The 72,089-nt window shown below is 32.7% G+C and overlaps 4 protein-coding genes, 2 long non-coding RNA genes and 1 pseudogene across 15 annotated transcripts in view; 4 read left to right on the top strand and 3 right to left on the bottom strand.

Moving 5' to 3' along the window:
- Positions 1 to 126, top strand: part of LOC146949368 (kunitz type trypsin inhibitor 106 pseudogene) — a 1,030-nt pseudogene extending 904 nt beyond the window's left edge. Inside the window, exon 1 of the transcript XR_015027234.1 lies at positions 1 to 126. This exon is cut by the window's left edge and continues 904 nt beyond it. The product of XR_015027234.1 is annotated as a kunitz type trypsin inhibitor 106 pseudogene (transcript).
- A 489-nt stretch (positions 127 to 615) lies between these two features.
- Positions 616 to 1,053, bottom strand: LOC146949367 (uncharacterized). Its single transcript, XR_015027235.1, has 2 exons — positions 916 to 1,053; positions 616 to 813 (listed from the first exon to the last, which is right to left on the bottom strand). It is a non-coding gene; the product is annotated as an uncharacterized LOC146949367 (long non-coding RNA).
- A 14,037-nt stretch (positions 1,054 to 15,090) lies between these two features.
- Positions 15,091 to 22,806, top strand: LOC146949366 (protein NEOXANTHIN-DEFICIENT 1). 4 transcript variants are annotated; one of them, XM_085745413.1, is made up of 11 exons: positions 15,091 to 15,227; positions 15,454 to 15,521; positions 15,609 to 15,692; positions 15,813 to 15,876; positions 16,109 to 16,155; positions 18,268 to 18,322; positions 18,522 to 18,560; positions 21,161 to 21,326; positions 21,663 to 21,726; positions 21,819 to 21,875; positions 22,422 to 22,806. In XM_085745413.1, exons 2-11 carry the CDS (start codon positions 15,457 to 15,459, stop codon positions 22,687 to 22,689), a joined length of 909 nt encoding a protein of 302 aa, XP_085601539.1. In that variant the 5' UTR covers positions 15,091 to 15,227; positions 15,454 to 15,456; the 3' UTR covers positions 22,690 to 22,806. The 4 variants fall into 4 exon arrangements, with proteins under 4 accessions (XP_085601539.1, XP_085601538.1, XP_085601537.1 ...); XM_085745412.1 differs by having other exon boundaries at positions 21,660 to 21,726; XM_085745411.1 differs by having other exon boundaries at positions 21,131 to 21,326.
- A 1,510-nt stretch (positions 22,807 to 24,316) lies between these two features.
- On the top strand, positions 24,317 to 26,564 carry LOC146949365 (protein SRG1-like). The gene is made up of 4 exons (XM_085745409.1): positions 24,317 to 24,618; positions 24,729 to 24,976; positions 25,572 to 25,896; positions 26,182 to 26,564. The coding sequence occupies exons 1-4, from the start codon at positions 24,370 to 24,372 to the stop codon at positions 26,422 to 26,424; spliced, it is 1,065 nt and encodes a 354-aa protein (XP_085601535.1). The 5' UTR covers positions 24,317 to 24,369; the 3' UTR covers positions 26,425 to 26,564.
- A 475-nt stretch (positions 26,565 to 27,039) lies between these two features.
- On the bottom strand, positions 27,040 to 29,711 carry LOC146949364 (uncharacterized). 6 transcript variants are annotated; one of them, XM_085745406.1, is made up of 7 exons: positions 29,490 to 29,710; positions 29,131 to 29,192; positions 28,667 to 28,931; positions 28,489 to 28,585; positions 28,262 to 28,389; positions 28,058 to 28,136; positions 27,040 to 27,424 (listed from the first exon to the last, which is right to left on the bottom strand). In XM_085745406.1, exons 3-7 carry the CDS (start codon positions 28,836 to 28,838, stop codon positions 27,403 to 27,405), a joined length of 498 nt encoding a protein of 165 aa, XP_085601532.1. In that variant the 5' UTR covers positions 28,839 to 28,931; positions 29,131 to 29,192; positions 29,490 to 29,710; the 3' UTR covers positions 27,040 to 27,402. The 6 variants fall into 6 exon arrangements, with proteins under 6 accessions (XP_085601532.1, XP_085601531.1, XP_085601530.1 ...); XM_085745405.1 differs by lacking the exon at positions 27,040 to 27,424 and having other exon boundaries at positions 27,700 to 28,136; positions 28,667 to 28,923; positions 29,490 to 29,711; XM_085745404.1 differs by lacking the exon at positions 27,040 to 27,424 and having other exon boundaries at positions 27,700 to 28,136; positions 29,363 to 29,710.
- Positions 29,712 to 42,671: 12,960 nt separating this feature from the next.
- Positions 42,672 to 46,786, top strand: LOC146949363 (protein SRG1-like). Its single transcript, XM_085745402.1, has 4 exons — positions 42,672 to 42,938; positions 43,415 to 43,662; positions 44,751 to 45,075; positions 46,262 to 46,786. The coding sequence occupies exons 1-4, from the start codon at positions 42,690 to 42,692 to the stop codon at positions 46,514 to 46,516; spliced, it is 1,077 nt and encodes a 358-aa protein (XP_085601528.1). The 5' UTR covers positions 42,672 to 42,689; the 3' UTR covers positions 46,517 to 46,786.
- A 7,906-nt stretch (positions 46,787 to 54,692) lies between these two features.
- Positions 54,693 to 57,853, bottom strand: LOC146949362 (uncharacterized). The gene is made up of 2 exons (XR_015027233.1): positions 55,941 to 57,853; positions 54,693 to 54,973 (listed from the first exon to the last, which is right to left on the bottom strand). It is a non-coding gene; the product is annotated as an uncharacterized LOC146949362 (long non-coding RNA).
- Between the last annotated feature and the right edge of the window lie 14,236 nt (positions 57,854 to 72,089).

Here is a 72,089-nt window from a genome sequence, read left to right as displayed (position 1 = left end):
TTAGTTGGAGGATAGAAAGATGCATGCGTCTTTTCTTTCTCTTATACTATAAACTATAGCTCCAAAATGTTATGAATAAATAAATTAATAATACTATTTCATAAGCAAAAGTATTCTTACGCACAATGTGTTTACATGTCTAAATCATTTGAATAAGTTGTTATATTTATTGTAATACATATACTAGTATTTTTTTACTTTTTATTGGTCTATTTTTTCATTTATTCTATATATCTCTGATTAATATAAGTGCAAAATAATTGATGAAATAATAGTATATATAATTAACATATAAAATGAATAGAGGAGTACATTTTAAATATCTTTGAGAGTGAAGTTTTTTTGGAATAACATTTGTAGTGAAATTTTTATAGCAGGGGAGCTTACCATTCTATGTGCCTCGTGGTTTAATAATTTCTATTTATTTATTTTTTTGGTTTTTCAATTAAAAATATATTCAAATATTTAAATTACCACTCGATGTGTCCCTTGATTGTAACTAAGACGGTTTTTTTTTTTTTATTGAAGAGGGTGTTATTGGTAGCATGAGATTTACTTGAAGAAGGTGTGTTGCATAAATTCAAAGCCCGTGTTTGAATCAACAAGAACAAAGAGTGAAGCAAAATATCAAAGATTAAGTTTTACAAAATTAATAAATATTGACTATTAATTTAAAAAAAAAAAAAAAACTTAACTACTATACAGGTAATATAGAATTAATGCATTCACAAGAATGAAGATAACACCACAAACGTTTAGGAAGTTCACACATATCTTCCGGGCAATCATCGCGGTCTACGCATGGAATATAACCTGGATAGTTTAATAAAAATAAAAGAAGTTATATTAAAATGTGATGCAATACTTTGTATAAGATAAATTAGATATTTAAAAATAGCATGGAAAATGACTTACCACTTTCGGTTGGAACAAAAATTACATAAAGAAAGATGATGAATGCATAAAACAAATATGAAATTTGATCCATGTTTTTTCTCCTTTGCATGTATTAAGTAGAAAATTGTTTGATCACTTTATAAGAAAAGTTTTCACCTGGTCAACTTCAGCTAAATAGTTGTTAGCATTTAGAAATTGCAAAAAACCATTCATAAAAATGGATTTATTATTGAATGCCTCTAAGGTACATCAATGTGTTGTGATTGTCTCTTTCCCTCACTATGTTCATCATTCTAATATATATATATATATATATATATATATATATATATATATATATATATATATATATATATATATATGGGAGCTGTTAACTTACACCCACCTAAAAACACTAAGGTGCAAATCAGCAAGCTACACCCACCTAAAATTATTAAGGTGTAAGTTAGCAACCTACAGCCACTTGATTATTTACACTCATTTTTATAAGTATTATTAAGGTGCAAGTTTGCAACCTTCAATAATTTACACCCACTTTCATCATTTCAAATATTGTTTCCTTAAAAGTTCGTCTCATGTGAAGGAAAAAAAATACAATACTTTGTCAAAAAGAAGAAGTAAATTGTCAAAAAAAAAAAAAATACAATACTGCAAAAAAAAATTACTCTGACGTAAAGAAAAATACACAAATATTAGTTGTCTCTTTTTTTATATGTTATTAATTGCCTCTATGAATTATTATTATTATTATTATTATTATTATTATTATTATTATTATTATTATTATTATTATATTTATATATATATATATATATATATATAATGAAACATGTTTATTATCTTGAACAAATATCCAGGAGTAACAAAAAAAAAAAAAAAAGAACAAATGTTCAGGTTGTCTACTTATATATATAAGAAAGGAAATGTCCGTTGAAATTACCAATTTGCCCCTATGAGGGGCATTTTGGTAATTCAATTATTGGAAGTGGTTTTTTTTTTAAGGTTTGGCCTATGAATTTCCATTTTTGCCCCTAACCAATTTTTTAAATTATTTTCTTATTTTTATATTTTTAATAAAATTTAATTATTTTCCAATTTTTATATTTTTAACTATTTTTCAATTTTTCCTCCCAAATTCAATTGTTTCTACATTGCTGTTGTGGGAGATTAAGGTATCGTTTGACTCGACTTTTTTTCAAACTTCTCTACATTTTGAAGGAGAAGTTAGGCCGAATACAATATCAATTAAGTACTTACTAAAAAAAGTACTTTTTTTGAACGCATAAAATTGAATGGAATGAGCTTTGACCAGAAGCTGTTGAATGTTACTTTAAAAAACTACTTCTTGACAATTTATTTCACAAGCACCTCTTTTCAACTCACTCCGGGAACTTTTTCTTTATTTTTTAATATTATATTTCAATATGTTTTATTCTTCCATTTAACTTTATTTTTTTTAACCGTTCCATTAATTTTTTAAGGAGATTCCATTTAATTTTATTACCTTTTTTCAAAGGAATTTTATTATCTTTTTATCACTTATATATTTAATTTCAATATCGTTTAATCATCACAATCTCACAAATATTTTTATTCACGCTGTCATTTAATGATCCCAAATATTTTTATCTCCTTTCTTCAACCTCGCGAATATATACACACATTAACGTTTAGAGTAATATTTTATGTCCGTCTGTCTGTTTTTTTGTTACGCTAATGCATATAATTTTTTTAGTGTTGCTTGGTTGAGTGCTACCTCACCAATTTTTTTAACTATTTTCCAATTTTTATATTTTTAAGAACTTTTAACTATTTTACAATTTTTTATTTTTAACTATTTAAAACTAAGTTGATGGTTCATGGTTTTTAAGGTTTATATTTTGACATATTACAATGATTCACAATTATCCGTCATTTTACCATCTATCATTTCAATGTAATCTTCCAGACTGAATATTACTAAGCATATGTGAAGAGACTGAATATTGCTCAGTTGATATTACTTTTTTGACGTCAAAGAGATTTTTTATTTTTTAACGGTCAAAATATTAATAACCAAGTTCCTACACAAGACGCTAAAGAGTTTAATGTGTTTCTTTCGTTCATTTTGTGTCATGTAAATATTGGTGTTAATCCCTTTTTGGTAACTCTATGACAGTAGCGCTCACTTTTATAATTTTAACTATTATGTAATTTATGATGTTTTCCTGCTCTTGATAAAGCTTTCATAAATATTTTGATAAAGTTTTTTAATTTTTGTGCAATATTCATTAATTTGTTCATTTTTCCTTCGGAACAATTTTTTTACAAAATACGTTACTGAACCCCATGCCTTAAACCATGCATCACAAATTTTTGGATTATGCGAACTTCATTCTCAAATTTACTAAGAATGGTAATATTCCGTAATTTGAACATCTCTCCTTTAAAACAAGTTTTTAAAAGTGCGTATAATTCACATGAAAGGACTCGATACTAAATTGCAGTTAATATCTGTCTTTGCTGTAGATCATGTGAAATGATTTATATACATTGAAACTGAAAGGCAAAATGATATAAATCAAGTAGAGAGACATTCAACTATCTGTCTGATTCAGAAGTTTGTTCACCTGAAAGGAATGGATACTAAATTGCAGTTACTATCTACCTTTGTTGTAGATCATGTGAAAGGATTTATATACGTGGTACTAAATTGCAGTTAATATCTGCCTTTGCTAGGGGTGGCAAAAATACCCATGCCCACGGGTACCCGTGGGTAAAATCCGTCACGGGTATGGAGCGGGTAGCTAAACTGGTATCCACGGGTATAATAAACGGGTATTTGACTACCCATTATTATATGGACACAGACACGGATTGGATTGTATCCATACCTACGGGTACCCATACCCGATAATAAATTAAGTAAATTACTAATATATCTTTATATATCATATCTTATTACTTAAAGTTAGTACCTTATTGAAGAAAATTTTACCCCCCACCTAAAAATCCTCAATAATAACCTATTTTTATTTTAAATTTTTTAATTCATCTTATTAAGTTCACCGTTTCCACTTCATTCACATCATAAAACATATAGATTATATAAGAATCATGAATTTTCTATGAATTATGTATGATTTATGAAATTTTGAGTGGATTACGTATGGATGTTTAAAAGTTGAAGTTTTTTGGTAATTAAAAAAAGTTATTATTTGTACCAAAAAATAAATAAATTCAAAACTCCATGGGTACCCATGGATACCTCAATACCCACGGGTACCCGTATAGTGAGTACCCACGAGGATACGGGGCGGGCACGGGTATCATACTTATCCAACGGGGCGGGGACGGGTATCATATTATCCGTACCCATGGGTATCCATTGACATCCCTAGCCTTTGCTGTAGATAATGTGAAAAGATTTATATACGTTGAAGCTAAAACACAAAATGATATAAATTAGGTAGAGAGGCTTTCAGCTATCTATCTGATGCAGAAGTTTGTTCGCCTGAAAGAACTGGATACTAAATTGCAGTTAATATCTGTCTTTGCTGTAGATCATGTGAAATGATTTATATATGTTGAAGCTGAAAGTCAAAATGATATAAATCAGGCAGCTTTGGTAATAGGGTTTTCATTGGTTTATAGATAGATATCAATTATTACTGGAAAAGTGTTTCTACCACTGACAAAATATGTTTTCATTTGTTACTTGTGATCAAACCATTTTAAAGATTTAATTTTGTAATCCGTAATGCAAGAGCACTTTAAATATTGTATTATGCTTTATAATTATCTGTCATTTCACAATCTATCCTTCCAATATAATAGCACTTTAAATATTGTATTATGCTTTATAATTATCTGTCATTTCACAATCTATCCTTCCAATATAATATTTTGTCAAATACGTTACTGAACCCCCGTGCGAAGCACGGGTTTGTAACTAGTTGAAAAAGAAAACACGAGATGAACATCACCGAGAGGAAGCACAGAAGACATATAAATTATAAGACTAACAATTTATTAAATTACAAAATCATCCTTTAATTTCAAATGACTTTAAAGAGTGGAGATTGGTTTTTTGGTAAAAAAAACAAGTAGGTGTAGCTTGCTAACTTGCACCTTAGTGTTTTCAGGTGGGTGTAAGTTAGCAGCCCCCATATATATATATATATATATATATATATATATATATATATATGGTTTGCTAGGATACACCCACTAGTTTTTATTAAGGTGTGTTTTAGCAAATATATAACTAAAAAGTTGTTAAATACACCTTAAGGTGAATGTTGCTAAAACACACTTTCTTAAAAAATAAGTGGGTGTACGTTAGCAACTCATATAGGCATTTGCTAGAATACACCCACTTATTTGTTGCTAAAACACACCTTCTTAAAAAATAAGTGGGTGTACGTTAGCAACTCATATAGGCATTTGCTAGAATACACCCACTTATTTTTTAGAAGGTGTGTTTTAGCAAGCTATAACTAAAAAGTAGTTAAATGCACCTTAAGGTGTAGCTTGCTAAAACACTCCCACATAAAAACTAGTGGGTGTGTTCTAGCAAATCCCTATATATATATATATATATATATATATATATATATATATATATATATATATATATAATTTTAACATTTAATGATAGACAAAGAAAATATCGTAAAAGAAAAATAATATAGACGAATGGTAAAAAAAAACTATTTTCAGAAATAATGCAACGATGAGGTGATCGATAACTCATTTACATAAAAATTTAAATTACCGTATGATAATTTTTTTTATTGACAAAATTATTGCTAACACTATTATTCAAAATTGAAACTTTATGATTAATTTTTGTACATAGAAGAATTCAACTTGTATAAAATACTTGAAGTTAAATTAGAGATTTACATCAAATTATTAAAAGTTGAAAAGTTTTAAGAGAAAGAAGCCTATTAAGAAAACTAGAAGAAACGTAGGCAACAAAGGAAGTGACAGGGTGTGAGATATGAAAGTTGAGGAAGATACACCACATCTCTTAGAAGAAGGCAAGACATTAGGTGGGGAGATAGGAATAGATGAGCATCCAGAAAATGGAAAATTTTCTGGATCTCATTAAAGCTCTACAAAAGTTTAAAGTTAATATGCCCATAAAAGAAATGGTCGAAAAAAAACCCTCTTGTATGAAATTCTTGCAAGAGATCCTGAAGCAGGAGAAGGAACCTTCTAAGGATGGATTTATTTCTCTAACAAAAACTTGTTGTGTGGTTCAAGATTTTCAGGTACCAAAAGAAGAAGGAGATCCTTGATGCTTTATAGGAAATGTTGTTGTCGGAGAAACTTTATGTGATTTGGGGGTAAATGGCAATCTAATGCCGCTATCCACTTTTAACCGGATCGGGGGTCTAACATTACATCCTTGTTTTATGAATGTCGGACTTGCAGATGGCAGGAAAACATAACCTATTGGCATGGTCAGAAAAATGATGATTAACATTGATGGATTTCAATTTGAAATCAATGTTATTGTTGCACGGGATAAAGGAAAGCAAGACTGCCCATTGATTCTAGGAAGGTCATTCTTGGCAACTGTTAAAGCTTTGATTGACTTGGAACATAAGGAGGTGTTCATAAGGTCCAACGAGTACTATTTATGCGACAAGGTGACTCCACCATCAAATGCTTACAATGAGGCCATGAAGGTTGTTGACAATTGGGAGAAATCAAAGCTATAATAGAACATTTCAATGAATCAAAACTTGAAGAACAAGGGGAAGATGACTCATGGTCTGAAGAAGCTTATGATTGGTCAGATCCTGAAGAAGACTATGAATGGTCAGACTATGAGGAAGCGCCAACAGAAGACTTGGAACCTGGAGGTTTGGGGTTCCCGTGCTCAACTTAGACACATGTGTCAAGCTCAAGACGCTAAACAAGCGTTGAATGGGAGACAACTCATCTTTTTATTTTTCAGTAATTTAAATTTCAGTCATTTATTATACATAGCTACGTAATCTCATAATTTATTGCTTTTATTGTTGCTAATTCGCGACTAAGCGCGTTGTTTTTACATGAATTGCATAACTTTTCCTTTGAAAAATCAAAAAAATTTGTTTTAGTCTTGGAGTATTATTCCAAACATTGTCAGATGAGGGCTAGCTTACTTCATAAGTTCAAGAGCACGGTAACTTTTGGAGCTTGTTGCGAAAGATATTCAGAAAAAGTCACCAATACAATTATGTATAGCATAACCAGTGAGATTTTTAGCCTAGTATATATCCAATTTGTTTCTACTTTTTTATTTGATTATGAGTGTTCCATGTTGGATTTCTATTTTTGCTTGAAATTTTGGTCGTTCTCTACGAACTATCGATTGTATTGTCATGCACACGAGACATTTGTTTTTGATAACTAGAGCCTTTTTCAAGCCACACTGAATTATCAATATATATCTTTTATGAAACCCTTTTGAGCCTCCATGCATTAATTTTTTCTTGGTTTCTTTAGTGTGACTTTGAATCATGTTACAAGCTATGAACCCTAGTGATTATATCGTTTTGATTTCCTTTTTGGAGTTAGATAGGTTAGTGAAATACTTGTCATGGTTTGAAATTAAGTTTGGGGTTGCTCTTTGGAATTAGCAACATCATGTAAATCGACAAATCAAGAAATCACGTGAAGGATAAAGGATAGGAAGATTGAATTCAATGGTTCTTATAAGCTTTTTGAAGACAATACAAAGTGAAGAAAATTCATTTCAAGTTCCTAGGAGTTTCTAGACAGAAGAACGATCGAAAACGGGATGAAAACGCAAGATTTCGCACATCAGGGGCTGCCTCATGTAACACCCTAATTCCCACATTTTATTTTTGTAATAAAAATGCATTCAAAATAAAGAAGCGCGCAAGGGTGTCACACATCTTCTAAAAATTCAAACAATTTAATTTTTAACTTCAAAAAAATGTTGCAGCGGAATAATTCTCAAAAACATTAATTAAATACCACATCATTAAATCGTCAACAATATCCTTAAAAAAAAATCTTCAACAATATTGAATTTCAATTAAATTTCAAACAAAGCAAAATAAAGAAAATAACAAGATGTCCCGACCCTAGTGTTACTAATCAGAGGCATCGACTCGATAAAGACTTCAAAAGAAAAATGTAAAAGACGAGTAGGCTCCAAAGTGATCATCGGAAAACTCACAGCAACTAAGCGTCATGTCATCAACTTGTAAGTCTACCATCAACAGGCGTAGGTGGCAACCACAATTAAGAGGGTGAGAAATATTCAAAATAAGAATTGCATAATCATAATGAATAGAAACAAGGCATAAAACACATAAGCATCATCAATCATATATTCACAAATAATTTATTCACATTGTTAGATAATTATATTTTTACATCGTTAGATAATCACCTTCGCATTATTAGATAATCATCATTGATATCATTTAATAAATAACAATGGACAAGTATCACTTAAACAAGGTCAATCATCAATAAAGAAATTAGCAACTTCTCAACGGAGCGCAATAATGTATGCAATGCTCCTAGACTCGACCTATATATATGCATGTGGTACCAAACATATCACCCTCGTCAAATATTTTGAGCATCACAAGTATGTTACTGATTTATATCCGACCATCGTCAAATTCTACATCTTTAAATATATTACATCTCCAAAATGCTCGACAATGAATGCATGAACACCAAGTAATGACTTAACAAATGTACATCTTTAAACAACTCGACAAATGCACATATTAAAATAGCATCATCGTCAAATACAACATCGTCAAATCAATGTCATCACATCGTCAACTATGTCATCATTTACACATCATCAATAATCAAATAGCACAAGGGAAAACCATCATTAAATATATGAACCCCAAAAGTGAATTAATTAATACCTTGATAATAAATAGAAGAATCATGTACATATATAATAATAATTATAAAAGAGAACAAGATAAGATAGTGTGAGAAGAAGTGAATAAGCCGTGCAGCATTAGCAGAGTAGTGTATATACATTATAGGGGAAATTAGTCACTTTAGTCCCTGAATAGGAAAGGAATAGTTACTTTAGTCCCTGAATGCAAAGAAATTGCAAAACAGTCCCTGAATGTAGACTCTGTTGGTCAATTTCAGGGACTAAAGTGACTAACGGAGTCTACATTCAGGGACTAAATTGACTAACGGAGTCTGCATTCAGGGACTAAATTTACTAACAGAGTCTACATTCAGGGACTATTTTGCAATTTATCTGCATTCAGGGACTAAAGTGACGACTTCTTTCCTATTCAGGGACTAAAGTGACTAATTCCTCTACATTATAATTATATTCTAGGCTACTAGGTTAGTGATATAAGGATGTACGCGTTCTTAAGTCCCAAAGAGAAACTAGCAAAACAAATTTAAGGTAACGCATACACAGAATATAAAACTAAAGCAAATTCAAAGTATAAAATTGAGACAAGTTCTAAGTTTTTGATAAAATTATCATTTAATCTAATAAATACAAATAGACATGAAAATATATTTATCAATCAATAAAAATGTACAAATCTTAACGACCAATATTTTATGTGATTCAATCAAAATATCTCCAGAATCGATTAACTTCTCAAAAATTGATTCACTTCTCAAATATTCTGGCATAAAGCATACTACTAATACACTTTTAATACTTAGGTAACACGAGGGGCAACCTTGTTTTATCCAAGACTGAATAACATAGCCATATATTAACAGCGAATTCAACATGACAATATCACAATGAAGAATTAAAATCAAACATATAATTACAACAACATACGAGGATATGAATTTAACATGAAATCATCACAATTCATAGACTACAAACTAAACATATATTATAGCAACATTAGAGAACACAAATTTAACAAAGATTTATCAAAGGAATAAGAAAACAACAAATATTAACTACTCTTCACTACCCACATGAATATACAAGCCTTTTGATGAATAAAACTCCCCTCGTACCTCTAGTTAACATAATTGATAAATTACTACCGTTGAATCTCTCCTAAGCTCTTTTCTCTTTGCCTCTTTTCTTCACAACACTAGTTTTTCTTTGATCTCTGATATTTTTTTTTTTGTAATCCTAATTCATTCTCTGATGTTCTTCTCTGTTTAGGTTTTAGTTGTTATGAAACTTTATCCCTTATCTTTTAACAAATTTCAGATCTTATTTATTTTTATTCTCTCACATAAACTTTTAGACAAATTTACTATCTGCACCCCACTTCCCTATTCTCACCAAAAAGCTTTTTTCTTCTTAAAAATTATTTTCTCCCATTCTCTTTTTAATTAAATGCTTAATTACAGTTTTGGCCCCCTAAATATAAGAAAGTTGCGATTTTGGCCCCCTAACAAACACAATAACAACTGAGCCCCCTATGTTAAGACCCTTTTGCAGTTTTGGTCCCCCAGACCAATTTTGACTCATTCAACGCACACGTGGATGCCACGTATATAATTTTTAATTTAAAAATAAATAAATAAAAATATTTATTTTTATTTATTTTAAATTAAAAAACTAAAAATAATTAAAAGATAAAAATAAAATAATTAAAAAAATTATTAAAAAACAAAAAATTATTAAATTTTTTTAATTACAACATTACACGTGGCATTTTTAATTATTTTTAATTTAAAAATTACACATGTGGCATCCACGTGTGCATTAAATGGGTCAAAATTGGTCTGGGGGCCAAAACTGCAAAGGTGACTTAACATAGGGGGCTCAGTTGTTATTGTTTTTGTTAGGAGGCCAAAATCCCAACTTTATGATACTTAAGGGTCCAAAACTTTAATTAAGTCTTAATTAAACTACTACAATTAATTAAAGCTCTACATTATCCATACTTCCCTTATTAATCTAATGTCTCTAACACAATTAACTAAATAACCCCACCCAAACATGCTAAAATCTGATTTAATTCAAATAAAAATAAAAATAAAATATTACCAAAAAAAATATAATAATAAAATAATCTCAAACAATCAATACTAATAATAATAATAATAATAAAAATAATATTATCTAATAATATTTATAAATTAATATAAAAAATCGGAGTGTTACACCTCACTTGCCATGTGCGTCTGGCCAAGCGCCATTTACGCATGAGGAAGTGTTTCCACTGCCTCAAGCGCCATTTGTGCCTCTCTAGGCGACATCTGCGCACGGTTGCAGGTAGAAATTGCCTGCAGCTTGTTTTCCAAGCTGGATCGGTGCAAAAAGTCAGGTTTTCTTCTCTTAAATCCGAAGTAATCATTTGCTATAAATAGAGACCTTTGCACTCATTATTATTCGTTCATAACTCTGACGGTTTAAGGAAAGGGTCAAGGATCAGAGCTTCAAGGCAGGATTTCTTCCTTATCCTGTTCTCTCTAGGGTATGTTTTTCTTTTATTTTGTTATGATGTCTATTGCCATGAGCAACTAAACCTCTTGATTAGGGTTCCAATATGAACCCCTCCTTATTTGTTGGATTCTATTAATAAAGTTTTCATTCAGTTTATGCTTTTATTGTGCTCAATTTAATTTAGTTCATGCCTGTTCATTGATGTTTTTTCAAATAATGAAAATTTTGAAGATTGATCCGTAGATTAAAAGTAGAACAGACAACCTGAAATTATATCAGTTCATTGGTTGTTCTAATTACTTGTTCCTTGAATTGGTTAATGAAATTCAAGTTTGAAACCTAATTGTTACTACTCTCTTCTTTGGACAACGTCGTACGTAACCTAGGTTAGTCTAACATATAGTTGTTGTGAGAAGCTTTGTATGAGTTTTATCCGTTGATTTTAGTAAATCATAAATAGGCAGCACATAGTTGCTTGTTTCTTAAGTTAATTCCAACAAAGACGAAGGGGGGATTCAAAGATTCTCTAATCACCGTTAATAATCTGAATCACAAACCTAATCTTACATTGGGCAGGGTAATTCAACTCCGCAACTCTATTCAATTTTATTTTACTTTCATCCTTTGAAATAAGTTTTACTAATTGGTAAGTTGAACGAAAATACCTGTTCAGAATGATAAACTTACTACTTTATTACTTGTAACGATTTGGTGCACTTGTCAATTTCGTCACTCAAGCTTCAAAGTAGAGGATGTCCATCCTCATATTCTTCTCTCTATGGTATGTTTTTATATTGTTTTGTAATGATGTATGTTGTCACGTGCTACTAAATCTCTTTTATTAGGGTTTCCACGATGAACCCCTTCTTATTTGTTGGATTCTATTAACAAAGTTTTTTTTCTTCAGTTTATAATCTAAAGTCTGATTTTATTCGTATATGCCAGTTTTATATTGTATCTTAGGTCGAGCCAGTATGATTGACAACCTGATTTCCATTAGAGCAAACAATAGCGAATTGCATATTTTCTAAATCAATTGAATCTAAGTATGAATTTAGGGCTATAAATCATCCTAAAGGAACCCCACAATTGTAAATTATTGAAATGCAGGGATATTAAAATAAACTTCCACTGATTCATCACGGGGTTATGTTCTACTTTTTAAAATCCAAACATAAGGCAAGTTATAAACTAATAATTACTCGATTTAATTTCAAACTTAGACGTAGGGGGGATTCAAGGATTCCCTAATCATTGTTACACTTATGAATCACGAAAACTTAATCTCACATTGAGCTAGACAATTAAAACCCTGCAAACCACTATCAACCTTCTCTTTTATTTGCTTTTCTAATAAATTCCGCTAATTACTGAGTTGAACGAAAATCCCTGTGGAGACGATAACTTACTACTTTATTACTTAAGTACGATTGGGTGCACTTGCCTACTCATACACCATAACTTTGCATTGCCTTGCACTAAAAAATATTCACCCTTAAACTCCTTATAAGAGGTCCAAAATAAAGAAAAACACCCACGTTTGAGAATAACACTAATAGAAACCATATACCTTTTCCCAACCCCAAGTATTATAGAAGGAAAAGAAAACTATGAGGGTGGGAGTGACATATATCCCTTTGGAAAGGATGTCAAACGACTTCACAAAGGTCCATCTAGTTGGATGAAGTTGAGAAGGCGCGACATTAACGACCTTGAGAAACTCACACTCAAAACATGTAATTGGAACCTTCACCCTCGATATCTTCCCGTCACACACAAACATATAGAAAACCTTATCAGTCACACAACAAGGATGACTCAAGAAGACGGGCTTGCACTTCCTCACTACCTCCACAATATCCCCATTTTTTCAAGTATTGGAGACGTCCAACTTACAATGAAATAATTTGATGGCTTTATCATTAACAAAACAAGATGAACATTTGTGAACCTCTGGATGCACCCAAACTAAACCTATGCTTTATGAAGCCATCACTAGATTGATCTTTCTTTCGTTAGACCCTAGTAAAGGCAAAGGGAGACAACATCTATCATCTTCATGTCTACAATCATTGCTACTCGAAGAGTTGATGGAATCGAGTGAAAAACTAAAAAATAATTTCCCATAAACCCTCAAATTAACATTCCCATGGCATATCTTCTCGTGTGGCACAACACACTTTTTGATAAGCGACATCATAATGAAGAGATTTCAAAACCCCCTTTTATCAACGTTTAACTCACGAATTACAACCATCCCAAACGACTAAATAAACAAAAGGAAAAGATAATGGACAAAGAATAGGTTACCTCCAACAAGTATTGGAATCCAAGGACAAACTAACATGATGCCGCTTTGAGAAAACCATAAACTTGTAGAGAAATGGACATAACAAATTAACAGTAAAACCAAAGGACTCAGATTATTAGGATTAAGAAGGATCTAGACAAGAGGTTATTGCTCATCCCACAGTTGTCACCATATTGTGAACATGTGTAAGAAATCGAAGGGTTTGATGAGACTTGACGCGGGGGGGGGGGGGGGGGGGGGGGGGGGGGGCGAGAGAGAGAGAGACTCAAAACACACCATCTCACTTATAGGGGTACCAAACAATTTCAGGCACACCTCTTTCATTTGAAATTACACGGTTTTCTCCTTCGCTCGCCACAAAATAGGGAAGCCATTCCTGAAATACTTCAGCCTAACTTACAGTTCTCATGCTTAGGGGCTGGTGTTCAACCCACATCCGAAGCTATGGACCATCATTGTCAAATATTTCCTACTTACCACCCTCGTGCTTAGGGGATTTGTGTACTTTTATTATTTTAGGGTTAATACTCTGCATGGGTCGAAATGAGATCGTTAGATCCAAACCCAAACACCAAGACCTATGAAGCCCAGATACTCCAAAACAGAGATGTACCCGTATCGGATACCGATACTCCACGGATACTCGCGGATACGTACCCACGAAGTATCAGAATTAATTATTTTAATTTAAAAAAAATATATATTTTCTGATACTTATTGGATACTCCATAGATACACAAGAATACTTATAAGATACTTCACATATACGTATTCTAGAAAAGATGAAGGGGAAACAAGGGAGACAATGTTGTAGAAATTTAATAGAGATGTATAGGATTCAATTTTAGATATGCATCAGTAGAATTGTTTCTCTATAAACACTTAAAATTATACTTCTAATGGATGAATGTAAGAAGAGAGATGTGATTCAATTAATCAACATTGTATAAAATTTATGTTGAATGTCTATCTCGATATCCCAACAAATGAAAATATAGTATGGTTTATAAAAAAACTTTACATACATATAATAACGAAGGGTAATCAAAGCTTATTTTCTTCAAGTATTTTACATATATATAAGTTTTAGTATAAAATATTTATTAACGTATCTTAACCGTATCGTATCCTAAATTTAAAAAAAGATCGCATATCCGAGTACCTATATCGTATCGTACCCGTACCCGTACTCGTATCCGCGCTTCATAGACCAAGACCCACTCTGCGAGCCCCATATATCACCACCGGAGCTGAACTGCATGCCGTCCTCCAATGTAAACGCCGATCAGTAAATAACCGCCAAGACACATGTTCAACTCTTTCCAAAACTTCGATTATAGATAGATGAGAGTTTTGGTTTATCCATTCATTTCCAAAAACAGTATATATTGCCGCGCGCCAAACGTCGTTATATATATGGTTTATTTATTTATGTCCACACAAAACGACACAGTGGATGAAAACGTTTGCTTTATCCATTCATTTCCACATATTCCACTACTTTACTTCTTATGCTACTTTCTTCATTCCTTCTCATTCTTTCAACAAAGGTGTCTTCTTCTCTTTTCCTAAAAAGAAAAGAAATCCCATTTTTCACATCAATTTCATTCTTATTCACCATGCTTTCAACAATTTCATAAGGTAAAGTTGTAAACCATTACTCTAACTTCCCATTTTGCTTATTTCATAAACATTTAAATAACACTGCAAAACAGAACCATATTATTTATATAACATTTGATTCCATAAAATGGTACTAGTTTATCATCCTTATAATAATATACACTAATTTTTCACCAGTAACAGTAAGTTAGTAACACTGCTAATATGTTACTAACAAGTGACAAATTTTGGATTTTTTTTGTAGTTCATGGAAAGTGTAGAACCAAAATCTTCATCTGGGTATGGTAAACCTCCATGGATATTTAGAGGAAGGTAAGTGTAAACTTTATACTTCATATTATGTTATGTAATTCAAGTTGATATTTTACTAACTAGTTTTGTTTATGTGTTTATAATTAGTGCCTTGTATCAACTCCATCTTGTGAAAGCAGAGAAAGCAAGAGCATGTATTCCAAAAGAATTCAAATTGGTTGAAGCTTTTGGGTATGTACTTTTACTCATTGAAGTTGCTTCAAAATTCAAAATTCTTATATCAATTTCTTATTGTTTTCTCAAGGTTTGATTTTCAAACCTTGAAATGATGAATGCACTAATTATTTACAGATACACTCTTGGTGGATTCTTTCTAGCTAGTTATGAGGACAGTCCAGTCGGTGCCTTTGATGAGGTTCTGTTTTTACATTTTTGTTCTCAATATTTTTATATAGTTCAACAAAAATATAAGAAAAAAAGTCAAACAAAACTTATATATATCTTTAATTTTTAATGAAATACATTATTAATTTTATTTAATTTGAGATGGAAGTAGTTATTGAAAATTTGCTGGTAGTATATTTGGTTAATTTAATTAATTTATTTATTTTATGTATGCTGACATTAGAATTTTTTGTCGGTAGCAGCTTGTTGTGATTGCAGGACTTGTTTGGAACCGTCCAACATCATGCGCGTATGTTCTACCTTTTCATTTCTATTTTTGCATTATTACATTTTTTATTTTATTTCATCATTTAATTTAATGATTAAAAAAGATGGAGAAGAATGGACTAAATAGGATTGTGATGCAAGATGGTACCAGTTCCCATGTCATTGAAAAAATGCATTTCAAAACTCAAAAGATCTTGGTACTTGAATTAATTATAAGCTAAGAACTTAGTGCTTGAATTGATTACAAGCTGATGTACCTAATTTTTATATTGGCTAATGTTAACATGTGCCCCAAGGGCGCATATTAAGGAATTTAAATAGAAATAATGGTCTTAAAAGTTGTGCATTCAACCTTAGTCAATTTTTTAAAGTCAAAATTTTAATGTTTTCTATGAAAAACTTCTAATTTTGGATTCCTTAACTTGTGCCCTAAGGGCACAAGATAACAAGACCCTTTTATATTTGATCTCATAGAGAATAAGTGTATATATCAAAAACGTCATAAGAATTTCTACTATGAAAATAAAAGTGTCTTTAAAAAATAAATTTTATATTAATTGAAAGATATTTTACAAATAATATTATTAAATAAAATTTCATACAAAAATATTTTTTAGTGGAGAATTCCATAAAAAATTATTATCAAACAGAATAAAGTAATTTTTTTTTAACTTACAAATGTTAGTTATTAGTATTAGATTAGTTTTTTCTCCTTTGCATAGGTTTGACCAACACTTCTAATTTCTTATGTCTTAGTTCAAACGGTTGAGCTACCCAACCCAATGGATTGTAAGACCATTGAAAGATAGAACTATCTAGTTTTCCACACTAGCTGATGTTAATGTTATTGCCTATTATTTTTTATTTTTTTTTTTGTTCAAAAAATCTTGTGACTAAAATTAATTATTTAAAATAAATATGTAGGGGTGTCTGAGGTTCGAACCTCGACCTCCTGCATATAATAATATATTATCCCTCCCAACCTCGCAAGATGGGGTTATACACATTGGGACGATGTTGTTGCCTATTAGTTTTCCAATCAAAATTGATTTGGATTGATCAATTGGATAAGTTCTACCAAGTCTACATAGTGCATAACAAATCTTATCCCATTCAAGTTCCAATGTTTCACTAGTGCTGCAACTTTATATTCAAGTGGCACACAGGGTATCCAATCAATTTTTTGCATTGTTGATGGGCGAAACAGATTCATGCATCCTCTTTTTTTATTTGAGGGGGAAAGATTCATGCATGCCTTGAGTAGGAGTATATTTCTGGAATATTATCAAAGCATAATCTTTAAATTCAAATTTATATAAAGTTTTTTATGTTTTTGTGATTAATTGTTTAAATCAGATAATGATATATAGATATAGTTTTTCAAAGTTCAGCAAAGTATTGATAATTAAGGCTATAACATTTTTATAAAATACATAGCCAGAGACACCATATTTGACATAAGAATTTATAATAGTAAGGATATAAAACATTTGATAATTTTTGTCTTATTTTATAATATAAATTCTAGATCCCTAATTATTTTTTTAGGTAAAATTTAGAGTATAACCTATGATGATAGAAACGCCATCTATGTTGACACTTGATCCACGATTAATCTATCTATTATATATACAAAGGAAAAATACAAAAGATGGGGCTACACCTTACATATATCCATAATGAGTACATCAATTTTTATCGTATTTTGTCGTATATAATTTTGTCCACGGGAAAAAAAAATAATCCAACTTTTAATACAATATTGTCAAATTCAGATACATTGATTCTACTTGGCCATTGCGCCTGGTTTAATTTCGTAGATTTAAGCACTTTTCTAAAGAGTTGTTGTAACATTGTAAAATCATAGTGGCCATAAACTTTTTTAGCTAAAGGAATAATCTATTTTGTCTTCTTCTCTTTTTCTTTCCACCATATAACTTTTTTGTGAATTATATATTTATTACTTTCAATCCAAATCATTGCATTAGATGAAGCACTTCAATCAGTGAAGATTTATTTTTATTTATCATATTTCCAGTGGCAGCTACAATTTGAAATTTTGTGTAATTTTTTTCCCCTTGCTATATAAATATTTATTTTAGTGACTTATATCTATTTATTTTTTTGTGAAAAGATGGGCAACAAAGGTGTACGTGAACAACAATGAGGCTTGCTCTCACGGAAGAAAGGTGGGAGAAAAATAATTTATGGATGCATCCAAACAAACATTATAAATTTTCAATTTTTTTTTTTTTTTTGAATTCTACATTAAACATGTAACTGGCATATTTGAAATTACAAGTGAATGTCTCTTCGTTATAGACCAATCACCATATTTGAAACCAAATATTTGTGCTGGGTTTTGTAACTAGCATTTTTTTTCTACAGGATGTGGGGCTTCCCAGTCAAGTAGCTAGATTTTCCAAGGTATTTATTTATTTTTTAACAAGGGCATCATTGCATTTAATCTTTGAGGTTGATAAATTTTCCCTAAGACTTTGTTTGCGAGTATAGAGAAGAAGAGCGGAGATGGTTTTGGAAAAAAGGGAGGAGCACGTGGAAGATATAGAGGATTTTGAGAGGGGAGGGTTTTAGGGGGTTCATTTTTCTTCATAAAACAAAATACCCTTTATTTAGGAGATCTCAAAAATTAAATTGTAGAAGGTGTTGAATGGTTTATATGAATTCTTCAAATTCAATCCATGTTTTTATTACAATTCTTAAAATTAAAATATATTAATGGTAAGAATTAATTTATCATGCTCTAAAAGAATATCTTTTCAAACAATGTAAAAGAGTTCTCCATTTTCCTTTATATTTCCAGCCCTTTAAAGCCCTCTCCTCCAAGGTAGTGAGAGTCGAGATCTTAGGCAAGATTAGGGAGGGATCGGTAGATTATAATACGGATCGTAAGATCCTACCAAATTTAAAAATATTATGATTCTACCAAACATATGCATATGAATCAACATAATTTACTAGAAAAAAAAAACTTCAAATAGCATTTAAATTACTTGACAAAAACTGAAATTTAGAATTATAATATTCATAAAACATCTTAAAACAACTCTAACAATCAAAACCGTTGCATATCACACCTAAAAATTCCTTAAACCCCAAAACCATAGCAAATGACACTTACAAACATTGAAAAACTCCCAATGCAGCCACCAGACTAGAACTGGAAAACAAACAAGCTTCAAAACATGATAACTTAATCATAATTCTCTCAATTCCCAAACAATTCATGTTGGAGAAGGTCATAATCACTTAAGTGGTCATTATTTCCTCCATTATATCCATCTTCATTTTCATCTTCCAATTCATCTTCGCCTAAATATTCCTCATCCTCATCAATTTAATGTTGATTCACTTATACGAAGTCTCCATCCAAAATTTCAGTGCCACCATCTTCTGCACTTTCATTCATAAGACCATAACCCAATCATCATCAGAACCAAGGCCATCAAACTTCATTTCAGGTGTTCTTCTCCCTTTCTTTTTCTTGGCCAATCTTGAATTAGCCATAACAAATACAACGTCATTCATCGTTTTTTGCTTCAAACTGTTCCTTTATGTATGAACATTGAACAATAAATTTATAGAAATTAAGGCAAGCAAGATGAAAACATTTTACTTTGATAATTTAATTATAAGTTTTCGAAGATTTACTATCTCGAATGCGCTCCAGTTTTGTTCACACCCTAAGGAACTGCAAGTCAAGCTTAGTATGCGAATGGAAAACCTTTGGAGCTCTGGATACTCAAACCCAACGGAATCCCACCAATCTGCCGGTGTAGATTTTCAAGTGTTAGATTTTGGCACAAGATTGGCCAATCTAACACTTGAAAATATACACCGGCAGATTGATGGGATTCCGTTGGGTTTGAGTATCCAGAGCTCCAAATGTTTTGCATCTGCATACTAAGTTTGACTTGTAGTTCCTCATGGTGTGAATGAAACTGGAGTGCATTTGAGATGATAAGACTTAAAAAACTTATAATTAAATTGTGAAAGTAAAATGTTTTCATCTTGTTTGCCTTAATTTCTTTTCATTTATTGTTCCTGGTTCATACAAAAAGAAGGAACCGTTTGAAGCAAAAAACCATGAATGACGTTATATTTTTGATGGCTAATTCATGATTGGCTAAGAAAAAGAAAAGAAGAAGAACACCTGATATGGAGTTTGATGATCCTTGGTTTTGATGATGATTGGGTTATGGGTGAAAATGTATAAGACGGCGACACTGAAATTTTGGATGAGGACTTTGCTGAAGTGAATCAATATCAAATTGAAGAGGATGAGGATGCCATTCTTGTTCATAATTGAGAAGATGAACATTATGGAGGCAGAGATAAATGTGTAGGCAGAGATGAATTGGAAGATGAAGAAGATAATAAAATGGAGGAAACGATGGTCCTTGAGTGATTATGACTTACTCCAACATGAAGGGTTTGGGAATCGAGAGAATTATAATTAAGTTTTCATGTTTTGTTATGGAGTTGTTTCAGTTCTGTTTTGAAGTTTTTTAAGTGTTTTATTTTCTTTCTGTTATAGGAGTTATGTGCTACTGCTTTGCATCTCTTAAGATGTTTTTAGGTGTAATATGTTACTATTTTGAGTGTTAGAGTTGTTTTATGAATATTATGATCCTAAATTTCAGTTTTTGTTAAGTAATTTAACTGTTATTTGGAATTATGGTTCTAGTAAATTATGTTGATTCATTTGGTAGGATCTTACAATCCGTGTTACGATCCCCCGATTCACAATCTAGTGACCCCTCCCCGATCTTGCCTAGGATCTCGACTCTGACTATCTTGGTTTATACCATCTAATTAAAAATGAAAACAAACATGGCATGAGTTATATATAAACCATTTTTGTAAGGTCTTCTAAAAAATTGATTATGTCATAAGATAAACTCCATTTAACTATTCCAAACACCTTATAAGACAAGAAAATGTCCAAACTCTCTTAAGTCTACACTATACACTAGGCATTCATATTATTCAAAATGTTCGAGCAGACTATTTCAGCAGTCTCAAAACAATCACAAGGCAGGAGTGGATTTTCAAATATGATTCAAATTGGTTCCGAGTTCCGCAATCCCAATGATCATCTAAATGTTCAAGTAACCGAAATCAAATCTCTCGATGCAGCAGATCCTTGTAATATAAGTCTCACAAGTGCTGGTGAGTGAAATTTGATTTGGATGATACATCATACATCTTTGGTTATAATTCTTATGTCATTGTCTCTTTTGGTTTAGTTACTTTCAGAATCACTTATTTCATACCTTCGTTTCGGTTTTCACACTAAAATAGTTATGCTTCATAAGATGCTTTAGCCCCTTTGCAGAATTAAAAAGCGCCTTGTTATTGTAAGTTGCGAAGATTAACAAATTGATAAAAATGTTATAGGAACTAAAAACAAACTAAAATAGTTTTTCATTGTGTTTTATTCATGTTGTTTCCCTTCTAAATGTAATTGACATAAGGTTTTACTGATTCCAAGCATGTTGATAGCAGTGCCTGCTTTGAGGTTTGACCGTTGGATGGGGCCAACGATTAAAATGTCGCTTCCAAGTTTTAGGTAAATCATTTCATTGACTCATCATATTCACATTCTGTTACAAGTATATTCAATTTTCAACAAGTAATAATCAATTTCTTTCAAAATTGCAGTGGTGGCACAGAGTTTAATCCTAACCTCCTTAAGTACTCTTGCCAGATTGAATGCAGGTTTGGTCCCTACTTACAATAACACTGAACCGATGATGAATTTGGATTGTGTGCAGTCATAATCCTATGAATTCATGCAGTCAGCCACATCGGTGGCGGTTGGATCAAAATTGGATGATAAAAAAAAACCTCGGTGTTGAAATATGGACCTTCTGATCTTGATCTAATGATCACTATTGTGGCTGACTACGTGACTGCATGAGATTGTGACTGCACACGATCCAGACATTGCATACATATTTGCAACTGCTGCGGCTGTAACTGCATTCACGAATTGTTGCAAATACCTCCAAAACTTTCTGACCTGTGTCGCAGCACAACGGATTTTAATATTACCAAAATTACAATGTAACTTCGATTGAGCCACATTGGCCGCATTTGATCACGATTCTCTACACTGCCATGGATTGTCACATGACCGTTATTTAAAATTCTGATTACGTCTACCATATAGTTTTGACTACAAATTCGGACCATAATTTAAAACTATTTCAATATTGCATAGAATACTATTCAGATTATGTGTTATTTGACATGTTAAAATAGGGTGCAAGCAGTGAAGCCTTTGAAGGTTTCAAGAACATTCCCTTTAACAAATGTTGATGACAAAGATCAACAAACTTTACAAGACTATGAAGGAAGTATCCATATGACTAAAGATCATGAAAAACAAAACTTAAGCACCTATGTGATGTTATCGAAACCGATATTAGCACTCAAGTTTAATCAAATGAACATGCAAGTAGAAGCTCCTATTGTTCTTTATCAGTGCTCAAATTCTTTAGAACCTACTACTGTAAGCTCTGTACCATGAAGTCTATAGTTTTAAGGTAACAGAAATGATCATTTGTTTGAGTTTTGATGTAGTAAGCCTTCTTGCTTATGAATATGTAATTCTTCAGAAATAGATGCATGCACAATTATTTTTCAATTCTTGAGTCAATCACTATTTTAATCCTTAAATCATATAGATTATGTCATTTGGTCCCTACATTTAGAAAATAAGTTTAATCTGTGAAATTGAATACTTTCATTGATTGTTTATGTAATAAATGTTGAATTAATACATTGTTTAAGACATGTTCAATTGGAGCATGTTTTTAGAAATTTATTGAAGACTTTCTTGATCTTTATTTTCCCATATTAATTTTTCATAATTCAAAACTTTTCTAGCAAGTGTTGATGATATGTTCTAAGAGGCTGCACCTTACAATAGCTAGAAGCAGGAAGACATTGCTAATTTAAAGTCATAGATACAAGTTATGACTATGCATTATAAAATTTTTCATGCTTCTCATTTAAAATTCCATTTAATTTTTTAGTGGCTTTTTACAACTATTATTAATTAGGAAAATGTTGTGAATTTTGGGAACTTCAATTGTGAATTCTTTATTTAGTAATTAATTATATAAACCATTATTTACATTTGAATAGAAGACAAACAGATAACAAACTGTGTTGTTATATGATGCAACAAATTCAAAGTGAAAAGACTCAAGATGTTAACAAATTCAAAGTGGGTGGCAACAAACATGACTTTCATTATCAACCAAAGACCAACGTAAGAGTGGCCAATTTGGTTTTTATTTGACTATTTCCTAACTTTTCTTCACGATAATTTTGTATTGAGGAGTGTTTTCCCCACAATCGTCCACCACATTCTTACAAAAATGTGCTAAAAGATTCACACCAAACCAATTTAAAATTCTCGAATGTCAAAATCATAATCTTACACGTTTATCACCCTAATTTTATTTTTCTTAACACAGTTTTATGAGAAAGTCTACCATGGTCACAACCTCAAATTAATTTTTTTTTTTTGTGGTGGCTTGTCTCTACCCAACTGAGTTAAGCTCACGATGACAAAATTGTTTGGGCACACTCATATAATATTGAAAAAATTAAAAGAGAAAAAAATTAAAGGAGGAAAGATTTTTTTTTTTTTTTTGAAGAAATCAAAATGGAATAACGATTCTTATCACAACAATATAGCTAAAATTACGAGAAGTCATACACACGAATGAGAAATAACGATTCTTATTTTTTACAAAAAATTAATTACTATGTTTTCTATCATTATCGGATACTTTAAAATTAAGTACTATAATATAAACACTAATGTGTCTTGTATTTTATGTGAGATCTACACACTATTTTTTCAATTCACACAACAGACACTAACTCAAAGTCATATGTGTCAAAAAAAAAAAGTCAAAGTCTCATAACTCGTGTTTAATCTTTAAACCTTCCAATTTACTGCCAACGTCACACCATTGTTCCAACCACTCACGTTTTCCATTCAAAAACATAAAAAATAAACTCCTTCTGATAAATTAAGATTGAAAAAAAGTTAGTGTGCTGTCATCAATCATTGATCATTTAGATTATAATTCTAGATTTTATTCTAAGACAAAAGTATACCACCCTCATTATTAAATGAGACGTAATTTATATGACTGTTTGGTGAAAACAATTTAGAAGAGAGAGTAGAACCATGGAAGAGATCAAGAACCCATCTGGAACTTCTCTTCTGGTACCATCAGTTCAAGAATTGGCTAAGGAAAAGATTTCAACAGTTCCACCAAGATATATTCAGTCTCAACATGATGAATTGGTCATCAATGAAGCTAATAGTATACTTGAAATTCCAGTTATTGATATGAAGAAATTACTTTCTTTAGAATATGGGAGTTCAGAATTGTCTAAGCTTCACCTTGCTTGCAAAGATTGGGGATTCTTTCAGGTCTCTTTTCTCTCTTCACGTAATCTTTAATTTCTCAACTAAAAGCATTAGTGATATCTAGAAATTTAGTTGTAAGTGATTTAATTATTTGTTAATGTGTATTGGTGTAGCTGGTAAATCATGATGTTAGTTCTTCTCTGGTGGAGAAAGTGAAGTTGGAGACTCAAGATTTCTTCAACCTTCCAATGTCAGAGAAGAAAAAGTTTTGGCAAACTCCCCAACATATGGAGGGGTTTGGACAAGCATTTGTTGTGAGTGATGAACAAAAGCTTGATTGGGCAGATCTTTTCTTTATGACTACCCTTCCTAAACACTCTAGAATGCCTCACTTGTTTCCACAGCTTCCTCTTCCTATCAGGTTCTTTCTATTTATCTTAGAATTTGAGTTGAAATTTACTCTTTCCTGAAAAAATCCGTTTGTAAAGTGAGGATTGTTTTCCACTTATAAACTTATTTTCTCTGGAGTAATAATGATTGAATAGCGGGTGATTCAACCAATTTTAGATAGAAATATTTACATGAAAACAACCCTAAATAAAAAAATCTTTGGACGCACAAACAAATAAAAAAAAAATGATGTGACTAAATCCTCTAAAAAAAAGTGATGTGACTAAATTGTTTATCTCTTGAAATAAATTTCTTCATTTTGTGCTTATGTAAGACTTGATCATTTTAGAATATTTTTGTTTGGCCCAACTCATATATAAAACCTACTTGTATGGTGGAAGTTGCCTCCCACTTATAAAGCCATTTTTGGACCATATCTCATCTGGTGTGAGGGACTCTTTAATAGTTTTCATACATATTTGAAGTACAAAGAGAGGGTGGTTACTTAGTCTCTATAACTAATTAAATTGATTTTTTTTAAATTATTATCGATGTCGACGTGTCAGTTTTGTATGGCGTTTGTGTTTGTATCGGTGCTTGCTTAGCATATGTTCTTTGTCATGCAGAGATGTTTTTGAGCTTTACTCAACCGAACTAAAAAAGTTATCCATGGTTATTGTTGACTATATGGGAAAAGCTTTGAAAATGGATGAAAAAGAAATGAGGATGTTTTTTGAAGATGGTGTCCAATCAATGAGGATGAACTATTACCCTCCTTGTCCACAACCAGAAAAGGTTATTGGCCTAACACCCCATTCAGATGGATCAGCACTCACTATCCTTCTACAACTCAATGATGTAGAAGGGCTCCAAGTAAGGAAAGATGGTATGTGGGTTCCTGTTAAACCCCTGCCTAATGCCTTCATTGTTAACATTGGGGACATTCTTGAGGTAACCCTATATACATATGTATCCATTCATCAACGTTTTTGAGAAAAGAAGTGGATTCTCTGCAGTTAAAGAGTGACTGTAGGAAGATACTCCCTCCGGACCTATTTATAAGAGAAAGTTAGATTAACAAAAGTTGATGTATCTGGACTGAATTTTGAACTAGATACATAAACTTTTGTTGACCCAATTTTCTTTTATAAATATGACCGAAGGTAGTATTAATCATTCGATTTTGATTAGTGTGATTTATAATATTTTTATTAATCATCAGGATTTTGTTGCTAGGTTATAACGAACGGAATATATCGAAGTATTGAGCATCGAGCAATTGTAAACTCTGAAAAAGAAAGAATGTCAATTGCAACATTCTATACTTCAAGACATGATGGAGAGATGGCTCCTGCAAATAGTTTGATCACTGAAGAAACACCAGCACGGTTCAAAAGAATTGGATTAAAAGAATACTTGAGGAATATGTTTGCTCGTAAACTTGATGGCAAGTCTTTCCTAGATGAACTGAGGATATAGCATCAATAATTCAAGTGATTGAATTGTTGTACTCTTATATGCCAATGTGAGCATCGTTATTAATATACTATGAAGCACAGACACTCTTCGAATTAGAAATATAATCACAATAATATTATCATACTTCCAACGACAATAAATTATGTTGCTTCTTTTTGATATCATGTACACGATTTTTTTATAAGCAAATATTTATTTATGGGATAGAAACCATTAGGTGTTACAATGTGTTTCCCCCCTTCTTTCCAAATGAACCATCCCACGATAGAAACTTGCTGATTATTTTTAGATTTTTATTTAATTTTTGTTTTCCCGGATTAGGTTAATGTCCCGCAACTAGGCTTGTAAATTATTATTACTAGACTTTTGACCCGTGCTATCGCACGGGTCTGATATAGCATTGATCATTTATATCAGCAGTTAATGCATCATGAAATAATATTATCGGTATTTTATAATATAGAGAAATTAAGGACATAGAATTCAATACAAAAGGAAATTGCAAAAAGAGGTTCAATTGAGGATTTAGATAGTTTAGGTTCATACAAAGTGTTCATACAAAGTGTTATTATTATTAATAATCAAAGTGTTTATGTAATCAGTGTTCAATCTAAGTTAGTATATTCATCACAAAAATGTGAGCATTCTCTAAAATACTATATTCAAGGCCTTATTATTATTAAGCTTTTACTTTATAGAGGTTAACTAATGTAGTACTACATGTAAATTGTGTACAATCTCAGTTAGTAGATTCATCTAAAAAATATCAGCATTATTCAAAAAATGACATTCAAGGCATTACTATTATTAAGCTTCTTAGATCTTGTCCTTCTCAATGGCAGACTTCCAATAATCCTACTTTCTGGTTGGTGCAGCTGCTGTCACGACAGTTTTGGCTGCTGTTAAGTGGTTAGTTCGGCTGCTGTCATGACAGCACTGTCATGTTTGGCTGCGGTTGCTGGTCTGCCAAGGCTGCTGTCATATTTTCCTGCGGTTGCTTCTAGCATTTTGCAGCAATTTTGGTTAAATACGGTAAGGCCAATAACCGCGGGAGCATATGTTTTTTTAGAGAAAATAGTACAGAAAATGATTACTCATTATAATTTATTCTTGTAGATGATTAAATAAAATGATGCAAACCAAACAATACTTGAACGCATGAAGTGCACAACATTGCCGTACTTTTGGTTTAAAGATATAGCGTTTATCCTAGGCAAGTAAAGTAAAATCTGACATTGGATATCATATTTTGCAGGGAAAAAAATAATCAAAGTGTTTATGTAATCAGTGTTCAATCTAAGTTAGTATATTCATCACAAAAATGTGAGCATTCTCTAAAACACTATATTCAAGGCCTTATTATTATTAAGCTTTTACTTCATAGAGGTTAACTAATGTAGTCATACATGTAAATTGTGTACAATCTCAGTTAGTAGATGCATCTAAAAAATATCAGCATTATTCAAAAAAATGACATTCAAGGCATTACTATTATTAAGCTTCTTAGATCTTGTCCTTCTCAATGGCAGACTTCCAATGGAAATTCTGATTGTCATATTTGCTCGAGTTGCAACATCACCAAACAAACCAAAAGGTGTGAATGATTACAGCCAGAAGAATTGCAACATCATACCTATATTGAGAAACTTCAGGAATATTACGATTCAACATCATTTTGGTACCATAAAAAGCATTGAAGATTCCCATAACACCTACAAAAATTAATAAAATGAAAACTGCTATCATACCAAAAAAGCTCATGCAGTTTAATGCGGACATAAAGTGAAACACGCACATAAAAATAAATACTTTCAGCATACTTTAAAAAATATAGTACCATAATACTTCTTAAGCTTGCATAACTGAAAGATAACAACCAAAGGCAGGGATGAGTCATGTGTCTCCAAGCATTGTTGCATCTTCATAGCATATTCATCCCAAAGAGTGCAATGAATTCTGTTTCCCCTACAATATACATAAGAGTATTTAGTTATCCTGCTGAGGTACATTTTCCTCAAAAGCTATCTAATACACACTACTATATACTATAGAATTAAATCTTACTCGAGATCTTCCAAAGTAGCATCCAAAACCTTGCTAGTCTTTCCTTCTTTCACAGTCTCTTTAACATCATCCTTCTCCACAACATGGCCGATAACATCTATAAATTACATGTTAGCAATGTATAACACAAAACATTAAAAATTCACCAAAATTTGAATTAAAAAGAGCATAAAAATACCAAGCAAACGATCCTCCTTGTGAGCAGACAGAATTTCATTGAAATGCACAAAGCAGAAAACTCTTTCAGGGATTTCTTTAGCATTGATTTTGAAAAAGTTTGTTCCTGCCATAAAGCTTAACTTGTACTTATGATCAGTAGTTTTGAAAGTAGGGTCATTTTGGGCAACCATAAATTTCTCTAGGTGATAAGTTGATCCTTCTTCAAATTGATCCTTAAAAATTGGCAGCAGATGCTTCTTTATAGTTGCATGAATCCTATCAGACTGCTCATATCACAAAATAATAACACTGTGATCAGGATTCCACTCAATTTACATGAATTAACTACAAACTATAAAGTAAAATGATTGTTTCTCTAACATGTATAATTTTAATAACACAGTTGATGCAAAAACAAATTCTGATATGATTCAAGAACCTATTACAATACAAAATAGTAAAATTTGATACTCTGTTTGTTACCTCTAAAACTTCTTCCGCTGTCAATCCAAGCCAAACTTATTCTTCTGAGCATTCGAAGAATTCTAATTATTCAGATTAGATAACAACACAATTAGAAAACTCATCAGATTACAAATAACCAAAAATCAAATTAAACAAATGCTCTTAATTTTGTTTCACCGGCCAACTACAAAACTCAGAAACCGCAAAATTAACAGAGCAAACCCACAACAATCATATGAACAACAATTACCTTGATTTCGAAAGAAACCTAAAAAGCTATTTTGAACCGCAAATGAATTGAAAGGGAAAAAAGATAAACTGCAATTTCAGTTGGCAGTAAACCTTTGTCACATAAAAGAGGAGAAGTTTAAAAATACCTCTGATTTCTCTTCTCAATCAAACAATCGCATTCATAGAGAAGAGGAACAGCCACCGCATTCGCTTCCTCTAACCCAGGGATCAAGAAATCAGATCAACCACACTCGATCTCCTTCATTTTCGCTTCATTATGATGTCAATGCCATCTCAAGTTCAGCCTGCACATCGCAGAAAGAGAGAGAGATGCGAAATGGATTTTGTGTTGGAGGAGACGGGAGAGAGATATGCAAAAGCAAACGCGTGAATTTGTTTTGGGAAATAGGGATAAAACGCGTGAATTTGTTTTGGTTAGGGTAAATCAGTAAATATAATCATTAGGGCTACGGGAAAATTAGGGCGAAATTGTTTGCTTGGGACAACTTTTATATATAGAATAGATTTTGAAAAGTTAGTGTTATCTGATGGCTATATGTTACACCTAGTTGCGCAATTGGATTTTTAAAGAAATTGTTTTCATAAAAGTCAAAACAATGTAAATAAACATAAGAAATGGTTCAAAGATATTACACCTTTACAAGGAACTTTTAGGTTAGGGGAAACAAAATAAAAGTCATAATCTTGATTCTGATTCGGTTATGAATCGAAACATTAGAGGGCTGGTGAGCAACATGGATACTCCTTCGACTTTTAATGTTAACATGTTAACTGGCAAACACCACCCTTAAATATCAGGTATAAAATTCAATAACATAGAATTTATAAAAGGGTAAACAATTATTTTGGTCCTTGGATGTGCATCTTGATTTCATAATAGTCTTGATTCTAAAATATGTTAGCCTCTTTGGTCGATGATGAATGATGTGTTGGGTGGGTCCCTCCTCAAGTGGACCACACATTTATTTTAGAAAAATAAAATAAAATAAAAGTGTGTGATTCTGTGATTGGGCTTTTGTGCCACGTGTTTGTGTGTGAATGGATTAGAAACCCATGTGTGTGGTGATTATAAAAGGGAATTGTTTTCCCTAGTTTTAGAATAGTACTGTGCGTGAAAAATAATTGTGAGGCGCAGCACTTTTGAGAGAACAGAGAGAACGAGAGCAAAAGAGGAAGACTTTGTGGATTCCGATGACAAAAGTGAGTTCGGCAAACGATCTCCGTTTCGGCTGAAATTTGAGTATGTTATTTTTGTTACCTAGTTTGATACTTAGATAATTTTTCTAAGTAGTTTTGTCTTCTCTTTGTGTCTGTTTGGGATACCTATTTAGGGTTTGCTCTCTGGTTGTTACAATCACCACAGTTGGTGATTATTTGATGATTGTCAGTTCCTAGAGGTTTAGGAAGACATTGATTGTAACTATTATTGTGATAGTGGAAGTTTTTGGCTGGACTAGATCTCGTGGTTTTTATTCTCTCACATTGAGAGGAGTTTTCCACGTAAAAATTCTGGTGTTCTCATTTACAGCTTTTTACTCCTTTTTATTGTTGTTACTGTTGTTGTTGGTTGTGCCGGTAAATTGGATTGTTCAGGTTCCACAAAAAGAGATAATTTAAGCTTCCGCATATTCCGCTTTGCGCACTCTGATCCCAACAACTAGCATCAGAGCTTCGGTTCTTTTTGTGGAAATTAATTTTTGGTGAACAATGGAAGTCAACACAACTCATATGTTGTCTTTGAATGGATCGAATTATGCCCTTTGGAAAACTAAGATGGAGGATCTGCTTTATGTTAAGAAATATCATGAACCTGTGTTTGTTGCAGCGAAGCCTAAAGAGAAGACTGATGATGAGTGGACTCTACTACATAGACAGGTGTGTGGATACATTCGTCAATGGGTTGATGACAATGTTTTGAACCACATTAGTGGGGAGAACAATGCAAACTCATTATGGGATAAGCTTGAGCAACTGTATGCGAAGAAGACAGGTAATAACAAGATGTTTCTGATAAAGAAAATGTTAGGTTTGAAGCTCCAAGAAGGGACTTCGTGTGCAGATCATTTGAATACTTTTCAAGGAATTATGAATTAGTTATCTGCTATGGGTATTAAGTTTGATGATGAAATTCAAGGTTTGTTTCTTCTCGGTTCATTGCCCGACTCGTGGGAGACATTTAGAATGTCTTTGTCTAATTTTGCTTCTGATGGTATGTTGTCAATGGACCTTGTCAAAAGCAGTGTTTTGAATGAGGAAATGAGAAGAAAGTCTCAGGACTCTTCTTCGGAGTCAGGGGTATTGGTTGCTGAATCAAGGGGGAGAAACATGAACCGGTATTCAGGTAATAGAGACAAAAGCAGAAATAATTCCAAGAAAGATATTGAGTGTTACAATTGTGGTAAAAAAGGGACATAAACAGAGATTTTGTTGGGATTTGAAAAAGGAGAATGAGAACAAAGGTAAAGGAAAAAATAAAGAAGAAGTTTCAGATGGTGGCTCGACTAATCTGACATATGATGATGAATTGCTTCTTGTTGAAGAGCATGATATTGTTGATAGTGCATCCAGTTGGGTGATTGATAGTGGTACTTCAGCACATGTCACTTCCAGGAGAGATGTTTTTTTCTCATATACTTCAGGTGAATTTGGTGATGTGAAGTTGGCTAATAAAGGTGTGTTAAAGTGTGTTGGCCTTGGGGATGTTAATTTGGAGATGTCCAATGGGACAAAGTTAACTCTCAAGGATGTGAAGCATGTTCCAGACGTCCGGTTGAATTTGCTTTCTGTGGCTAAGCTATGTGATGAAGGTTATGACAATTTGTTCTCAAGGGATTCTTGGAAACTTACCAAGGGATCTATGATTGTTGCAAGAGGTACGAAATGTTCTAACCTTTACTTCACACATGCAAAAATAATTAAAGATGTGCATGTGGTTGAATCAGCTGAGAAAGTTAAGTTGTGGCATAAGAGGTTGTGTCACATGAGTGAGAAAGACATGGTTAAGCTATGCAAGAGTAATGTGTTGTCTGACATGAGTAATTCACACTTGAAGAAATATGCTCACTGTTTTGTTGAGAAGAAAAGAAAAGTTTCTTTTGAGGTTCACTCACCTAGAAGACCAGAAATTCTTGATTTGGTGCATTGTCATTTATGCGGTCCCATGAAGACAAGAACAATTGGGGGAAGCGCATACTTTCTGAGTTTTGTTGATGACCATTCAAGAAAGACTTGGGTTTACACCTTGAAGAGTAAAAATGATATTTTGAGCATGTTTAAGAAATTTAAGGTTTCAGTTGAGCGTGAAACTGGGAAGAAGTTGAAGTGCATTCGCTTAGATAATGGAGGTGATTTTCTGAGAAAAATTGGAGTTTATTGTAGAGAGAACTTGATTAGATATCAGAGGTCTTTACGGTTTAATGGTGTTGCTGAACGGACGAATAAAGTATTGGTGGAAAGAATTAATTGTTTGTTGTTAGATGGAGGGCTTCCAGAACCGTTTTGGGGTGAAGCATTGAGCACAATTGTGCGTGTCTTGAATCTTTCACCAAGTGTGTCCTTGCAACATGAAGTACCAGAGATGATTTGGTCCGGTAAGAATGTTTCTTATGACCATTTACGTGTTTTTGGATGCAAAGCTTTTGTGAAGAGTCAGTAGTGTGTGTTTTTACGCTATGGCCTAGATGGAGTTGGTTACAGGTTGTATGATCCTGATTTGAAGAAACTTATCAGATGTTGTGAGGCTGAGTTCATTGAAGACCAGCGGTTGAAAGACATTGATAGAGTTGTTGTTGATGATCCAACTCATGATGAAGACCGTGAAAATTGTCACAAGCGAGGGGTGCAGTCTGAGGTTGAGCCTGTTGCACATATAAAAACCACTCAAGTTAAAAAATCCTTTGAAGAGGTACACTGCTGAAGGAGTTGCTATTGCAATTGATGATAGAGCGTCTAGTTTTGATTCTCATGAAATAAAGAATGTTGATGTTTGCGGCAGAGTTGTTGGAAAGATAACTGATTGCGCCACTTGAGTCGTGAGGGGAAGAATGTTGGGTGGGTCCCTCCTCAAGTGGGACCACACATTTATTTTAGAAAAATAAAATAAAATAAAAGTGTGTGATTCTGTGATTGGGCTTTTGTGCCACGTGTTTGTGTGTGAATGGATTAGAAACCCATATGTGTGGTGATTATAAAAGGGAATTGTTTTCCCTAGTTTTAGAATAGTACTGTGCGTGAAAAATAATTGTGAGGCGCAACACTTTTGAGAGAACAGAGAGAACGAGAGCAAAAGAGGAAGACTTTGTGGATTCCTGTGACAAAAGTGTGTTCGGCAAACGATCTCCGTTTCGGCTGAAATTTAAGTATGTTATTTTTGTTACCTAGTTTGATACTTAGATAATTTTTCTAAGTAGTTTTGTCTTCTCTTTGTGTCTGTTTGGGATACCTATTTAGGGTTTGCTCTCTGGTTGTTAGAATCACCATAGTTGGTGATTATTTGATGATTGTCAGTTCCTAGAGGTTTAGGAAGACATTGATTGTAACTATTATTGTGATAGTGAAAGTTTTTGGCTGGACTAGGTCCCGTGGTTTTTATTCTCTCACATTGAGAGGAGTTTTCCACGTCAAAATTCTGGTGTTCTCATTTACAGCTTTTTACTCCTTTTTATTGTTGTTACTGTTGTTGTTGGTTGTGCTGGTAAATTGGATTGTTCAAGTTCCACAAAAAGAGATAATTTAAGCTTCCGCATATTCCGCTTTGCGCACTCTGATCCCACTCTGATCACAGCTTATGTCTCTCAAAAAAAAATGTCGACTCGGCATTTTTGTGGAATTAGTGGCAAAATCGAACGTCGGAAACCAAAATGGCTAACAGATTTTGAACTCAATGACATTTTGTGTTTTTTTTTCCGAGTCTAGATTATTATGAAAGAGATGTACATATCCAAAGTTCAAAATGACTATTTACCCTTTAAAAAAATAGTTTAAAGATGTTTCTAAGTTATGTCGGCTTGCTAAACATGACAAAATTCCGCATCAATATTAACAATCAAATCATATCCATATTCTGATTACTTCATGGAAGACATAAACATTCACAATATGTATACATCGGTCAACTATAGGATATAAAGGAGACATTTAGTTAATGTAAAGGGATAAACGATACATTTTTCATCCTTTAACATAGAAAAACAATTACTGCAACACTCTCTTTTGAACACTCTAATACCTATAAGAGAAGTCTATCCTTTAAAAATAAAACATATACAAATTGGTGGGACATACATTGATTTCATCCAATGAAAGAGTTAGTGATAGAAAAAGTGTTAAAAAGTGAGTGTTGTTAGTATTTTTCCTTTGTATAAAAATGAGAATTCCTAACCTATTGATAAATTCTACGCTATTTGTCCTCGTGAGCTTAACACAATTGGTTTGGACAATGCATAATATATGAAAGGTCTAGGGTTCAAACTCTGGCCACTACCAAAAAAAATTCTACTCTCTTTTATATAGAAGGATAATATATGACCTATTGATTAATCCCTAACATTTTTCAATCTAATCATGCATCTATATACTTCTTATCTTATAAAGAATGAAAATCTATAACTTATCGACAAATTATATATTCTTCATAGACGGAGAATACATAAGTTATGTATTGTGAAACATGTGAGGTGAAGGATTTGAAGGATTTTTCTCAAGTACAAAATATGTGAGGTGAAGTATTTTAGTAGGATGGTGAAAGACCTAGAAAAAGACAGAGGCTGCTTAAGGTAAACTCTTACACTATGTTTGGCAGAGGAGAAATAAGAAAGAGAGAAAGAGGGGAGAGAGAAGTTGGATAGAGAGAAGCAACTTCTCCTGTTTGGTTTAGAAGAGAGATTGAAGAGAAAGGCCAAATATCGTGGGACCCATGCCTGTTTTATTTCTCCCATGAGGTGCGAAGAAATGGAGTAGAGATGTGAACTTTTTTCTCTTTTCCAAAATTGTCCCTGGTGTTACAGCTGATATACAATCTTGTCCTGTTTTATTTTGTTGCTACTATTGTACTGTTTTCAAGTTTTTTGTTGTAACGAAAGGAAACTAAAATGCAACCATATGCCTTTACCTCTTTGAACCCTCTTTTATTATAATAATTTATAATTAATAAAATTAAACTACTATTTAGTTAACTAATGAAATAGTTTAACCAACTAAATTATAAAATTGTAAATAAATAATTAATTAAGCAAGTAAGTAATTAAATTTCTTTGTGAAAAAATTACTTAATTTCTTAATTAAATTAATGTAAAAAATTATATCAATTATTATAAGAAATTAATTCAAATATAATAAAATTGTATATTAAAGTTTAGAATAAGGATATTTTGGTCTTTTCAAAAGTTTAACACACTTCTTTCTTCTCTATTTCTCTCATGTCTCTCTTATACCAAACAATAGGTCAAATCTACTCCATTTCTCACATATTTCTTTCTTCCTATACTCTCTCTTACATACTTCTCTCTTCACAACTTCTCTCCTACACCAAACACACGCTTAGAGACCAAAAGAGACGGACTTGTAAAAGAGAAGGTCATGTTGGTTTTCTCAACTGAATCAAGCCAAGGAGGTTCTTGGTGGGAGCCCATGGTAGCCATGGCTCCCCCTCTAAAATAAACAAATAAGTTTTTTTTTTATTTTTTATATATAAGAAGTGATTTGAATATTTGAATATTTTTTTCCTGGCACTCCCATCCCAATACTCTCTTATCAGATAGGGGGATTTTGATTCTCTAAGGTTAAGATAGACTATCTAATTGGTAGATAGTAATTTGAAGTTGTAGTTTTGTGTCGAAGTTGTTGTGGTGATGTTTTTTCAGATGAAATTGTATATCACTACTAAAAAAACTTTTTACAATTTGCAAATTTCAATTATAATATTTAGTTAATATTGATCGCTCCCCCAATATTTCAGGCAAGATCCGCCTGTCGCACAACGATATTTGGAGGTTGTTACCTAGACTGTCCCTGTTGAAAAGGCCTTCGATGAAGAGTTGAAGACTTGATTTGATGACCGGTCCTACAAAAGGAATAAGACAACGCGATGTGTGGTTTAAACATTGTTTATTTCATTAAAATTTGAAATTCTTACATCAAAGGCCCATAGAGGCCGAGTATATTCAATTGAAAAGATAAAAATTGGCTAAATTATATTATTGGTCCCTTCAGTTAATTTTAAGTTTTGCTTTTATTCCTTATATTATTGTTGATAACAATTGTAAAATAACCACCCACCCCTCAAAAAAATATAAAATAATAACTATTATACATGAGACAAGTTATCATTGATAAAAAAAAGTAACTAGTATACACGAAAACCTAATCGCTTATAATTTTTTTTTTAAAATACTATTGTTGATGGGAAAAAATAATAACAAAATTTAAAACTAATAATATATATTGAACATGTTGCTGATAATAAAATATAAAAATTACTTATTCAATATATATATATATATATATATATATTTTTATTAGTTTTATTCAATATATATATATATATATATATATATATATATATATATATATATATAATAACTATACGGGTCAGTTATACAAATAAAAAAACAAAAATATATACTCCAATCAAAACATTTAAAATCATCCACACAATCGAACAGTCGTGCATACATAGATATTTGACTGGTAGCCTATTACTGGAGTTAAAATATTTGGGGGCCTACCCTTGGGCCAGCTTTGCACTAAAAAAATTTAAAATCCTTTAAGTCACAGTAATCATATCTTTTAAATAAAAGAGAGAAAAAAATACTCTAATAACTAAAAATACTAATCGGCTAAACTGCACTTTCCTCCCCATAAGTTTCAAAATGTTGCGATTTTGGTCCCCTATTAAAAAAATGACAATTTTGGCCCCTTTCGTCCCAAAACTGCTAAGAAGACGCCACATGTTCCAAAACAGGGGCCATAATCAAAACTTTTTGAGAAGATAAGGGTTCAAAAGATCATATTTCCCTTATGTTAGGGGGTCAAAACAGCATATTTCGCTAAACATGGGGGTCACTTTTGCCATTTTTCTAACAGGGGGCCAAAATCGCAACATTTTAAAACTTAGGGGGCGAAAAATGCAGTTTAGCCATACTAATTACTCCCTCCGTCCCATAATACTTGACATAGTTGACCTTATTACGCATGCCAATACATAATTTTGAGCTTAAATATCTTGAATAATATATCAAAAAAAAATATGAAAATTTGATATTTTGAAAATACTCATCGAGACTGTAACGCCCATATTTAATAGAGTCTAGAATAATAAATATGTGCGTTAAAATAGGTACTGGATACATTAATTATACAATACAGAGCGACATAAGTCGGAATTTCGATTACAAAAGTCTACTCCAGTCATATGTTACATTATTTTCGCCAAGATTGTCGTACCCAACTTGAATACAAAATAATTACAACACAACAAATAATATAACATATGCATCACTAGAAAGTCTTATAATCGGAATCCATGATAGCACGATCAATCCAAAGCCTTCTCCTTACCTTTGGCACTCGAAACCTGTGAACCTGAACAAATGAAAGAACGGGATGGGACATAACGTCTCAGTGAGTTCTATCTACTTCCTAGGCTAGTGATAACTTTGGGGACATTCTAAGGTTATCACGTGTCTACTTTACAACTGATTGGTTGATTATACGTGCGTGACTTCTATTCATATCCACACAACCGTGCGGGGAACTAGGTCGCTCATTGTTTACTATACTTGTAACTGTCTTATCATTCATTTGCTTGCCATAGTCATTTCATACATATCATAATAGTGTGTAACATACAATTTTCTGAGTTCGTTTTACGGATTGTTCCGGGTGGAGTAACCCCGAATACAAATCCCATACATAGCCGAGAGTACCTAGCTAAGGCATCTCGGACTCCCTCAGTGCCGTGCGGGCCCCCCTTGCGGAGCTTATCCCATTTCCACGAAGGAAATCCCTCGCATCCCCCTGATGTGGATAACGAAGGTCGCGACACCTACAACATTCTTTCATAGGCAAGCATTTGTCAAATTTCATAATTCGTCTATGTTGTGCTTTCTACATACATTCTCAACCAACTAGTCATGGCTCTAGCATTTCCTTATTCACCAAGTATCCTACCCATTCTTGATAAGGAAAAGTCTCACTTAAAGTCCTACATGATTGTTCTAAGTTTGTGCTTTTCGCATGCTCCAATTTAGTCGGATTTATGGATGCCTAGGGTTGCAAGAATACTTGTTTAAGAGATGATGATTTTTCCCTTGATTAGGAGAAGAATCAAAATGAGTTCAGGTAGTTTAAATATGTACCAAAGTATTGAGATCAAAGCGATATAAAAGAAAGATTATGCGTTGTTTGCAAAAGGCGAAAAGCTCCCGTCTTCCAGACAATTTCGCTATCAGCAAAACAGACTTTTCCAGTCTGTTGGTTTTCGCTAATAGTGTAAGCTTCTGTTTCTTGCTGGGAAATTTTCGCTATTAGCGTAAAAGCTGAGCTAATAGCGAGTTTCTTGAGTGAGAAATGCAGAATTTTCGAAAATGCGTGGTAACATCTCAAACTTGTACCTGTTAGCAACCCTAATCAACCAGTAAGCATGGAAAACATGAATAAAACAAAGCACAACACTTATAACTCATAAACAACCATCAATTTCATAATCTTGAGTAAGAAAAGAAAATACATATTTCAATCTAATAATCATTCCATAGTTAAACTATCAAAATCACAACCCATAGGGTAGGAATTCTAACTAAGAACTCACCTTATGGAACTTTGAGTTGAGCTTAAGTTTCCCTCTACACCACAACCCTAGAATAACTACTCCTTTAAGAAAGAAAACAAGATGAAGAAACTTGTCTCTACAAACCCAACTCTTGAATGATCACTTGCTTAGGAAGTTTTGAAGTTAAGATTGCTCAAAAAGAAAGGTATGGATCGATTTCTTAGAGAGAGGAGAGAGTACAATTCTTTGTTCTTAACCTAGTGAGAGAAAGTGAAGGAAATAATGAAAATTTTGGCACCAAAATCCCTTATATACTCCTCAAGTTCAAATACCAAAATTGCCCTTATCTTAACACGCGCACAATTCATCGTTAACAGATAATACGTCGCAACTTGATAAAGCGGGATGTTACAGAGACAAATCTAACGACATCTTATATGATATTATTTATCTTTGTATATTAGTAGAAAAATATGGTCAAAGTAAGTTAGGTCAAAATTACACATTTTTAAATGGGTCATCTATTACGGGACAGAGAGAGTATATCTTTCACGTTTATCAACTATATATTTTATTTTTGGGGATTGAGCCAAGAGTTAGGGAGTTTGAGGTCTTAATCTCAAATTCAGATAAAGGAGGAAAATGTACTATAATGACCAAAAATACTAATTATTTCTTTTACGTTTATCAACTATATATTTTATTGTTGGGGATTGAGCTATGAGTTAGGGAGTTTGAGGTCTTGAGCTCAAATTCAGATAAAGGAGAAAAATATAATGTAATGACTAAACATACTAATTATTTCTTATACGTTTATCAACTACAAGTAATCACAATTTTAAAATAACGATTATACATGAGATAAATTATCGTAGATAAAAAATCTAAACTAACAATTATACAAAGGAGAAGTTGTCACTAATAACAAAAAAAAAAAATCAAACAATATTACACACGGGACATGTTATCGATGGGTCTTGCATACGTATTTATTTTCCTGTTTTTTTTTTTTTTTAAAGACCTATTACTAGAGCTAAGATATTTGGGGGGCCAGCCTTGCATAATCATATCTTTCGGGTAAAAGAGAAAAACAATACTTAAATAACTAAAATTGCTAATCAGATCTTTCAGGTTTATCAAGTACAAATTTTATTTTGAGAAATGCTAACTTGTGCCCTTGTGGCATAAGTTAAGAAACCAAATATAGAAGTTTTTTCTTGAAAATTGTGTATTTAATGTCTTAAAAGTTTTAAAAGTTATGTTTTCAATACAAAACTTATTGTTTATTTCTATTTCAAACTCCTTAACTTTTGCCATAAGGGCACAAGTTAACATGACCCTTTATGTTATTTTTAGGCTTGCACCAATTAATCTCTAGGGTAGGAATCATTCAATGAATCATGTACATCCTTCTTTTTTGGTTACAATCATGTACATCCTTTATGACCACTAATGGAATTATATCAACACTATACAAAGATTCTCAACACAACGGTGAAGAAGGAATTAGACAATTTAGATTATGTAAACTCTTACATTTTTTGTAAATAATTGATAAAATGAATATTTTTAACTAGAACAGCACATTAGAATCAAAAGCTGAAGTTGATGATATGGCCGGCTGAATCTATTAAGGATGTTGGCTAGTTGTTTTGGTGTGATGATTGCTACATCAATGGAGTGTTAATATTTGGACTAGGGAAAATTACATTCACATCCCTTGAATTTTCTTTAAATGACAAAGACACCCCCTCTAGTTTTAAAATAGACACTAACCTCCCTTATATTTTCATAAAATAGATTGATACCTCCCTTCTCTCTTAACCTTGTTATCTTTCTGTTAAAATGCAAATAGACTTAAACTGAATCTCACAATCTTTGACCATGCAAGTGTTTTTCTTATGTTGAAGATAACCTCCTCCCACTTAATTTCCTTCAGTCTGCCATGATAACGAACCAATCACCCTCTCCATCATGGCAATTATGCTCTAAATTTTTGTGGGTATGAAATAAGCTTCACTCCTTCACCATACAGTTCTTTTCAATTTGTTTTCAATTTGTTTCTACTGCATGAAATAAAGCTTCACGACCTTCACCAATTAAGCACCCTCTCTGACTAATTAGTATAATTGAAAACAAATTGAAGACTGGAGAGGATTACAGTGTCACCGTATGATTGTCATCGCTAAAAGATTTGGATTAATATTATTGGTTCAATTAGTTGCAGCGGTTGATGCATTCAATCATATAGAGATAATTCATATATAGCACCAAGGCTTTGTACTGTAAGTCTGAATTAACAGATGGTTAACAGAGTTAAATTGGGAAGATGTAATTGTATTATTTAAACTAGAGGGGAGGTTTGTGTCTTTTTACCAAATCTCAGGGGAGGTTTTTGTAATTTTCCTTTTGGACTATTACTTGGTTCATGTTCAAGTTATTTACTTCCAACTTGTGTTTCATGGATTTAGGTTTGTCTTGTATTGTTTACTTTTAGGGAAATGTTAAGCTATAAATTAGGAAGTTTGAGATCTTGAGCTCAAATTCAGATAAAGAAAAAAAAAACTTTAACGATTAAAAATGCTAATTATATCTTTTATGTTTATCAACTAAATATTTTATTTTTCGAGGAATGAGTTAAAAGTTAGGGAATTTGAGGTTTTAAGCTCAAATTTTGAAAAGAAGAAAATTATTTTTTGTTTTAACCCAGCTCTAAGGAGAAATAGAGCATCATAATACACAGTTCAGCAAGCCGATATAATAAAGTCTAATCACACATTATTTTAGTACGTAGAAGATCAAACTTAAATACTCTACACTAATTTAACTTATTTATCATTTGAATTCAATTATTGAATTTCATTAAGCTAACTATGAGTTGATTTGATGATTGAAGTACAGAAGTTAATGAATTTAGTCATACATGGGTTAAGAGTTATATGCTCACCCACAAAATATCACTATGATATACTCACGTTTTCCTTTAAAAAAAAAAAAAAAAAAAACTCATTCTGATAAAGTTAAGATTAAACATAAAAGTTAGTATCCTGTCATCGATCATTTGTCTCATTGATCATTTAGATTTTTTTTTGAACAAGTTGATCATTTAGATTACAATTCTAGATTTTATTCTAATATAAAAGTATACCACCATTGACTAAAAGTGTAATATAAAAATTACACTTTTAGTCCCTTAACTTAATTTTAGGAAATAGTTTGGTCCTTTATCTTTTTTTTAATTTTAATTTTGTCTTTTTGGTCCATTTTCAAGCTTTAAATCTAATATTCTTACGTAAACATAGATGAAGACAATAAATTTGAAAATTGAAATGCCATGAGAAAATAAAACCATGAATTTGTAGCTTGAAAATTCATATACAAATGGATCAAAAGGACAAAATTGACATGAAAAAAAATAAAGGATAAATTGTTACCTTAAATTAAGTTAAAGGACTAAAATTGTAATTTTTCCCAAAAAAAAAAAAAGTATACCACCAATGAGACATCATTTATGTTGCTTATTTATTGAGAATAATTCAGAATATAGAGTAGAACCATGGAAGAAATAAAAAACCCCTCAGGAACTTCTCTTCTGGTACCATCGGTTCAAGAGTTGGCCAAGGACAAGATTTCAACAATTCCAGCAAGATATATTCAGTCTCAACATGAAGAATTGGTCATCAATGAAGCTAGTAGCATCCTTGAAATTCCAGTTATTGATATGAAGAAATTGTTTTCTTTAGAATATGGGAGATTAGAATTGTCTAAGCTTCATCTTGCTTGCAAAGATTGGGGATTTTTCCAGGTCTATTTTCTCTCTTAGGATATTTTTCAATTTCACAATCAGAACTTATAACTTATAAGTACGATTAAATATTCTTTTACTCTATATAAATATATCATTTTTTTGTTTAGTCACAATCATTTATTTTGTGTTTAGTCCTTATAAAAATACCACCTTTTGTTTCTATCTATTATAAGGACAAATTTCAATATAAAATAATTTTGCAGAGACTATACAAAATAACAAAACTATAAACATAAAATGTGATATATTTACAAAAACCAAAGATTACATATACTTAAAACCAAAACTCTTGATTTTTGCATGAATTATTTATATATTTAAGCCTTAAAAGTATTGCCTTCTTTCAAAAAAAAAAAAAAAAGCCTTAAAAGTATTGCATAACACTCATAACTCTTGGATTTTGGATTAATGTAGTGGTTATCAATTGATTTAATTATTGCTAATTTTTAATTTTATTTTTGGTATTGTTATAGCTTGTAAATCATGATGTTAGTTCTTCCTTGGTGGAGAAAGTAAAGATGGAAATTATGGATTTTTTCAACCTTCCCATGTCGGAGAAGCAAAAGTTTTGGCAAACTCCTCAACATATGGAGGGATTTGGACAAGCATTTGTTTTAAGTGAAGAACAAAAACTCGATTGGGCAGATATGTTTTATATGACAACCCTTCCTAAACACTTGAGAATGGCACACTTATTTCCACAACTTCCTCTTCCTTTGAGGTTTATTTCTCTTTATGTCCCGTGTGTGGGATTTTGTATACTAATTTCTTAAAAAAAATTACGTGTTATTGTGTTAGAAAAACAACCTGGTTGAAAAGCTTAAAGAAACAATAAACAGACTATAAACACACGATTGATAATAGAGATAAATCCAAAAATTTTAATAAGTGCGTCAATAAAAAAATTAATATAAAAATGTATAAACATGTAAGTGATAAAAATATCTAAGTGTTCTATAAAAAAAAAAATATCTAAGTGTAGTTTATAATTGCTCTCAATTGCTGATTTTTTTTTATTCTAATACAACTACAACTAAAAAATAATAAGAAATTGAAAAAAAAATGTAAGTATTGCGTTGTTATAATAATAATAATAATAATAATAATAATAAATAACAAATATCCTTCACACAAAAAATAAGTGGGGGCAGCTGACCCTATTCCCATATGCTAGATTTGTGTCTGTTTGATAAGAATGCTTGAGCATTTGTATTACCATAGGGACAAATGCAAGTGTATATATTTGGGGCCAAGTAACCCCACTTCCTAATTTTTTTTATTAATTGTTGAATAACACTATTGGCTTAGTGAAAGATTTAACCATGAATACAACAACTAAGCCTTATTTCATTAAATGAGACCGGCTACATGAATCAAATTACGCCGTAATATTTTATTCGAAAATATATTTGGATCAAACTCATTAACCTTTAAATTTTTTGTAATAGTTTCTCTTATAGTTTTTCTAAGCTAAAGATTTATTGATGAATAATCAAGGATAAATATTTAAGGTATATGACATGCACATATTAATCAAAATTTCTAGACCTATCTATCACTAAAATATTAGGGTGTATATTGTACAACTTATATTTAAATATTATGTTATTCCCTTTGGTCGTTTTTATAAGAGACAAATTAGTCAATATAAATTGATATATCTGATTCATAATATATATTAGATACATCAACTTTTGCTGACAAGAAATGAAAAATCTTGCCATATTTATTAGTCTCTTATAAAAAGGACTAGAGGGAGTATTCTCTATGAGTTATATTTAACATATTTATTGCTCTTTTATCATTCAGAGACACACTCGAATTATACTCACAAGAAATGAAAAATCTTGCCATGGTTATTGTTGGTTATATTGGGAAAGCATTAAAGATGGAGGGAATGGAAATTAAAGAATTATTTGAAGATGGGATGCAAATGATGAGGACAAACTATTATCCTCCTTGTCCTCAACCAGAAAAGGTTATTGGTCTCACAAATCACTCTGATTCTATAGGTCTCACTATCCTCTTACAACTCAATGAGGTGGAAGGACTCCAAATAAGGAAAGATGGCATGTGGGTTCCTGTTAAACCCTTGCCTAGTGCCTTCATTGTCAACATTGGGGACATGTTAGAGGTAAAAATTCTTTTTTCTTTTTACACACTAGAGGTAAAAATTCTATTCACCTATCAAACTTCCTAATAATCATGTTGAACAAATGGGCCGACAAAAGACAATGTGAGGTAAGGAAAAAATCATGACAAATATATCCTTTTTTTTTTTTGACATAATTTTATCTTTAACACTTCCTCATTCTGATAAATAGTCTAATAATTTGAAGTTCGGACGAAAGAAACTAAATTTCATCTAACCTTATTGTAATTAGAGACCAAATTAAAATATGAAAAATACTTCTCATTAATTCGAACTCCCAAATTAACAATTTGAGTCAAATGACTTAGTTTGATATTGAATATAATGGAGATGGTACACTATATTAATGGACTATATGTAGGATACCGAATTAATGAGATAGATTAAGAGCTATGGCAAGGTCATAAACTCTGCATCAATTGACCTACAAACAAACTTAAGTCGGAATAAATTATATTTTATTTTTTTGGATAAACCGGGAGAGAGGACAAACATCAAGAAGAAACACAGACATCCCAACTATGTTGGCACCATGGGGAACCTCCATCCTATATCGCCAATCTCAAAATATTATTAAAAAAGGGGGAAAATATGTATAAAGAGGAGGGACTAGACCAAAACCATCCGAAACAAAAAAAAAAAAAAAAAAACTTGCAAATAAAATCTACCACAGACTAGAGAAATCTGAAGTTTGGAAGACCACATCTATCCTGAAAGAAATAAAAACTCAACTCCGGCGGTAAATTAGAGATCCTCTGCGTGGAATAAATTATATTTTATTGCTAAGCTGAATAAATCTATAAACATAAAGGATTAAATTATACCACTGTAACACTTGGATAAATTTTACATTAATCTTTATACATCTTAATTATATATTAAATATTTCTTGTTTTAATTAATTTTATTGAGATAATCTAAATAATATATACTTTCAATTCTATATTGAGTTTTTTATTTTAAAATATATTTTGTATACTTCACACTTGTTTTTAATTCTAACAAAATTTTTCCATGTCAGGAATTTCAAAGCACCATGGAATTTAAAACTTATATAATTCTCTCTCTCTCTCTCTCTCTTGTAAATTTTGTATACTTCACACTTGTTTTAATACTTTATACTTAATTTTGCCTTTTTTTTTCTTCTTCATAATGGTCTACATTGAAGATTATAACCAATGGGATATATCGAAGTATCGAACACCGAGCAATAGTGAACTCGGAAAAGGAAAGACTTTCAATTGCTACGTTCTACAGTCCGAGACATGGAAGTATAGTGGGTCCTGTGGAAAGCTTAATTACTGAACAAACACCAGCTCGGTTCAAAAAAGTTGGAGTAGAGGAGTACTTCACCAACTTATTTGCTCGTAAACTTGAAGGAAAGGCATACATTGATGTCATGAGAATAGAGCATGATGATTGAATTTGATGAATTATCTGAAATATATAAACACAAACATATGGCTTTCATTAGTGTTTATGTCCACAATAAAATAAGAGAGTAATATCACTAAAGATGATTAACTCTCATCCTATTGTTTGTATATGCATCTAATTATAAGCTAGACTATATATTATGTTGTTATCGTTTCGTATCATTTGTTTTAGAAGTTGATCATGGTTTAAAGAATGTTTTATTGTTTTTATTTGAGTCGTTGCAATACTATTTCTTCCTAAAATCAACAATTTCATAGGTGTTTTGTGTTTTTTTATTGATAAATCATGTAATTCGGCCAACCTACATCATGAATTGTTTTCTCCTACCTAGGGGTTTCTTGCTTACATGGAGAAAATGATTTCCAATTTTTGGTAGGGCATCGTTATGGACCTGCAAAGAATGCACTTGATCAAGTGGAGTTAACTTTGTAAAAATTAAAAGCAAGGATATATCTAGTATTAGACCTGAGAATTTTCAATGAAGCTTTACATTCTAAAATGACAAACAATAACTCTTACTGCTAAGATATTCAAAGCAAAGTATTTCCCTAAGTGTTCTTTCATGAAAGAAAAATAGAGTTCTAACATGTGCTATGCTTTGAGAAGCATATTGCAAGCAAGATGGATTTTGGCTAAAGGATGTTACTGGTCATTAGGTTATGGAGAAAAATCAGCATCTGGGGGGATAATTAGCTTCCAAACTAGAATGGGCTCAAAGTGTGGACAACCAAACCAGTGGGTACTAACTATAACTTGGTCAGAGACTGACTAACAACCAAGGTTGTAAAATCGGGACTTTACTTCAGGTCGAAAGGCAGTAGAAAAATCGGGACTAGTAAAATTGCAATCAAAATCGAAGGATTTTACTCAAAGACTTTTGTAGAATCGATATAAAAAATTGTAAAATCGCAATCAAATCGATAGATTTTACCCAAAAGAAATAATACTAAGTATATGTGATAAATGGTATATAGTCATAAATGACATAGTTTATAAGAAATGGTAAAATCGCAATCAAAATCGATGAATTTTGTCTATTTCAGGATTCTACTATGGATTTGAGTCGTTGAAGGTGATGAAAGTCGCAAAATCCTAGATTTTAGGGTTTAAGTCGGAATTTTGACAACAATACTAAAAACAACACCAAAAACTGGAAAGCTGAAGTCATAAAAAACTTCTTTCTGCAATTTTAATGTTCATTTTAAGCCACGCAATACTAGATTTTTTTTTTTTTTTACCTATTTTCCACCATCGTTCTCCTCCACTGTTGTGGCTCTCTTATTCCACAACCATTCTCTTGTACTTTTGTGAAACCCAAATCAATTTTGCGAAACGCAATTCATCATTTCCGCTCATAATTTAGGAAGTAACAATATATAAATCCCCTTTTCTGTTTGCATGTTTGTTTCTAACATTGTTCCCTGTAAACAAGCTTAAAAAAAACACTTTTACCATCTCTCTCTCTAAAATAAGTGGAAGGAGCAGGCCGGCTCAAGGGCCTCGTACCCCAAGCAATGACTTTATGTCTCAAAATTTTGGGTTAGACAAAGTTCTAAAATTATTTTAATTTAGTTATTGATATATAATATGAAATTTTTTTAATTAATGATTCTTAAGTTGAGTTGTTAAAAATAAAATGAAGGCCTCATATTATTATCCTCGTTGTTTGTCCACGGTTTTTGTCCACGGTTCAACTCTTAGCTCTAACAAATTTGGAACATTTTTTTATTTATTTTCATAAAATTTATGTAATTTTCAACTCTTAGCTCTAACAAATTTGGAACATTTTTTTATTTATTTTCATAAAATTTATGTAATTTTTTTAATTGTAAAAACTCTCACAATAAAAATTGGTTTAGGCCTTTAAAATTGTTGGACCGGCCAAAGAGTACACGCCAGAAAGATATTTTGCTCGGATTAAATAAGTTGTTATTATTATTATCATATGAGAAAGATAACAATTTCAAAGAGAAGAAGACATTTTCATTAAAAGTTGGAGAAGATAACAATTTACATTAGAATAGATAATGCGACAATCCCAATAAGAATGTGAGCTACCTGATTTGTTTGTCGTCTGTTAAACTTGACGTGAGAGTTTGTGAAATAAGTAGTAAAAAGACTCCTGCTCGCTGAGATAGCTTGACCAAATTCGTGATATCAACACGGTTAGCATGGAAAGCATATGTAACAATTTTTGAATCTAAAATGAAGTCAACACTGTCAAATAAGTATTGCATGGAACAAACTCAAAACTTCTCCCACGAGCACTGAACACATTGGTGTAATGGGTAAAGTCTTAACCCACACAAATGTGTCTTCGTCATCTCTAATGCATATCCCAATACTTGTTCTATTCAGTTGTTCATAAAGAGATGCATCGACATAACATTTGACGCGACCATGTTATGGTCTCTGCCATCTAACTGAGGGCATACTTGACATTGACGCATTAGAAATGTTTGACGTTGTTGAAGTCGTTGGAGCATTACGAGCCATATTTGTTGGGATTTTTATAGCTGTACGACTAAAAGCATTTGTTGAGCACCAATCTTTAATTAAATTATACGCTTGATTGATAACTTGTGTGCCTGTTTTTGAGACTTGCCAAAGCTTGAAATTCTTATGCTTCCATAGGCTCCAAAGGGCAGCAGCAAAATTTTAGGCATGTTCTTGCGAGAACTGGTGTAACAACGCAAAAATAGCACTAGTTACTGAGTTTGACTTTGTGTGCTCTTTATGAATATCTTCCCTAATTACAATCTTACGCAATACTTGGACAACAAAAGGACAATCAATACAAACATGAGTAAGTTCCTCATTTAAACCGTCATAACTGGCACAATTTGTGGGACAATGCACTCATTCCTCTTGATACATTCATGGCTACCACATTATTATCCACCATCAACTAGTTGAGCTTGGTTAGCTCGTTCAAGTATTTAATATTTACTTGATGATATACAACGTGTCTAGTTTATGCATATCGCCCCCATGGGATCTTCTACTTTGCGACCTCCTTCAATATTTTATCTTTAAGGCACACGATAATGACACTCCTCCTTGACTAATATATCATCTCAGTCTTTTGTGATTGTATTAGGTTAGTTGACATCAACACGTCGACCGTCAAAGCTTCTACACAATTTTGTTATACTAAGATTGCTTCCATCTTCACTTTCCATATGTCGAAATCGTTGTTTTTGGAAAATTTCTTGATGTTAAGTTTGGTATCCATGGTACTTACTTGAGGAATTTGTTTAATCCAACAGTGGGAAGAAATTGTTTTGAATCCAAGCCCTTATGCAAAACCAAAAAGACAATATATGGAGAATATAACAATGGCAACCAACAACCAAACGATCCAGGTGGTAATATTCCACCAAATACAAATCTAGGAACCTAAGTGTTCAGCAAATCCACAATCAAAGAAAAGAACAAAAATAAAGATAGTAGATGAAGAGAGAAAGCATCTTTGGGGAGAGAATATCTTTCCGATCCACTATATAAACGAGTCTTTACAATAGATACCAAGAAGTTACAAGATTCAGTAATAAACCCTAATTTCTTCCTCTTTGTGTTCATTCTCTTAACCCACGAGAAGATCTCTCTAGAAGACAAAAGAAAAAGATTGAATTCTTCCTCGTAAGAAATACCTCTACCCAAGGTATTTGAAATAGGATATTGATTCGTGTACACCTTTTTTTACAATCCCATCATTATACACCTGCAATGTTACATTATTATTATTTTTTTTTGTTTTACTAATCCAAACAAAAAAAACAGATATGTCGCTCCTCTCTCTCTCTCTCTCTCTCTCTCTCTCTCTCTCTTTGATCTATTGCAGAACGCAAGGACGGAGGCCTGCATAGACGAGGATGAGCGGCGGAGGTGAAACAATGAAGAAGAAGAAAATCGAAGATGTGCCGATGAGAGAAAAAAAAGTTGATTAGACCGACAAAAATGATGGTGGTGCTCAATTTTGTGGGCGAGGATGTTGATGGTGGTGGTGAGACCTAAGGTTGAGGACGTCTACGACGGTGATGATGGTGAAATCTTACGGTGGTAGTAAGATGGGCAAACTAGTCATTTTACGCAATTAGGGTTGTGAACAGGGTTTGCATAAATGTAGGAGACTTAGCAGGATTTAGATATATAGATAGATTGTAGATCGTTCCCCTAAAACCCCAAATGCATTTAATGACATGATCATTTTCCCATCTAAACAACTTCTCATCTATCTTGGGTCCACTAATGACAATGCTCAACACAAGGAACTTTGGTAGCCACACCCAATTAACATTTGTTCATTTTCCCAGAATCATTCCAATTAAAATATCAGTTGATATCAATGTCTTCTCTCCCATCTTTCCACATTCTTCTCTCTCTCTCTCTCTCTCTCTCACACACACACACACACACAAACACAAACATTATGAGGGTATTGATAAATCTCTAAAAAGTGGAGAATGTGGTTTTGATTTGAAATACATCATAAGCCATCGCCTGCTTCGGGGCTCTAACTTTCTCTGGAACCTCGGTGAAATTTCAATCCGAATTTTGTGAAACTGAAAGTATCAGAGTGTGAGGATTAGAGAAGAATGATGGTTTTATGAGGGTATTCCATCAGTTGGTTGTTCTACTGGTTCTTTTTCTAATGAAAAAATCATCACGACTTCAACTTCCTCATTCTAAGCTATGTTTGCCCAAGAATCCATTAAGAACGCCATATCTTTCACAACTCTATCTGGTGTCTTTTCTTTGTGAGCACTTTCACTTTGAATTTCTTCATATGTGGACATGGTATCATCATGAACTTGTGGCATCAACAAATGAACCTTGTGAGCTAGAATTGGAGTGATACTCATCTGACTTTTCTTTGTTTGTATCATTATCAAGATTATCTTTTAGCTCCTCTTCTAATTGCTTATCGTGTCTTCTAAGTAGTTCACTAGGGTCAAATTCAGATATTTTTCATTGTCTTCTATTTCTTTCTATGTTTCATTCTTTTTCCCCCTTTGATTCTTTTGTTAATTTCCTCTACATTAATGACTTCTTTCTTCACATTAATGGTTTCTTTTGCCTTGCTCTGTTCTTGCCACCCATGTCTTGTTTGCACAAATACTTTTTTGTCTCTTTAGATGATTTCTATGTTACTATGTTATCTCTTTCTGGCTCTTTCCTCAGGGTACCATCTCTTACAAAAATCAACATGATGACCAATTGTTTTACAAATGGTGCAATAAGCTAGGATGTTTTCATAATATATATCAACATAAAAAGGAAAACCCTTTCTCTCTACCAGTAACTTATGTATTAGGATCAGAGATAGATCAATATCAATCAAAACCCTAACAAACTGTCCAAAAGTTCTCTCTCACATAGGCTTAATTGTAATTGAATCTGTGCACATTGGAGAACCAATACTACTCACAATCGAAAATAAAATGTTTTGCCTCCAATATTCTTAAGACAACACATAGATCTTAACCCATACTTGAGTAGAAGAGTTATTTTGAAGTTTAGGATTAAAATCTTTTGTCCATGGAAATAATTATAGAAAACTAGGGTTTAGATTCCATGAAGCTAAAGATCTAACCCTCCTAACATCCTCTAGAGTTGAAAAAGTAAATTCAAAGAAACCCTTGCCTAGAGATATGACTCCCCACTTTGATAAATCCTTCCAATAATGCAATAACTTAGCTCTCGATGCAACGCCAGTCAAAGGAGAAGAACCCTTTGGCCAAATGATTCTCCCACGTAGATCATGCTTGCATGATTCGATACCATCTAAATACTCCTCCTCAGGGATCTAAATAGAAAGTCCATCTCCTCTAATCACTGCTTGAGGTAGCTGCGAGACAGGAATTTCACATAAATTGGTAACAGCTTATGCAAAGGTTTTATGAGGTTTAGGTTGTTGGATGGTTGTTTTTTGTGGTTTAGGATCAAGATTAATGAATGGTGGCAAGGAAAATGAAGGCGATTTGGGTTGGTATTGCACTAGGTTGATGATGAAGAGTTTTCACATGTATTCTCCAAAGCTTCTCTCTCTTTCTCTAACATTTCTATCAACAATTTTCTTCAAATGAATACAAGTCACATACTTGCAAAAGTAATAAATAGGTAATTTTTTATGTTAAAGCTTTTTTTCCGAAGAAGTCAAACTAGTCCACAGTTTTTATATACAATTTATTTATATTGATTCATATTAAGCAATGCCTTAAGGGTATTTGTTACTATATGTATGTCTCCTTTTAATTCTCACGTTTGGATTATGCACGGTTCTTAAAAGAATGATTAGTTTGACTGATTTTAATAGTAAAATTTGTATCATTTGATAAAATATTGCTATTAATTGCAGTTAATGGAGTAGTTAGATGAAGTGAAATTCAATAAATAAAGGTATATGATTGAAAAAAATATACGTTGACGTTTTAAAGTGACAACTATTTTGAAACCGAGAAAAATAATAGATGTGACAATTATTACAAGTCCTCTTTTCTATTTTTTTTTTGTCTCAAATTTTGTCCATTTTATAATTCAATACAATATTCATTATTATTTTCCACTAGCATACCCTTGTTTATTACACCCTCCGGTCACTAATATAAGCAAAAATCCACTTTCTAGGTTCATCCAATAAATGATGTATGTAACCTATAATAAAGACTACATACATCATTAATTGAATGAACCTAGAAATAGAATTTTTGCTTATATTGATGACCGGAGGGTGTACATTTCAATAATATATAACTACTTCATTAACTATAATTAATACGGGTGTTTTACTAAATAGAATTAAAAAAATAAGTTTTATATTGAAAAGATAACTTTGAAAAGTTTTAACATATTAAATACACAATTTTTAATAAAAAAAACTTCTATATTTACTTTCTTGGCCGGAAAGGATAAGATAGCATTTCCCAAATTTTATATATAATTGAGACCACAAAGAGAGTGCGTGTTCAACCAAGATTCAAACAAAAGTAGATAGATTTCTTTCTTTGATATCAATGCATGTGGTGTAACAAAAAAAGAAATCAATGCATGTGGTGGTCATTCGATAAAGAGGATTGGTTAGGAAAAATCGATGCATGTGGTGGCCATAAATTATTACGTGTGTTATGTGTGCGAAAATTACAAAAGAGACATCTCGAGAAAATAAAAAACTAAGAAAGAGACATGGAAAAATTCAAGAATCATTGCATGTTATAAATAGGTCAATTGTAGGGAGAAAAGAGGCCATAGCTTATTTTACTTGTTATATATACATTGCGAATTAATAACAAAGGAAATGGAAGGAATCAAGAACCCATCAGGAACTTCTCTTTTGGTACCATCAGTTCAAGAGTTAGCTAAAGATGGGAAGATTTCAAACGTTCCACCAAGATACATTCAGCCTAATCATGAAGACTTGATTCTCTCTGAAGTTGATACTAACCTTGAAATTCCAATTATTGACATGCATAAGTTGCTTTCAGAAGAATTTGGGAGTTCAGAATTGGTTAAATTTCACAATGCTTGCAAAGATTGGGGATTCTTTCAGGTCTTTTTTTTCTGTTATTAAAGCTTCAATATCTTAAATATATGACATATGATTTTGGGTTTGCTAATTGACTTAATAAATTTATTTATATAAACAATAAAAAGGTTATTACTCCCTCCGTCCCGCAATAGATGACCTATTTGGAAATTTGTAATTTTGACCTAACTTACTTTGATCATACTTTTCTACTAATATGCAAAGATAAATAATATCACATAAGATGTCGTTAGATTCGTCTCGATGAGTATTTTCAAAATATCAAATTTTCATAATTTTTTATAATATATTATTCAAGATATTTAAGCTCAAAATTATGCATTGGCATGCGTAATAGGGTCAACTGTGTCATGTATTATGGGACGGAGGGAGTAACATTTTTAGTCCTTCCTTGAGAAAAAACATTTTTAGTCTAGTGATTTGATCCCTACAACTAACGAGTGTCCTCAGAGCACTCTTTAAGGGTCTTAAATAGTACTCCTTCCGTCTCATTTTAAATATCTAATTTAAAAATGTGTATTGTTCACACAATAACATGTTTTGACCCTATTTTTCTACTAATATATAAAGACAAACTGTAACATATAAGATGTTGTTGGATTCATCTCGATGAATATTTTCAAAATATCAAATTTTTATAATTTTTTCTAATAGATTTTTTGCAACACCCATACTAAACTTATCTAGAATATTTAGCATGTGCATTAAATTTAGTATGGATACATTAAAATTACAATAATATTTTTTTTTTGAACAAATTATAATATTACTCGTCGGATGCCTCTGAAATAGTACCACTGATGTGTACAAATTACGTGCAATGACAAGTAAACATAATTGTCCAGCTTCTTCTGCTACTTCATCATGAACTTCCCTGCTTGCGATCCACCTGTGTATCTGAAATAAAATAAAAGGGATTGGGGTGAGACAAGATGCCTCAGTGAGTTCCACCTATCCTAGGCTGTAGGCAATCTCGGGGATACCTAGGATCGCCATCTGTTACTAATCTCAACCCGTTTCGGGTTTATATTGTTCTTATCTGCATAACTCAGCGATCGGGGGATAACTAGGATCGCTGTCTGAAATACTAATATAATTCTGATACTAATACTAAAATCATAACCATAATTATAATCATAATGTCTGTCATATTATGTTAGAACTGTTAGCGTTGAACAACAATATTATCTGAGTTGATTTCACGGAATAAACTCAAGTGGAGTAACCCTGGAATTTATTCCACTGCTAACCGGTATAATTCCAACTGGCGGGGAACCCAAATGACGGGGATACCGGACTCCTCTTATCATCGTGTGGTCATCCTTACGATAGTGTCCATTCCAACTGGCGGGAACCTTTCATATCCAACTGGCGGGATAACGAAAGCCATGACTTAAACATGTTTTAACCTGAACCGATTTCTTATAAATATGAATTAACCTCAACTCCACTACTAACGGGGAGTTAGAGAGTCATAACTTAACTGATTTCTGATAATTGAGTTAATCCTCAACTCCACTACTAACGGAGAGCTAGAGGGGAATAACTTATCTTAACTGATTTTCTTATAATGTTAATATTTCTGAATATGATAATAAAGACGAAGTGAATCTCGTCTTTAACTTGTAATTAATCTGATAATTCTAATATTTTCCTGTGTCTAATCATATTAACCTATTCAGGTTCTAGGCATATCGTTGTCATATGCCATTCCTAAAGGTTATAAATAATTTCCGATGTCCTGATAAATTTATATTGACATAAGAAACTAATATATAAATTAATAAGCTAGAATAAATAAATTAATGTAGTTTCATGGAGAATTAAACTACCCAAGATGGGGTTTCTATCTAAAGGAACTCACCGTGAATCACTCCCAGAAATGGAAAAATAGCTTATCCACAATCTGCGGCTTTTGCTAACTCCAAAACCCCATAATCACTTTCGAAAATAGCTTATGTCTTGACTTATAGGTCTTGCCTTTTCTGAAACAGTCCAACCCACTTGTCACTTACTCCTACTTCATCAACCAGCATATACAAAAATTCTTATTTCAGTTCCTGCAACATAAGTTCACCTTTTGGCTATTTAAGCACTTTCAAAACAGCTTAATTATCAATTAAGCACTTTTACCATTACTAAAACAGCTTATCATTTTTCCGTTACTCATATGTCAATCAAAAATATCTCTCATAATCTGTTCTTCAGAAAATAATACTTGAAACAACTTAACTTCCAACTTAAGCTATTCTTCAACGGCTTAACTAGCAACTTATAACTTCTATCACATAAATTTCGACCCAACCTTTAAGACAGAAGTTCCAACATGTATTATTAGCCCTATGAACCACTTATACAGAAGTTTGAATCCACAACTTAGTCATTTAAGGCATTTTTCTCAAAACAGCTTAACTGACAGCTTATGCCCTCTAAACAATTCAATCTATGTTCAAATTTTCCAGAAGCAAACCATACATGTATACACAGCTCCTAAACCATTCCGACAGCAATTATAACATATTAATTCCAAAACCAATTATGGAAGCTTTTGGAACAACTTATGGCAACTTAACCACAACTTAAGCTATTAACCACTTGTACTTACATTTCAGTTTCAATCCAATTTCTATATCAGTATCCCAAACATGATCATGATTCGTTTTACACACATAAATGATCATAATATCCCAAAGTGATTTTTCTTATGAGAAACTTACCATAAATAATCTCTTTTGGAACTTTAATCCCTTTTTATGCTTCAGCTCATAGCTTCCACTTCTTGGCAGCTCATGCTTCATTTCCCAAGCTTCAGATCAAAAGCCCAAACCCTAGATCTTGTGTCTTGCTCCAACATGCTCAAACTTGCCTCTTATGCTCAAAACACCACATAAAGCTTCAATTGTCTCTACAAAGTCACCAACTCAACTCTTAGCGTTTTAAACCCTTGCTAGAGTGCATATGAACAAACTTCTTAAGTGAGGAAAAAAATGGAGAGTTAAGCCTTCTAGTGGTTCTCTTTGCTCCTAAGCTCAAGAAAATGGCAAAACATGAAAAATCACAAGAATAAATGATGAATTTTGACGGGGTGAGTGAGGTAGAGAAGGAGGGCGATGGAAGGAGTAGAGAGAAAAGGGAAAATATAAAAAAAATTGTAGAGGGAGAATAGTGTAAAAGCTTGTAGAAAAAGTCTTATAATTTGTCTTATATACTCTTTTGGTGAAAATGACCAAAATGCCCTTTTCTACACTATTCTTTAACTTCGCTTGTTCGATAAAATGCGATAAAATTTTGCAGCGGAATATCACATTACTCGTAGCCCATTGGAATATGATGATTTGGTCCGGAAAGTCTTATGCAAAATTACCATTTTTCCCTTCGCTTTAAAATTCCAAGGATAAAGTAACATATATTGAATTTTTTTACAAGCGGGGTATTACATTTTTAAAGATATTTAAGTTCAAAATTGTGAATTGGCATACGTGTCAAAGTCAACTAGGTCACATAATATGGGAGGATGAAGTAATTTTTTTATAAAAACTTGTGTATTCAGTGCATTGGAAATTGAACTATTTGACTTTTTTAAATAATAATTTTATAATTTTAAATGCTTGAAGAGTGCCCCAGAGACACTCGGTAATTATTATTAATTAAATGATAGTAATTGGTACTCCCTCCGGTCACTATTATAAGTAAAACTTAAAATTTTAGATACATTTAATAATTAGAGTATCCAGTCTATAATAAAGACTCAATACATTGATTATTCAATGTACTTAGAAAGTGGAGTTTTGCTTATAATAGTGATCGGAAGGAGTATATATATATATATATATATATATATATATATATATATATATATATATATATATATATATATATATAAGTTATGCTAACAAGGACACTTGTTAAGGATTCAAAAAAATGAAATAATTGTGAAATTTCATGTAAAAAAAATTGTTTTTTTAATCTGTTAATAAGTTAAATGCACAATTTTCAAAATAAAATTGCTGCTTTAAGCTTCTTGTCAAATTGCTACTTTAATTTCCATGTTCCACTTGCATCACAATGCCTTTGTATTGCCACTTGCCAAAAACTACTATGGTGGTAAATATTTGCAATTACAATAGACACACACAAGACATCAGACAAACCTTGACACGGCAGCCACACAATCAAACAATTTTTTGGGTTTTGCTAACCAATGGTTAAGGAATACTCCCTCCGGTCCTATTTACAAGAGAAAGTTGACTTTTTAGATACATTGAATAATGTATGTATCTAGTCAAGAACCTAAACCAAATACATAAATTATTTAATGTATCTAAAAAGTAAATTGTCTCTTGTAAATAGGACGGGAGGTGTTAGAATATAAAGATATTCATTATTAGCCTTTAGTTACGTATTGATGTATTTTTTTTTTTTGATAAAGCTAAAATCCAATAAAAGAAATCAGGAGAGGCCTGAACCGATTACAACAAAGTAGCAAAACAAACAGCAGAACCAAAACAAAAGTCAAAGCAAAAACGAAAACCCTCCCAAACCAACAAGAAGGGAGTGAAAGCAATCAAGTCATCTGCAATCTAGCAATAGGAAGTCCAAGAGTGTCCCTAGAGAGAAGCTGCTGAAGGAAAGGAGGAGGGGAAGGCCACCACTGAGTACAAAACATAGATAGACCCTGACCATTTTTCGCCAAAGCGTCTGCAACCAAATTCCCTTCTCTGTGCACATGAACAAAAGAGCAGCAATACTATTGCAGAAATGCTTGCAGTTTGCCCATCTAGCCCTCATCTGCCAAGGAACTCCAACATCCCTGTGAAAGGCATTAACCACTCTCAAAGAGTCAGTTTCAAGACAGATATTAGACAGATTAAGAGTCTGAGCTTTTTCCATTGCCTTCATGCAAGCACTGAATTCAGCTTCCAAAGGGGTGGCGTAGCCAATGTTACTGGAAATTGCCCCTAGAAACGTCTTCAAGGAATCTCTGATCAAAAACTCCTATGGCACCACAAGGCTGGCTACCAACTGATGATCCCTCACAGTTGAATTTAGTGACTCCAGCAGTAGGGGGACTCCAAACAACATCAAGGGATGTGGAGAATCTTTTAATTTTGAGGGGAATGTTGAACAACTTAGCAACTTTATAGTCAAGCATGGTAGACTCCCCTTTCACCAAACTTAAGCTATAACTGAGTTTTACTTCCGCCAAAACAGTATTGAATAGAGTTTTACTTTCGCCAAAACGTATTGATGTATATTGATTAGCATTATTAGCCTTTAGTTACATATTGATGTATATTGATTAGCATATCATTTTGATGAGTCAGCCATGACTCCACATCATTGTATATATACTCATTATTGTATAATGAAACATGATAGACAGAATTCTATTATGGTATCATGAGTCTAAACCTATTAGCAACCCTAATTTCTTTTCTCCATCAGCGCCGCCCCTCTTCTTTTAGCAGTGCCACCATTCCTCCTCTCTCCATTCATCCTGCCCTCACTGTCAACAATATCACAAACTTTATCAAAATTACTCTTGATATTGAAAAGAGCCAATACACTACCTGGTCTGAATTGTTTACCATTCACGCTCAAGCCTATGACGTTCTCGACCATATCATTCCCAACATCGTTTCCACTTCTTCCTCTCCTCCTCTCAAAGAAACTGATCCAGCCCTATGGAAACGTCTTGATGTCATTGTTCTACAATGGATTTACGGCACCATATCCACCGACCTTCTTCATACAATAATTGAGCGTAATTCTACCGCACAATCTGCCTGGGAACGTCTGTTCAACATCTTCTTTGATAACAAGAATTCTCGTGCTCTCTATCTAGAGCAAGAATTCTCTCGTGTCACCATGGAACAATTTCCAGATGCCTCTTCTTACTGCCAACAGATCAAATCTCTATCTGATCAATTGTCTAATGTTGGTGCACCTGTGTCCAACGAACGTATGGTGCTTCAGCTTGTCTCTGGCCTATCTGATGCATATGCTGCAGTTGGCACTCAAATTCGTCATTCTGAAACTCTGCCTCCTTTTAACAAAGCTCGGTCTATGGTTGTCTTGGAAGAAACAGCACTAGCTAAACACACACAGAACACAACTGACAACTCTGCGTTCATTGCTTCTCAAGAGAACAATTCTCTCAATTCTACACCTACTCGTGCCAACCGAAGCAACAACAACACCAGCAGTCGCGGCGGACGCAGTGACTCAGGCAACCATCGTGGCGGACGGAATCGCGACCGTGGTAGTGGTCGTGGCGGACGATCACACAATTATCCACAAGGGGTGTGGAATCAGCCGTGGGCCTATCCTCCACAGGCTTCACAGTGGCAGCCTTGGGCCTCTCCTCCTTGCCCATATCCTACAGCTGGAAATTGGCAGCAGCCAGTCACTCCAAACCGTCAACCTGGCATCCTTGGGCAGCGACCTCAACAGGCACACGTTGCTTCAGCACAAAGGTCATACATGCCAACCGAAATTCAGGCTGCAATGCACACTCTGTCTATGGCTCCTCCTGATGAGCAGTGGTACATGGATACAGGAGCTACATCTCACATGACGGCAAACCGAGGTAATCTTACGTCTTATTCCAATATCAGTAATCATATTATTGTTGGTAATGGTCATAATATTCCAGTTATTGGTCGTGGCAATGCATTATTACCCAATTCCCATACTCCCTTAACCTTGAATCATGTCCTTCATGCACCTAAATTAATCAAAAACCTTGTTTCTGTACGAAAATTTACCATTGACAATGAAGTTTCTGTTGAATTTGATCCATTTGGTTTTTCTGTGAAGGATCTTCAGACAGGGATGCCGTTAATGAGATGTAATAGCTCGGGTGAACTTTATCCTTTAACTCCAAAATCAACTCATCAAAGTCCAACACCCTCTACTTTCGTTGCTTTATCCAACAATTTATGGCATAATCGCTTAGGACATCCGGGAGCAGCTGTTTTAAATTCTCTTTATCGAAACAATTTTATTTTATGTAATAAATCCCAGAACAATCATGTTTGTCGGTCTTGCCAGTTTGGAAAACAAATAAAAATGCCTTTTTATGAATCTTTGTCTCATACTTTATTTCCGTTTGATATTGTGCATGGTGATCTTTGGACATCACCAACTCTTAGTTCCGGTGGTCATCGTTACTATATTTTATTTCTTGCACATGGTTTTAAATCCGTACTATAAATAACATCATTCGTACACTACTTGCACATGTCTCCCTACCACCTTCCTTTTGGCATCATGCTCTTCAAATGGCTACTTATTTGTTAAATATTCTTCCAAACAAACAATTAGCTCTTCAAACACCAACTACAATCCTTTATCAAAAACTTCCCTCATATTCTCATCTTAAAGTCTTTGGGTGTCTATGTTATTCATTAATCCCGTCCACCACTAGAAATAAACTCCAACCAAGGTCATCACCATGTGTCTTCTTAGGGTATCCCTCTAACCATAGAGGTTATAATTGCCTTGAATTGTCTAGTCATAAAATCTTCATTTCTAGGCATGTTACTTTCGATGAAAATGTCTTTCCATTCTCTACCTCTCCTGCTCCCGCATCCTCATGCTATGAATTTTTGAATACAAGCAATGATCCATTTCCTTATCACATGATCCCTACATTGAACACCCATCAACCAATGCCTCTCAATCCTACACCTCACATGCCACCAATCACCACCAATCCCCAACCTAACTTCTCGGCCTCAACCTTACCTACATCACCCCCATCTTCTATAACACCAATCACCACTATAAACAACATTACTCTTCCACCAACGCCTGCTTCTCAAAACTCTTCCCCCTCTACCGTTCCCACACCTACTTCATCTCCAACCAATCCTTCATTTTCTCCTCAAATGACCACTCGAGCACAACATGGCATCTACAAACCTCGCCAACTTTTTAACTTACACACTTATACTCACCCATCATTTCTCCTTTGCCTACTAACCCTATAAATGCATTACAAGATCATAACTGGAAAATGGCTATGAAAGACGAATATGATGCTCTTATTGAAAATAAGACGTGGGATTTAGTGCCACGTCCAGCTAATGCTAATGTCATTCGTAGTTTATGGATTTTCAGGCATAAGAAGAGATCTGATGGTTCCTTTGAAAGATACAAAGCTCGCCTAGTGGGGAATGGTTCTAATCAACAGACAAGTGTCAATTGTGGCGAAACTTTTAGTCCGGTGGTAAAACTAGCAACTATACGGACGGTTCTCAGTATTGCTATCTCAAAATCATGGTGTCTTCATCAATTGGATGTCAAAAATGCCTTCTTGCATGGAAACATAAATGAAACTGTTTATATGCATCAACCACCAGGCTTTCGTGATCCTCACCATCCGGACTATGTATGTTTACTCAAGAAGTCCCTCTATGGCCTTAAGCAAGCACATCGTGCTTGGTACCAACGATTTGCTGAATTTGTTGCGACATTGGGCTTCTTTCATAGTACTTGTGATCATTCGTTATTCATATATCACAATGGTAATGATACTGCATACATTATCCTATATGTTGATGACATCATTCTCACTGCCTCATCTGATACTCTTCGTCAATCCATCATGTCTAAGCTTAGTGGTGAATTTGCTATGAAAGATTTAGGACCTCTCAGTTATTTTCTGGGTATCTCAGTCACTAGACATTCAGATAGTATTTTTCTCTCTCAACATAAATATGCAGAAGAGATCATTGAGCGAGCTGCCATGTCTTCTTGCAAACCAGTCTCCACTCCCGTCGACACTAAAGCAAAGCTCAGTGGACTTTCAGGTAACCCATATCATGATCCATCTGAATATAGAAGTCTCGCAGGTGCTTTGCAATATTTAACTTTCACAAGACCTGATATCACCTATGCCGTCCAACAAGTGTGCCTCTTTATGCATGATCCACACACACAACATATGACTGCCTTGAAGCGCATTATTAGATATATTAAGGGTACCATCCACCATGGACTACATATCTCTCCTTCCCTAGTTGATAGTCTCACTACATATACGGATGCTGACTGGGGGATGCCCAGATACTAGACGCTCTACGTCTGGATATTGTGTCTATCTTGGGGATAATTTGGTCTCTTGGTCTGCAAAACGACAACCAACCTTATCCCGCTCTAGTGCTGAAGCCGAATATCGTGGTGTTGCCAATGTTGTTGCTGAATCTTGATGGCTTCGAAACTTACTTTTCGAACTTCAGTGTCCGATCAGGAAAGCCACTTTGGTCTACTGTGACAACATTAGTGTTGTTTACTTGTCAGGTAATCCTATCCAACATCAACGCACAAAACATATTGAAATGGATATCCACTTTGTACGTGAAAAGGTTGCTAAAGGTCAAGTATGTGTTCTACATGTCCCGTCTCGCTATCAAATAGCTGACATTTTTACAAAGGGTCTTCCGCAGCAATTACTTGTGTTGAAGCAAAAATCTTTTTGATGAATGTTTTAATGATAACAAACCTCGTGGAATAAATAATAAGTTTTATGAATGGTGATCTACTGATGGTTGCACTTGAGTTTTTGTTAAAAGAACAGGAATCACATGAGTGGATAAGCTAGAAGCCACCCACATTAATAAGTGCATCATATCTACTCAATATTGAAAGAATGAGTATATCATCAGTTGAAACAACAAGATCATATCTCCATAAAGATTCATAGCTCAAGAATCATGATGGAAGAACTTGAATCATGCTGGAAGAACTTACATCACAAGCTGCACAGGAATGTGCTTGAAGTTATGTGACAAAACTCACATTGAGTTTTATGTTATATGATTTGAAGATCCACCATGGGTAAAGAAGATAAAAGGAAATATGCATACAAGTTAGGAAGATTCTCAGAACCTCCTCAAAGTATCACACTTCCAAAGCTTCTGAAGATAAGAAGTTCAGAGTTCAGAATGTTCATATGAACAGAGATCAGAATGTTCATGTGAATGGAGTTCATAAGAATCATGAACATTAACCCTGAATATATCCAGAAATGATAAAGGATTACTTCATGGATAAACAAGAATATTTAAAGTCATGAGTTGCATGCAAGGATGAACTAGATGCAAAGAAATATTCTTTTGGACTTCAAAGAAAGAATCATCTTGTTTGTCAAAACAAATGATCTTTTATTTATATGCTTCAAGTAGTTCTTGAAGGAAATAAATAAACAACCTTCATAAGGTTCAAAGTGTTGAAGAACATCAGAATGTTCAGCACAAAGTACAACCGTCAAAAAGGAAGGAACCCAGAAGAAACATTCTGAAGTTCATATCTTTGAACCCAGAAGGAGTTCAGAAGGTTGTTCAGAAGGTTGCTCAGAAGGTTCATTAGAGCAAACCCATAAATCAATGTCCACACCAAGAACATGCAAGAACAGATGTGACATGAACATATCTTATGCATAAAATGATTTTGACTTTGGATTAAGAAATCATTAAAGGCATCTATGGTGATTAAAGGATTAATGGACTTTGATAGTTCTTGGTATTTGTGAGTTCTTGAGTGATTAACCAAGACACAAACAAAGTTTAAATCATACCAAGATACAAGAAATCAAAGGACATTTGAATTCATGAACTAAATCTGAAGTTCAGAAAGTTAGTTCAGAATGTTGATCAGTGAGTTGATCAGAAAGTTGAACGTTCTGATGGAAAGCCAGAAGGGTGTTCATAAGCAAACCCAGATTCATCAAGAACGTGAAGAACATGCAAGTACACTTGACATGAATAAAAGGTCCAGAAAAGTACAATTGCATGGATGTATCAACAAATAAAGGCATGAACAAAGATTTATGTCAAAAGGATCTTTAATGTTCATTCAAGACTATGAACATTAAAGTACTAGGATTATTCCAATGAGAATATTATCCTAGATGTTGCATTCACTGCACTTCAGTCGTGTCTCTACTATTAGGATTGATTACATCAAAAGTAGTCTTACAAATCATCCTAAAGTAAGAGCAAATGAAACATTCTGATGGTCAAAATGTTCACTTCTGAACATGCTTCCAGCCATGAACAGTGTAGTTGGTGGAAAGAAGAAAAAGGTAGCAAAAGGAGATCTTGCATCAGAGATAACATATTCTCTAAACTGAATCAAGCAGATTTCCTGGAAGCATGGGCCTGAAGCTGCAGACCCACTATCCTCTCTTTCCTGCACAATATCCAAGGCAGATTTGAATCAAGCTTTATCCTACTTTTCCAGCAACTTTTGATGCATATGGAGAAGCTACTTTTTGGAGGATAAAACTCAAACAAATCTCACATTACGTGCTGGGCAAGCCCAGAAATTCATCCAACATTCATCCATGATGAACCCAGATGAAGAACATCATGAATTTCCAACATTCTGATGAAGAACACAGCAACATTCTGATGTTCATCCTGGGAACGCAACAACATTGTGATGGTCAGAATGTTCACCCTGATTTTCAAGTAAAAGCTTCTGGGGCCCAGGACACGTGGCATAACACCATTGGACACCCTACAACGACTATTTGAGCCCAAAGACTCTATAAATACAGATCAAAGGCTCAGCATTACTTGCACCAATGCAAAGCATACAAGAAAACATCTTAAATATGTTTGAAGCTTTAGCATTCGAATTGGTCATCACTGAAGGCTCTTTCTACCTTCTTTGTAGTGTAAACCAATTCTTTCTTATCTTGTTAAAGATAAGTTCTCCTTCCTTTCTTCTCTGAATTGATCATCACTGAAGGGTCTTTATACCTTCTTTGTAGTGTAAATCAATTCCCTTTGTTATCTCTTTTAAAGATAACTTCTTCTTCTCCCTCCTCTGTTTGTTTCTCAAACATTCAAACTCCAAACATCTTGTAAAGTCTCATCTAGCTTTAGGGGTACTAAAGTGTTAGTTTGAGCTGAAGGTGCAAAAGTCTAAGTGGGTAACTTAGCAAGAAGAAAAGAAAGTCTCATCTAGCTTTAGGGATACTAAAGTGTTAGTTTGAGCAAAGGTTGTAAAAGTCTAAGTGGTTAACTTAGCAACAAGGTGCAAGCCTGCCGAGGCTTAGGGAATACAGAGTTGTAAGTGTTCAGGTGAACACAGATTGTAAGGTGCAGGATTTGAGAGGTTATCTCAAACATCATAGTGGAAAATCTCACAAAACTGTGAGGAGTAGACTATCCCACATTGGGTGAACTACTATAAATCTCTGTGTGTTCTTTCTCTTCCCTTTACTCTTTTAAATTCAATATACACTATACACACACAACACAGTTACTTGATTAAATCAGTTTCTGCATAATCTGCACAAGAACGTCAGAACGTTCTGAAGTCAGAAAGCTAACTTAACTATTCCAAGTAAACTACTTGAGAATCACTTTTAAGTTGCAGGTTAATTTTTAAAGGGTCACAATTCAAACCCCCCCTTTCTTGTGACTGTTTTATCCACTTCAACTTGATGATTTCAAGAATAGTCTCAAGATTCGTCAGCCTCCCGTTTCGACTACGGGGGCGTGTTAGAATATAAAGATATTCATTATTAGCCTTTAGTTACGTATTGATGTATATTGATTAGCATTATTAGCCTTTAGTTACGTATTGATGTATATTGATTAGCATTATCATAGGTATTGATGTATATTGATTATCATATCATTTTGATGAGTCAGCCATGACTCCACATCATTGTATATATACTCATTACTGTATAATGAAACATGATAGACATAATTCTATTAGGAGGGAGTACATTAGTAGAATCTTTGTCTTGAAAATATACGTTTAAGCTTTTGTCTTACTAATAATTATACCATTTTTTTTTAGAGGAGTGTTACTTGAACAACCACTTGATTGACAACTTTTGGTACAACCACAATTTACAAAGAAAAAATTGATATTTGCACGAAAACCAAAGCAATAGAGAGATAAAGTAAAAAGTAATGTGAGTATGATAGAGAAAATTGTCACAAAAGTTGTCATAAAGTGGATGTTCAAATATCATTTATCTTTTTTTTATACAAACTAATTTTTATACTTTAACCAATATCCCAAGAGCACTCATTAACATTTTTTTTTAAATGATGGTGTAATGGCATGTCCTAAGCATGGGGTAGTTCGTTGGGTTTAAATTAGTTGATTATTATGTAAATAAATTTTGAAGAAATTTATATAAATTAGTTTTAAATTATAATAATATAAATATTTTTCTTATTATTTTTTCCAACAAGATATATTTATTATATTGTCATGTAATTAAATTATATTGAATAATTAAGTGAAAGAAATGTAAATATATTCACATAAAATAACCATATAAAAAATTAAACCATTCATCTATAAATGATGATTTTTTTTTTGTCATGTTGAATTTGTTACAATTTTGATTTTGAATAGAAACCATCATTTGTGAGACCAAAAAGCACCACTTTAATCAGGACCAAAATTCATCATTTTTAGGATTAATAATCTAACTTAAACCAAAATGAAAAAAAAAAAGGTGTTAAAAGACAGATTATAAAAAAGTAGAATTTTAAAAATAAAACCATTATTTTAGCGTTGTAAGATTGAGACATCAAGTGCAATTAAACCTTTTATTTTTTACAAAAATAACTGGAGAAATATGAAATTATTATTAATTAAAATGATAGTAATTGGTATTTTACAATTGTCTTGAGAGGATTTGAGCTTCATCTCTCATATTCAAATCTCATATTGAAGACATGTAAATTGATCTTTGGTACCATTGGTATTAATAATATTTTTTTTCTTCCAAAATATTAAATATAGATAATCTTTGTAGTCCATGTATATATCTTAAATTTTGGTTTTAGTTTTCATTCTTTACAAATAACATGCTTTTAGTACCTCATTAGGGAGAAAAAAACATGTAGTTTAATATTTTGCGTTGACTAAAAAGTGGATAAAGAGACTAAAATAATTTCTAAATTTTATAGGGAATAAATTTAACCTTTTTAAAACAAAAATAGTTGTATTAATTTACTTTTTGTTTTATCATACAACAGCTGGTAAACCATCAAATCAGTCTTTCCTTATTGGAGAAAGTAAAGTTGGAGATACAATATTTCTTCAGCTTTTAGTACCTCATAAGGGAGAAAAAAACATGTAGTTTAATATTTTGCGTTGACTAAAAAGTGGATAAAGAGACTAAAATAATTTCTAAATTTTATAGGGAATAAATTTAACCTTTTTAAAACAAAAATAGTTGTATTAATTTACTTTTTGTTTTATCATACAACAGCTGGTAAACCATCAAATCAGTCTTTCCTTATTGGAGAAAGTAAAGTTGGAGATACAAGATTTCTTCAACCTTTCAATGTCAGAAAAGAAAAAGTTTTGGCAAACTCCCCAACATATGGAGGGATTTGGACAAGCATTTGTTGTTAGTGAGGAGCAGAAGCTTGATTGGGCTGATATGTTTTATATGATAACCCTTCCTAAACACTCTAGAATGCCTCACTTATTTCCACAACTTCCTCTTCCTTTAAGGTATTTTTTCTCACTTATGCTTATGATTTTTATATTGAGGGTTTGTCTATCATGTGCAATGTTGCAAATGTTAAAGAAATTAAAACAAAATTGTCTTTGTATTGTAAGGTGTCGATGTCACATTTTAGGCTTAAATGTTCAATTAGTCCTTTAACTTGATTTCGAGTATCGGTTTGGTCCCATAAGTAATAAAAGGTCTGTTTAGATCCCTTAACTTTATTTAAAGTAACAGTTTGGTCCCTTGTGTTAATTTAATTCAAAAAAACGTTCAATTTTGGTCCCTTAACTTGTTTAATTAGTATTAGTTTTGTCCCTAAACTTAACATTTTTTTGAATTAAATTAACAAAAGGGAACAAACTGATACTTTAAATAAATTTAAGGGACCTAAGCGGACCTTTTATTACTTATGACCAAACCGATACTTGAAATCAAGTTAAGGGACCAATTGAGCATTTAAGCCCATATTTTATAAACTCATATTACTCCCTCCGGTCCTTATTATAAGAAAAAGTTGACTTTTTAGGTTCATTGTGTAAGTGATGTATCTAGTCTATATTTATAACAAGATACATTAATTATTCTATGAACCAAAAAAGTCAATTGTTTCTTATAATAAGGACCGGAGGGAGTAGTTGTTATCTTTATTCAACGTGAGGTTTGACTTTTTCTCAATATTAACTAATTTTTATTAAGAGAAACGCTAGAGTTATACTCGCAAGAAATAGAAAATTTGGCCATGGTTATTCCCATATGCGTGAGCGCCCCGCACGTGGGATTGTGTCCCTCGTGCGTGCGCTTTCAGCTGCTTTGGCGCACCCCAGGGGTGCAAACGGGGATTCCAGATCTTGTTTCTTATGCGTTTTTGCGTGTTTCTTTGTCTTTTTGAGTTGTTTCTTCCTTGGAAATTGTCTTGGGACTTAGAATAAAATTTCTCCATCTTGTAATGTCTTCAGCGGCCTATTGATTTTGAAAAATCCTGACAAGGTGCTTTGCTTTTCCGATTTGCATGATTTTGAATTGAATTGCATCAAAAACACCTAATAATTGTTTGGTTTTGAGAAAACTATAATTAGAAGACTTGAAATGAAAACATTACAAAATGTTCCGTAAACCATAGACAATTGTTCTACAACTCCTCTAACTTGGATCAAAATCTAAATAAAATGACTCAAAAGTATGTTGAAACTAACGTAAGATGACATGTATCAGCCATGATTTCACTGGATCTTGCAGTCACCCGAGAGAATCCAGTCCTAACTTCATCAGTTTCATACCCATTATTGATCAGTATCTCCTAATTTATGCACAATTCAAGCTTCTTGATTTTAGGATCACTAGTCATGTGTCCATTTATCTCAATCAATTATGATACGCTATTTTGGATCATAACATTATTTCAGTGTATATAGCTAATCCAAATATATCATTTGGTTATAAAATGATATAACTTTTGTATTCTCTAGTTTTTTGCTTAACTACTAACAGTTTATGAATTTATCATTTAAGCATGTTGGAAAAGCTTTGAAGATGGAGGAAATGAGAATGAGAGAATTATTTAAAGATGGGATACAAATGATGAGGATGAACTATTATCCTCCTTGTCCTGAACCAGAAAAGGTTATTGGTCTCACAAATCATTCAGATTCTGTAGGTCTAACTATCCTCTTACAACTCAATGAAGTAGAAGGGCTACAGATAAGGAAAGATGGCATGTGGGTTCCTGTTAAACCCCTGCCCAATGCCTTCATTGTCAACATTGGTGACATGCTAGAGGTAAAAAAAAAAACTTTTGTTTTTGGGTGAATGCATGGTAAAAATTCTATCGTTAAACTAAACTTTTAACCCGTGCTACACACGTGTCCTACCGACTTTAAAATACACCAATAAATTATACTGTAAAAAAAAATCGATGTCAAATAAGTCATATGATGAAAATGTACTAACATTAATCATATCATGATAACATTCTTAACTGTGAGTTAGAAGTTTCACATTGATGAGAAAATTGAAGGTTGAAACCTTAAGTAAAAGGACTCAAACACATTACCTTAAGATTTTGGATTAAAGTTTGGTCTCTCTCTATCTCACTCTCTCACACAGATTTGTGTGGTTACTCTAGATAAATGTGCGTGATCCGTCGGACTGCCCTCATGACCCAACACATTCATATTTGGGTCCCTAAAAGTATATCAACTTTTTGTTTTAGTCCATATAAAAACAATATAATTCAACTTAGAGCATGCATGTTGGACATAAACATACCATTGATTCAGGCCCTTTAAAGACAATGTGAGACCAGCGCCGACCCAACAGATTAAGAGGCCTAAAGCAAAATATTTAATGCGGCCTTTAAGAATATTTTTTTAACAGAATATTTATATAAAATCAATTTTGTGGAGACCAAAATTTGAATTCATGACCAAGAATAATTGATGCCTTTTTGGTAATCAGTTAAGCTACGTAAATGTTGGTAATTTAACTATCACATGAGATACTTATAACCAAATTAATTTTTTAGAGGTTTTTTTTTTTCATCCAAAATTTTGAGGTCTAAAGTCTTTGCTTGGGTTTCTTAGCCCTCAGGCCGGCCTGTGTGACAAAAAAATCATGACAGATAGATCATTCTTTTTCCCGACTTCATTTTGTCTTTTACACTTCCTTCCTCAAACAAAATGGTTTAATAATTTGAAATTTGATTAGAAGTAACTAAGAACCCATCTAATATTACTCGGCTTAGATATCAAACTAAAGTATTGCTGATCAATTCGAACTTTAAATCCCATATTGTCCATTTGAGTCAAATGACTTAGTTTGATATTGAATATAATGGATTGGAGATAGTACACTATATTTATGGATTATATGTAGGAAACCGAATTAAGGACATAAACTCTGCATCAATATACCCACAAACAAAATTGATCGAACATAGAAATAAATTATATATGATTACTAAGCTGAATAAATATATAAATATAAGGGATCGAACTACAATAGTATAACACTGAAAATAAATTTTACATAAATATTTATAAATCTTAATGATGTATCAAATAATTTTATATTTAAATAAATTTTACTAAGATGATCTAAATGATATTTAATTTCAATTCTATTGTTAGTAATTTATTTTAAAATATTTACATGGCATGCCTTCTAACAACATTTTTCCATGTCATGACTTTCAAAGCACCGTAGAATTTAAAACTAAAAGTTTCTTCTTTTTTATTTTATTCTATATATGAGTATGTGTGTTTATATATTGTACACTCACTTCAAACTATTTTTAATACTTACTTCATACTTCTTTTGTCTTCTTTCTTATTACTTTGCATTAAAGATTATAACAAATGGAATATATCGAAGTATTGAGCATCGAGCAATAGTGAACTCTGAAAAGGAAAGGCTTTCAATTGCTATGTTCCACAGCCTAAATCAAGACAATATTGTAGGTCCTTTGGAGAGCTTAATCACTGAACAAACACCAGTTCGGTTCAAAAAAGT

Source organism: Medicago sativa, chromosome 2 (assembly GCF_051527215.1).
Source record: "Medicago sativa cultivar Bolivia chromosome 2, Bolivia_mono, whole genome shotgun sequence".
NCBI lineage: Eukaryota > Viridiplantae > Streptophyta > Magnoliopsida > Fabales > Fabaceae > Medicago > Medicago sativa.
The sequence above is the reverse complement of the archived record's forward strand: the minus strand, read 5'-3'. Positions and strand labels throughout refer to the sequence as shown.

Bases quoted from the DNA above. Each gene is read 5' to 3' on its own strand.
- LOC146949363 (XM_085745402.1), top strand. From the start codon at position 42,690: ATGGAAGAAATAAAAAACCCCTCAGGAACTTCTCTTCTGGTACCATCG. The intron at 42,939-43,414 runs GTCTATTTTCTC...GTATTGTTATAG, and splicing joins AAGATTGGGGATTTTTCCAG to CTTGTAAATCATGATGTTAG. The intron at 43,663-44,750 runs GTTTATTTCTCT...TTTATCATTCAG, and splicing joins CAACTTCCTCTTCCTTTGAG to AGACACACTCGAATTATACT.
- LOC146949366 (XM_085745410.1), top strand. From the start codon at position 15,457: ATGGAAAGTGTAGAACCAAAATCTTCATCTGGGTATGGTAAACCTCCA. The intron at 15,877-16,108 runs GTTCTGTTTTTA...TGTCGGTAGCAG, and splicing joins CAGTCGGTGCCTTTGATGAG to CTTGTTGTGATTGCAGGACT. The intron at 21,876-22,421 runs GTTTGGTCCCTA...ATGTTAAAATAG, and splicing joins TCTTGCCAGATTGAATGCAG to GGTGCAAGCAGTGAAGCCTT.
- LOC146949365 (XM_085745409.1), top strand. From the start codon at position 24,370: ATGGAAGAGATCAAGAACCCATCTGGAACTTCTCTTCTGGTACCATCA. The intron at 24,619-24,728 runs GTCTCTTTTCTC...GTATTGGTGTAG, and splicing joins AAGATTGGGGATTCTTTCAG to CTGGTAAATCATGATGTTAG. The intron at 25,897-26,181 runs GTAACCCTATAT...TTTTGTTGCTAG, and splicing joins ACATTGGGGACATTCTTGAG to GTTATAACGAACGGAATATA.
- LOC146949364 (XM_085745405.1), bottom strand. From the start codon at position 28,838: ATGGTTGCCCAAAATGACCCTACTTTCAAAACTACTGATCATAAGTAC. The intron at 28,390-28,488 runs GTAAGATTTAAT...TGTATATTGTAG, and splicing joins GCTACTTTGGAAGATCTCGA to GGGAAACAGAATTCATTGCA. The intron at 28,137-28,261 runs GTACTATATTTT...TAATTTTTGTAG, and splicing joins CAAGCTTAAGAAGTATTATG to GTGTTATGGGAATCTTCAAT.